The sequence below is a fragment of the Lemur catta genome, chromosome 18, assembly GCF_020740605.2.
Source record: "Lemur catta isolate mLemCat1 chromosome 18, mLemCat1.pri, whole genome shotgun sequence".
In the NCBI taxonomy this organism is placed as follows: Eukaryota; Metazoa; Chordata; class Mammalia; order Primates; family Lemuridae; genus Lemur; species Lemur catta.
The window spans coordinates 46,965,687-47,037,775 of record NC_059145.1 but is presented as its reverse complement, the minus strand read 5'-3'; the positions used below and the strand labels follow the sequence as shown (position 1 = coordinate 47,037,775).

The 72,089-nt window shown below is 36.9% G+C and overlaps 1 long non-coding RNA gene across 1 annotated transcript; it reads right to left on the bottom strand.

Moving 5' to 3' along the window:
• Nucleotides 1-23,744: 23,744 nt before the first annotated feature.
• Nucleotides 23,745-53,759, bottom strand: LOC123623049. The gene is made up of 3 exons (XR_006729767.1): nucleotides 53,713-53,759; nucleotides 43,762-43,869; nucleotides 23,745-23,764 (listed from the first exon to the last, which is right to left on the bottom strand). It is a non-coding gene; the product is annotated as an uncharacterized LOC123623049 (long non-coding RNA).
• Between the last annotated feature and the right edge of the window lie 18,330 nt (nucleotides 53,760-72,089).

The window sequence follows — 72,089 nt, the reverse complement described above, 5'->3', positions numbered from 1 at the left end:
CATCTTCTAAGCACTTCTAATTATTCCTAAAATTTTACTAATGATTGAGATATTTTTTCTTCTCCAATACATTAATCCATTGTCCATGTTTTGGATAATATGATGCAATTTCCCTATAGCCTTCTCATTGCCTTCCCTCTAATGATTATTTCATCAATATAATGATTTGCAAGAATGTCTAGAGGGATCATATGTGTCCCAACGCTTGTCTGCATTATTGATGTGCAATTACTCTGGATGCAGCCTTGTAATATATTAAATATATACAACTTGTATTGAATTCCTTGCTGAATGAAAGCAAATTGATTCTGAAATTCCTTACCAAAAAGTAAAAAAATTGCAAAAAAAAAAAAAATCTGTCCCATTTATCCTCCCAAGGTGTTAGGTATTTATTTATGAAATGGGATAATATGCCCTTGGGATTCTTCACTAATTTTTTGATAATTAATGATTAGCTATAATTACCTCTGATTTGCTACATTATCTGACCAGCCAAACTAGGGAACTGTGTGAAGACATGATATTATAATTTTCTTTCTCATCTTCCAAATATTTATGTCTTGAGAGATTTTTTCCCACCTCTTAGCCTGATTCTGCACAGAGAGTTTTAGGGTCATCTGATTACTTTTAATTTAAATAGTTCTCAGTGCTGGCATAGTTGTATTTATTAGCAAAATTCTTGTTTTCTACTTTTAACTGCTATAAAACAATCTGTACTTCATAGAAAATGTGTCACCCATGGTCCAGTATAGTTGATGCTAATTTTCTCTGCTATTTTGATTTCTTGTGTATATTTAAGGTCATGGATTAAGTTACTATCTGCTGCTTTCGTGATGTTGAAAGTGGGGGAAGCCTGTTTTCAGCTAAGACCATCGTGCAGTGAGCAGCACAGAGTGCTTCTAGCAAGAACTGGATCTGGGTCCCAGCACATCACTTACATGTGTGAGCACTTAGACAAGCTTCACATCTCTTCTTATTAGTTGCCTCTATAAAATTCCACTAACGTAAGTAAAAAAAAATCTATATCTGTATCCCTAATTAGTTTTCATTCATCTATCAGCTATATGTGTGTGTTTGTGTGTGCATGCGCGTGAGTGTGCATATCTATATACACACACATACACACACACTCTTCAGAATGGACACTTGACTGTATGTTATGATGGAAGTTATATCCCGATACACCCAGATAGAGAAGGACACTCTGAGAAGGTATTAGGTTCTCGCCAATGTATTCCTTGAAGAGTCTAGACTGAATGTGTGGGAGTGTATTTTAAAGGTATTAGTTCAAGGAAATGCAAAATAATGTTGGATTGATTCAAATTTCCTTATATTGGTGCACTCATTACAAGATTTAGAATTTACTGTACGGTTTGAGCAACAGGGAGTAGCTTTAATCATATGCCAGGTTAGTCACTGGCATTGAGGTGCGGCGGTAGGCTGGGGTCAAGCAGACACTCATAATGAAGGCACAAGGGACACATCAGAGAGAGAAGTGCACACATCCTGGAAGACACTGACAGCTGCTGTCCTCTGTAAGCTGCAGGTGAAGTTGGACTGGGATCCGGGATTTCAGAGGAAATAGCTCCCTCCTGTCATTGAGAGCCCAGGTAGGGTCACTGTTCCATCAGAGGCAAGGCAGATGCAACAACCATCATAAGCTGAGGGGTCTGTGGTGATGGCAAATTGATCACTGGTTCATTCCCAGGAATGAAATAATTGGGAGCTCCATTGAGATATATAGGCAGGACCATTTTGAGTCTAATGGGCTGAAAGCTTACTCAAGGTTATCATCGTGGGATTGTCAGGCTTGTGTCTAGTTTACAGACCTGGTGCCTTGATTGAAGGGGCTTCTAGGTCTCTTCGAGAAAGACCCCTGTGATACAGCCACATATCCCTATTTAGAATCTTAGAATCTTCCTCTAAGCCTCCCAGAGGGTTTGCCTGCTGAGTGACAATGTGCTACAAGGAAAAAATGCCATGATTTTCCATGGGCTACTTTGATAAATACAAGCTCTGAACAAAACTACAACACAGTAGTCACCAGTCAGAGTGGAGGCTCATGGAAGTCAGGTGACAATAGCAGCTTGGCCAGCAAATGTCATGGTGAGAGCGCAAATGAGAATTGGGAGACCTGTGGTCTCTTCATCTTTGTTACCACCTGACCAATGGAGCGAGATGTATGGGGTAAGAAAAGCCAGAAGGAAGCCACTGAATTGATGGAAGCTGTGTGAATCATAAGTCCAAATTGAAACTGTCTTGGTAGAACTGCAGAATTAGTCCACCACCAAATAATAGAAAGATGCAGCATTTATAGTTCATACGGCATCCACATTTAAATCATTTCTTTGGTGAGTGCTGATCTTGGAGACTGGATGTGAAATTTTGTAAACACAAACAGATGGTGAAACCCATTGCCCCTGAATCTCAGGGTGTGGTATCTTTAGTAGATAAATGCCGAGTATGTAGCTGTTGACCTAGTAAGTACTTTAATTCCCATCAACAACCATATTCGAAGGCAATCCATGCTCCCACGGCAGGGACAGGAGTGTACTTCATTGTCTTGCCTTAGAGGTTTGCCAGCTCTCTTGCTCTTTGCTATAATATTGTTTGAGAGGACACTGATTGCCTTACTAACCTGTAGAATATTTCACTGGTCCATTGAGTTGATGATAGCTGTACTAATTGACTCTACTGCACAGAAAGTAGCAAGTGCCCTACATATTTTAGTAAGACACATGTGTGTCAAAAAACAAAGGATCAACCTTGTGAGAATTCAGGGACCTGTCACATTGACGAGGTGTATGGTGTCCACAGTTCTTGGGTATGACAGAAAGTTATTTCTAAAATAAGACACCTGTTGCTTCCATTTGCACAACTCATGAAAAAAGAAAGAGGTGCAATGTTTATGAGACATCTGGATTTTGAAGACAACATAAGCTTCATTTGGCTCTGTGTACCAGTCCATTAACGAGGTTACTGGTAACGTTGACAGTTTTAAGAGAGACCTGGACAAATAAAAGTCTCAGAAACAGTTCTAAGGTCCAGTGTAAGCTACTCCTTATGTAGGCATTATAACTTACAGTGCAGGGATATCTGAGGGCCCACGGCAGACACAGAGCTGTACAGAGTCTCTGAGAAGCTCTTATAAACCTAGGATTTTGGTGTAAGGCCACATACTCGGCTGTCAGCAAGTTCTCCTCTGGCTTGCTTCTGGGGAGCCTAATAACGACTAAACCACGTGGTTATGGTACCTGTAGTGACTGTGATCCTAAAACTAACATTCTGAAGTGAGTGTCACCTTATTCAATTATAAGATTATATGTGCACAGCAGGAATCCACATTTCAATAAAAAAAAATCACATGTTTGAGACAAGTTGAGAACAGACACAGAAGAAACAAGTACACTTCACAACCTGGTGTCTGGTGCTCTCATGATACCAAAGCCTTCTCCTTTAAATTTCACATGTTCTCAAAACCCATGACACTCATAAAACCCAAAGTTTAATGAGAATAAATAAAGTTAATGGGGTAATCATCTCATTGCCATTTTTTTGGCCAATTGCAACCTTTGCATCACAGGGACTTCCCAATGATCAGTTAACAGAAGAGGAAAAAGCCCTGTTGCAAAGATGGCTCCATGTGATATGTAGACGCCAACCACAGCTCCAATGAGAAGTGGCCCCAAAATGGTGGTGATGGGGAGGTCTGTCAGTGAGTAGAGCTTCAGATCAGATATCTGGTTGTTCAGTGAGGATACATGCCTGAAGTGATGGTATACACGGACTCACAGACCATGGTTAAAGGAGTGGCCACACCACTGGGGCTTTAGAACAAGAAAATGGGCTACAAGGATGTTATTGGAAGAGGTAGCTTGTTGGTCCTTTTGAAGTGGGCCCAGGGTGAGAAGAAATCCGAATTTCATGTAAATGCTTAACTGAAGGCATTGCCTGCAGAGCTCTCAGTAACCACAAAAGGATAACACTGCCTGTGTTTGCCAGTCACAGCTACCCAGGGTTAGGCAACAGCCCACCAACCAAGTGGCCACAGCACCAGGATAAGAGGCTCTGCACAGGGCCAGCAACAAAGAATTCCACTCACCAAGGTTGATGGGCTGTTGGCCCTGCTGAGTGCCCAGTTCCAAGGAGAGGCCGATACTGACCACCCTTTTATAGCACCATTCCACGAAGGACCAACCATCTAGCTGGTAGCAAGTCTATTGCATTGGACTCCTTTCATTATGAAAAGAGAAGTCCCTTGTTTTACAGACATTGATATGGATTTTCCTCCACTTTGTGCAATATCTCTTTCAGAATCACCATTCATGGACTTTCAGAAAGTCTTGTCAGTCGCTACCAACAAATACCTTATTTTGTAGCAAAGAAAGTGAGATAGGAGACTCACACCCATGAAATTTACTGGTGTTTCCAGGTGTTTCATCAGCCTAACACAGCTGGCTTGAGGGGAAGAAGGAATGGCCTGCTCAAGGCTCAGTTATGATACCAGATAGAAGACATCTGTTGAGTTTGGACTGTCATCTTAAAGAATTCTGTTTGAACCTCTAATCCACAAGCAATGCCTTGTACTATTGACACCAGAGTAAGAGCTTGGACCTGTGAGACAGAGGTAAGACCAGCCCCTCTCCTTATTACATTAACAGACCACAAGGAAGGGTTTTTCTTCCCATTCCCACAATCTTGAGGCTTACAGGGTTTGAAGGTCATAGTAACCAAAATAACAATGCTTTCAGTGGAGAACTTACCCAGAGTTTCACCGAACTGTATGCCAGGACAGCTACATGGCCAGTCTGGGCTCCTCATACTGTTGGGAAAAAAAATAAAACAGTAAATATATATATACACAATGCTTTTTGTAAGTATATATATATTATATATATATACACACACACACACACACACACACATCTGTATGTAAATGTAAAGACAAATGAAAATTATATACAATTTATTTTATATTTATATAATTTTAAAATATATATGTATATTTAACAACAAATATTTATAAATATATATCTTATAAATATATTTATAAATATAAATTTATATAAATATTTATGAATAAAGACAAAATTTTAACACACATGTGTATATATGGTATAAATATGTCTTGAAAGAAAAAGAGAGAAACATGCCTATATTGTCATTGGATTAAATAAATTTTAAGACCAAAAGATGTGGCCTTTAACCACATATAATCTGTTTCCTCAGTGGTTTCTACCATTTGATCTGGCTCTGAACAACTTAATCACTTTTTAACTTGGTTTCCCAGACTGCAAAATGGGACGACAGTCGTAAATGTCTTATAGAAATATTAAAAAGACTAAACAACATAATTTATATAAAATCATAATTCATGTGAAATGCTTAGCACCTCTTTCCAGAGAAGTATTCAGTAAAAATGATCTATTACACTCATATATTTATAGAGATATTTATGCAAATATATGCAAATACATATCAAACACAGATAATCGGTAGAGATGGAGTGACCATTTATCAAGCATTTTTTTGAATATTTTATTTCTAGGAAAATCACTGTGGAATTGTAAACTGTCCTTAATACTTCTCAATTTAAAATTTATAGTTTAAAAATGACAGGCATGAATGTAACAAATTGTTTTGTGTATATGTTATATATGTAATTTACTGTTTGAACAATGTCAAGAAAAATGAACAAATATATTGTTTATGAGATTAAAACTTTCTACCTTTAATGTATGTTTAAGTATTTTACATTCCTTGCATGATCCCCAGAATGATATTTTATTCTACTCTCTGGATTCTTGCTAAGTATCAGTAATGATGTTAAAATTATCATTTCCAAATGGTTCCTGAAGTGATACTTTTTGTCAACCCTCAGTTTTCAACCCCATTTTTCTCATAGGTTTACAATTTATAGCACAGAATTTGCTAGGAATGTGTCAGGGATCATTTTTTTTAATGGTTATATGGCTTGTTTTAAAATTTAGGTTGAAATGGGTACAGATTCTGTTTTAGTAAATCACTCCCCTTAAATGTCATTATGAGGATGACAACTCCTTCAGCCCTGCCTCTAACCCACAGGCTGCCTTGAAGCGGGGATTATAGAACTATAATTAATCCTGAAGCAAACTGAAATACCCATGATCATTTCATGGGATGGTTTTTTAGCTGTATAATTCCTCCCACACTGGTGCTCAATCTGTGCATTTTCCAAATATGCTTGCCAGAGAAGAAACACTGCCGAAAATAAGCTTGAAATAGACAAGGGAAAAGGAAAGCAAGTGAATTTAAAAGTTTAATGAGATCCAAAATAAGTTAATGGGGTTAGGGAAATATTTTTTTTTTGCCAGTTTTTAGCCAATTGCAATTAATCAACTTGGCTGTTATTAAGACTGAAAAGGGAGAATTTCTACTTCTACATGGATCTCAGTCTAAAATTGTTTAAGAGTTATAGACTATTAAAAAGAAAACTTAGAAACTAAATAGCATAAAACTCTCATTGGATAAATATAAATGCTAAGATTTAGAGATGTGAATTGATTTTCCTAAAATTCCTTGCAAGTTATCAGTAAAAATCAGGCTAAACTTGGGTTGAGTTTTATTTCCAGTGGGCAAAAAGGCATATTATATGCTGGGCATATACACTGTCCTATTTTAGTCACAGATTAATATTCATAATGCTGATTTCAAGGCACATAATTAAATTAACTTCAAAAAGTGGTGGTGGGGGAGGAAAAGCCTTATGATTCAATGCCAACAAATAAATGAAGAAGGAATGACAGAGGTAGTAAAATCACCATTTATCAACCACATTAGTAATAATTGATTCCGGCAAGAATCATCAGTGAATACTGAAACCATTTGGTAAAAGTTTGTTGGGAACAAGATATTGGAATAGCCTCAGTGGGATTCTCCAGAAATTGCTTATTTGTGACAAAGGAAAAAGGTGACATTACTGTGAAGACATCTGGCAGATACCACCTATCTAGGTATATTTTCTGCTGCTATAACTGAATACTACAGACTGGGCAGTTTATACAGAGAAGTTTATTTGGCTCATGATTCTGGAGGACGGGAAGTCCAAGAGCATGGCACCTGTGTCTGGTGCGGGCCTTCCCTGGTGGAGGGAGGCAGGGTCAGTGAGAGCATGAGACAGAGAGGAAAAGGGAGCCAAACACATCCCTGTAAGGAGCCCACTCCACCCATAATGACATTAGTCCATTCTTGAGGGCAGAGTCCTCCTAACCTAATCACATCTTTAAGGTCTCACCTCTCATATTGTGGCATTGGGAATTAATTTTCCAATGACATGAACTTTGGGGGACACTGTCAAACCATAGCACCACTATGGTCCAGTGATTAATGTCAGCATACCAAGAAGGAGACAAATATGTGTCTCCTGATGGGACAGGCTGAGGGTGCCTAACTTGGGTAGTATTTCTGCCAACAAACAAACAAACAAACAAAAACATGCCTAGTCATAAGGAAGCAATCAGAAATCCACAAAGCAGGGGACAATTTTGCAACTACAGTTGGTGTATACTCCTAGAGAGAAGTAGATGTCATAAAAGACAAAGTAAATTTTAGAAGTTATTCCAGAAAAAGATTACAGATACATGGTAGCTAAATAAAATGATGCTAGATTGTATCTTCAGTTGGAAAAAAGCTGAAAAAGAACTTTAATAGAACAATTAGTGAAATGTGAATATTGAGTTTATAATATGTAATAGTATTACATCATGATAATTTTTAAAATTGATTATGATATGGTACATGTTTAAGATAATGGTCTTGTTCTTAGGAAATAGTTGGTGAAGTCTTCAGAGTTAAAAGCATTTAATGTCTGCAACTTCCTCTCTATTGATTTGTCAATAATAAAATGATGAGGATGATACTACAAAGTCAGGGGAAAAGGAGGAGGAAGAAGAGAAGAAGAAAATGACAAAACATGTACATCCAGAGAGAGAGAGAAATAAACAATTAATGAATCTAAATGAAGGACACACAGTGGCTCACTGTATCATTTTTGTCCGTACTTTTGACATTTCTTTAGTAAAAATCATAAAAATGTTTTCAGGATTATAACAAAAATTTAACTGGAAAGTTTCTACTTACATAGTATGCATGAGTATTATACCAATTGCTTTCTGAGCTCTATGTACCATGCCCCACTTGCTGCTCTCCCCCTGGAAGAAGCTATTGCTAGAAAAAGAAAAGGAGATGCCATCCTTGTTAAATCCTCACTGCACGAGGAGTTGGAATATGACCCTTTTGTTATAAATCCTGTGAAGCAGGAATGATCACATACTTGGCCAATGTAACCTAAATCTCTCATTAGCTATCTAAGTCACTTGAGGCAGAGCAGAAAGCCAAATCTGTGTATAATGAAGAAATTTTAAAAGGCCAGGAAAACATCAAAGACAAGAGGACAAAGGGAAAGGGTGAAGGACAAACAAAAGAGGGAGTAAAAAGGTTCCAGTGTGTTTATGATACCATCTGACTGCACTTGATCTTCCCAATACGTTGCTCAAATTTGCCATAAATTTCCTGAGAAACTTTACCTTTTTCAATTCACATAAAAAATACCTGTTCTAACTTTCATTCCTTCAGAGAGAGCAATCTTGGTTCTAAAGAGAGAAAATGATTCGTTTATTCAGCCACTTTTTCCTGCACAGCCACCCTGCACCAGGTGCTACACTACCTGCTGTTGTCAACAATGTGTGTGATCCCTGCTTTATCCAAATGCCAGCACAATGCAAGACGTGAAGTTTGAATGGACAGGAATTAGACAAGATACAAATTGGGAGAAGAGTCAATTAGGTAAAATAAAGACTATGGGATAAGTTTCTGCAAAACGAAAGCGTTTTATGTGAGCAAGAAAGCAGAAACAGGCCTCCATGCTTGGAAGTGGAAGATAATTGATTCAAGTGATTCTAGAGAAATGGATTCTATCCCTAAAGATTCCAGCTACTGTACCAGAGCATTATTAGCTACATTAAATATTGTGATTGTATCCCAAATGCAATAAGTAACCATTAAAAGTTCGGGGTTAAGCTAGTGAGATGAGTTAATCTATGACAAAGAGCTGTGTGATGCCACGTGAAGAGCAAATTAGAGGGTGTTCTGTGGAAAAAGGAGGATATTGCTGGTGTGCAGATATATATAAAGGTGGCATGGAAGGGGTGGGAGGAAGTGACGATAGAAAAAGCTCACTGGGAAGAAAAATATTTTGAAAGTAAAATAAAGAGAACTCAGTCAGGTGTGAGGCAAAAAAAAAAAGAAGATGATATAACCAACTTTGAAAGAAAGGGTCCCAAAAGGGTTAATATTTTGAGTCGTTGCATGTCTAAAGATACTTTCATTCTCTCCTCACTTGGTAATGAAATTTTAAGATGAAAATTATTTTTTCAGAACTTGAAGGGCATATTCCATTGTATTCTGGATACCAATGTTTTAGAAGTAGGAGAAGTATGAATCAATTTTAATTTCTCTTCCAATATAAGTTGAGCTGGAGAAGTATGAATTTATTTTTATTTCTATTTCTCTGTATGAAAACTACTTTTTTATTTTTATAAGCTATTGCAGTCTTCTTCATTCTTAGTATTATCAGGTTTCACAAAATTATGCTTTTATTTAGATCATTTCATTTATTTTGCTGGGTGCTAGTTACACAATTTCAATATGGCATTTTTAAGTTCTTCCATTCTAGCAATTTTCTCATACTATTTTCTTGATAAATTTGTCTCCCTAATTACATACACCCACAAGTAGGGGTTTGGACATAATAAACTGAAACACTTATTTTATTATATCCATGTATTTTTAACTGTTTTTCTTCTCTTTTTATTTTTATACTAATTTAGAGAGTTTTCCTAACTCTATCTTTCCACCTTTGTAATATACCATCAATTTTATTATCTTATTTTAAACTTCCATAGCATCTTTCATGTGTTACACTTTTCCCTTACTCTTCCTCTCTTGCTTTTATTTGGTAGATATGACATCTCCTCTTAATCTTCTGGGCTTGTTTATTATAGGTCCTTGTCTCTGTGGTTCTCATGCAACTCTGGATCTTACCTGTAAATTTTCTTACTTCATTTCCAGTCCTGAACTCTCCTGTCTGTCCCCTTGAACTAAGGAGGGTGTGGCTTTGCCCAGCACCATTTTACTGAGGTTGGAGCTGTGAAGGTTGAACAGAACACTTGAGTTGGAAAGTCACAACTTCCAGTTCCTACTTCTTCCAATACCATTCCTCGAGTTTCAACTCTTCCCCTGCTCCTCCTTGCTTTAGGATGCTCCTTCAAAATACATATAAATAGAGATATGTAGATGCTACATTTAGCAACTTCAAACATGTATTTTTAAAATACGTACATTTAGTAATTGTTCACATGATTACTTCAGTCCTCCACCATCATCAGAAGCCTGATGTGCTTTTGAGAATAGAGGATCTGCATCTTTGTTTTAATTTCCTGGTCATCTTCATTAAATATAGTACATTGCAAATAAAGTTGAAAAACACTACAACGGTTTGTGCTGCAGCATCTTGGAAAGGATGAAGGTTAAGAAGGGAAAATGGGTTCTCATTAAATTCCAGTTTGCTCTTTGCCGGGAGTCACCTGCCAGAAAACAAATTAAGGTGAAATTAAGTAGCATTTAAAGGATAAATTGTTATCGAACATCAGTGAGAGGATTGAGCAGGTTAAAAGTCAGATGGATCCTTTCCCATAAAGATGGAAGCTATTTTCCTCTTTTGTGTTTTGCATCCTGCTATCGGGGATGTGGCTGGCAGCGCAGTGTGTGTTTAATCCATTGATACTGAGGCTTGTCAGATGGAGAAGTCAATGTTTTATGTTTACTGAGAAAATTAGGTTACCAAACGTTTCCCAGAATGGATTTCGTTGACATTACTCATCATACTACTCAAGTGTTCCTGTGGAAACGCCAGATATCTGTGTTTCATTCTCTTTTGTGACCAGCCTTCCATTTTGTAGCTAAGAACTATTACAAACTGGTATTTACTTGCATTTTGAGGATTAATAGAGAATGTAAAATCCCACAGTAAAGGAAAATGAGCCACTTTTAGGGTTTATTTCAGTCTGTGTTCCTAGCATTTGAATTTCAGACAATATTTTCAAGCTCAATGACTTCGATTTTTTTTCTTTATCTTAACAAAGAAACATAAGCCTATTTTCTATAGCTAAAAATAAAGCCAGTTTAGTATATATATTTCCTTCAGGGCTAAACAGAGTCATTAATTACCCAAACCAGTATGACTGCAAACAGGATTTTTTTCTAACAAAATGTTTCAAAATAATAACCATTTTTTATTTTTATTTTATATTATATTAAGTGAATATTACAAAATTTTAAAAAGCTATTGAAGTTGTTTGTGCTGGCAACAAATGTATCATTTCTGACCTCAACATCTCACCTTACGTGACAACCACAACATTCCTGATGTTAGTCCTAGATTCATGTAATTTAAAACTTTATATTCATTTGCTAATCATCTGCAGGCTGTTCAATGGGTATTTTCCGATCCTATGTTTGGCTCATTTAAGTTGAGATATGCCTGTTTTTGTTAAATGTGTATTTTCTTAATTCCTACTTTTACTTTTGTTTTTAATATTATTTTGTTTCAAATGTTTTTAATTTCCAGGTTCAATCTAATCTATTTATTTGTATCTAATTTTTGAAAAGTTGTATTTTATCTTTCTACTATGTTTGGAATCATTGAATTTTAGAATGTGAGGTCATCTTAACGATCATAACAGATCAGGAAATGTCATACATGCAACAACACACAAGTCAAATCAGCCTCTCATCTGTCTTCTTGGGCCATGCATGTTTACGGCGTTACCAGTTACCAGTATGTATGCATTATCTGAATGACGCCCAGAGGAAATTTCTTGCAAGCTATACAGAGATAGCAATCCTTTTAATGTGATCAATGCCATACTACATACTCAAAAGAAAATGTTAAAATAAAATTTGGGCCAAGGGAAGAGGAATAGGCCCATGAGTGCATGGCCTTCCAGAGTAAATAATTTCTACAGTCAAAAACCTGGCCTGCCCACAGGTGAGTCCTGAGCTGACAGTCCAGGCAAGCAACCTTACAGGGACTGTGATGTAAGTTTTCTAAAGAAAGCTAGTGTTTTTGTTTTGTTTGTTTAATCAAGATCCTAACTCATGTGTTCATTTATTGTGTATAAGAACAGATTGTGGGGCAGGTGCTGAGGTAAGAAAATATAGAAATGTGCATTAAAACATTCTAGAAAATGTTTTACCAATGCAGTGTCTCTTCAACCTGAGAAAGACAGACAGATAAATTAATCTGTCAAGCTCTATGTTGCACGAAAAGAAAGAGAAAAAGACAGCAGCTGCCAAGACTCGCTGGCAGCTCTAGGGAGAAGTACGGCCAGATCAAAACCTACCTCTGAGGTTTAGGCTAACTCATATGTTCCCTGGCAGGACAAGGTCCAGGCCAGCCAGAGTGAATTCCCACTCCCTGCACTGCCTCTCACCCCTGCTCAAGGAGAAGACTACTCATTAGCCCCCAGGGCCAGTGGATGGCAAAGCACAGATTGGACCTGTGTTTGGCCCATGTCCTGATTTGCTATGGTCACTGAGATGACCCTAATTCTAAAATCCAATGATTCTAAAAATAATAGAAGAAAATAGAAGTGATTAATGGAGTAGAAATTTTTTAAAACATGGAATACAAGAAAATAAATTAGATATCTCCAATTGGTTAGATTGGACCTAGAAATCAAATACACATCTCAAACTTGCTCTGACCTGCCGATTGTTAGGAAAAAAAAAATAATGGGTGAGCTGGAGCCGGGAACCCCCCTTGTGAAGCATTGCAGCCACAGATATTTTTAATCAGTATTAGTCGTATCTTAGACAAAAAGTATCTGTAAAATATAGGAAAGTGATATGTCAAGCCATTGTTCCTTAGTGATTTTCAAATAGCTGTTATTTGTCAGTCAAGGATATTTGGTTTATGTTGAGCTATATTAAAATAAAATTAGGTCTCTCTGGTCAGAGTCCAAATATTATACATAGCTCTATGGATATAGTAGAACTTGGGTTTCAGAAAAATGTGGATGTTGTCTGTTTTTGCATATTTGAACCCCAAATCAAGACAAAGCATGGGTATGCTCTGGATAGTGCTATTGCTTTCTCTTTTTTCTCCCATATAATGTATGTGAAAGGAACCATGGCTCCACTTTCAGGTTTGGAGATAGTCCCTGATTAAGCTAGGCACATGAGAACAACCTCATCAAAGCTACCAGGAGTGGTTCCCAAACCCAGGCTTACACCAGGTGATGTACAGCAATCCCTTTCTGCATCTTCTTGGTCCAGGGCTGGGCACATGACCTATGTTGGCCACAACTAAACAGAAAGACCTTTCTTTGTGGTTAGAAGAAGCATTTCACTCTTCCTCCGAATGTTATAACCCTTTATACTAGAAGAATTCTTCCCACCTTTTTGGATGATTTAATTTCAGATTGTTGTCACAATTCAGAGTTCTAGCTAATTATTTTTATTAAATATTTCATATTCTGGATCTGTCTAATTGTTTCTCATGATTAGATCCAAATTTAATGTATTTTTGGCAAGAATATACCATTAGTGATTAAGAGTATTTCTGTAGAGTTAGCAAGTCTCCAAGATCACCCTTGGGTTTGATAATTTGCTAGAAGGACTCACAGAACTAACTAAACGCTGTTATACTCACAGTTACAGTTTATCACAGCAAAAGGATACAGATTAAATCAGCCAGGGGAAGAGGTGGGTAGAGCAGGGCCCGATGGAGTTCCTGGCATGAATCTTCCAGTGGTCGTCTTTCTTTGGAATCTCCTCCCACAAACCTTCATGCAGGTGGCTCAGCTTTGAAGCCAGTGTGAAATAGCAGTTCATCCAGTATAAGAGTATGTCTACAGGTATCTTGAAAAACTAGATGGACTTCTCCAAAGGTGGGAGACCTCAGCATTGAAAATAAAGAACCAGCATGGCTTTAGCTGAGGGCATCAAGAAATCTTTGCAGTTTTCATCACTGAACCAAAAGAATTTGGACTTGCCTAATAAAGACAGTCCCCACGTGTCCAGATGACACAGAGCATAGTGAAACCTCAGCTCCCATCCACTCAATAATGTCTAATGTTCACCTTGGCTTAAGCTCAAAGCTTTCCATGAAGCTCAGTGTCCTTTTATCTCATTTAATTTCAGGTCAAAATTTATTTGTTCCTATTATTTTTTACCTTTTCTAATAAAGGCCATACTAGACCCAGATGAAGGAAAGAAAGGAGTAAACTCCAACTTCAACAGCCTCATCACTCTCAGCAGCTGCCCACGATGGTGCCTATCCAACCCTATTCAATGCTGACATTTCTCTCTTGGATTCTGCTCCCTAGAAATGTCTTCGATTTTGAGTTCTACGATGAGAAATATGCACACGAGCTGTGTGTGTGCACGTGTGTGTGCGTTTGTGCTGAGCAGAGGAGAGGTTGCAAGTAGCAGCCCCTTTGACAACTTGACCCAGAAATAATTTTTGTATGTTTAAAATAAATAATTTAATAAAATCAATGTTATTCTCCATATGAAGTTTTTTTTATCATGTTTTAATTTTTGCTTAACATAAGTAATGAGATTTTTTTCCAAATAATTGAGTAGTATTATCATGGAAAACATAATTTTCAATTACTAGCTCATTACATGATATGAATTAACTTTTCCCTTGCATAATATTTTTCAATTATCGAAAGTCAAGATTGTTTCCAAGCTTACCCTATTATAAACAGCCATCTGTGGAACATCTCTTTATAATTACAGAGGTACATTTAGGAATTTTTGTTTGTTTGTTTTTGTTGTTGTTTTTACCTTATGTATATTAAATATCTATTCATTGGGGCTTTCTTAGGTTTACTCACCATCCCTTATTCTAATACACTTTTGTCGGAATGTCCGAAGTTCCTTAGCCTTGAAAATTCCCTACTACAACAGCTTTCAGTATCTGATGCTTACTTAGCATTGGGTTATTTTAGTCATTTCATTAATTGTCATCACTAAGTTATGTATGGTAAAATTTATCTATCATATCAGGTTGTAAATGTAGGGAGAGCACTGATAATGTGGATTCCTTCTAGATCCCCATAGTCCTTGAAATAGTGGTACACTTACACTGGCTGTTTAACAAGCCTGTGATGTCACCGGAGTTTCCCCAGCACGCCACTCCGAGGTGAACAGTATTTCTCTAGCTTTCAGTCACTTGCCCTGTAGGTCCCCTCACACTTCCCTACAATGTGTTATTTGTTTCTTTCAGAGATATCTCATGTTAGAGGTATGCTATGAGATTACAATTAAACTACAAGCAAAGTCCTCATAAACTTTGCAATTACAACCTATATCTTCCCCATTTTGTTCTTTTCAATTAAATGTTTAAAGCTGTGTATTAACCCATGATTTCTAAATCATGCTCTTTGGGAGAAAGAAAACAAAATCACATCTTACTTATAGTTCATTATCAAAACAAACTTTTCTCCTATGAATTGACTAAACTTTGTCCTTTGGATAATAAATTTTACATAAAATATTTCAGGAAATTTAAATAAAAAATATATATACTAAAATTTGAATAACATATAGATAATATATATAAATAATTAATAATATATATCCATAATATCCTTTTTAGAGTACTTGGCCCATTAAGAACATGGTGAAGTTCCTATATTCTTCTACCTTATTTCACATAAATTTATCTCTTCTCTTGTTTTCCTAGTCCTTCCAACTTGATCCTTATTTTTCTTAATGAAACACGGAAATAATGTCATTTACTACCAATTGGAGTAAATGTCAACTATATTTTAAAATAACATTTTTTTTCCTGTGTGTATGAAAGCAAATGCTTTTTCATGGCTTAATAGAAAAAGTTCAGTGAAAGGTTAAATTAAACAGGCATCTTATTTTTCCCTCTTTCTAGAAGAACAGATCCCCCTGAGTACTAATCCATACAAGGAAACAAATGGAAATAAATGCGAAATAAAAGGGATAATGCAAGTTAACTCACCATTCCACATTTTTACTAACTGTACAAACTCATGAGGCCAACACAGGCATTTTAGCTGTCTCTTATCATGCTAATCAAATGGACAAGCAAAATCTCTTTTGTTATATTATTAAATCATGCTCACTTGCTGTGGTGTAGCCTCTGTTAATTATCATTAACTTTTTTATATCACAAGTATAAATACTATACTTAATAAAAATCACATAATGGAACAAGCTCAATTCAGAGGCAACAGAATCATACAGAGATACAGTAATAAGTGTGTTCCCGATGACAAAGCTACTAAGAGTTTTCAATCAAATCTGGATTCTCCTACCACAGATTCCTTTATTTACACAATGTCTTAATTTATTACTTCAATTTATTTGCTGGCCTATTTTATTTGTAGGCTTAGTCTAATTTTAACACTGTCAAGAATAATTCAAAGGGTATTGGGTAAGTCTGCTTAGAAGAGGGAAGCTACGTTAATCTTTTCTGACATTAATAGAATTAGACCTTATTAATTCTGACATGATTTATTTCATATTGTGTAAATACTAAATGCAAGCGTCATGTTCTCATCGAAACAAGTGTTTTACATGCTTCATACACTGCAATTTAAAACATGAATTGAAAGTGAGCCTTGAAAACAATTTGAAATTACTTAAATCTTGTCAAACTTAGAAAGATTATTACTGCCAAATGGGAAACACTAAATGCTAACACACAGTGCTCCATGGAAGTCACTGGGAAGATATAGAGCAAAGGCTTGCACGGCCTGTTGGGCTCTCCAATGCTATTCAAGCAGATATTATTCTGCGATAAAGAAAATTCTTTTCTCTCTCTTTCTGTCTCTCTCTCTCTCTCTCTCTCTCTCTCCAAATATATATATATATATATATATACACACACACACACACACAACTGTTTAATGCATTTTTATTTTTTTCACTTTATATAAGGAGAACTGAAATTCTAATAAAGTAATGTTTGGGTTTTTTTTTTTAATGTCTTTAAGTCAGGGCAGTCATCGTTAGGAAAGATGCAACTTGGGTGTGTTTGTAGGGGTAAGAAAAATTCCAACAGAAAGGACCAGAAAATGAACCTCCCTAAAGACGTACTCTTGTTTACCGAGGTACAGTATCAGGTGTCCTGTCACTTTTTTATTAATGAAAAAGTTAAATGAAGCTTTAGACTGCTTGCCTAAGTTTCTGATAGCTTGGGGGAGCTTTGCAAAGAAATGACTGATATTAACTGTTGAACAGCCAGGACAGGGTCTCACTTCTCTTTCCATTGGTTTCGGTTGATGTCATCAGATGCTTAAACGGATGATTTAGGACAAACAGTTGGTTGATGGTCCTTGGGATAATTTTTAAAGCATGAGAATGTTAGGATTCCATTTTTAGAGGACATGGTATATCTACATCTAAGATGCAGATGTGTGGAAATCGTTTGAACTACTTTATAAGCACTATAAGATGAAAAGGAAATATTAATATTGGCTTCCTTCAAACGTGAGTGACTTGATCTATGATGCAAAGAACTGTTTTAAGAAGTAGAAAGGATACTAGGTCTTTGTTCTTTTGAAACAAGAGCAAAGACAGCATCTCTCTTAAGCCTCAATTATTTATTTACAAGAAACATATGGGAAGAATTATTAGACAAAGGTTTCAAATTTCTAGAGCAGTTTATTTTGTAGCTATCAACTGGGGTGTGAATTACACAGCTTAATATAGGACATGAATGACTGAAAGAAAATGAAAGGATTTGCCACATTTGTACATTTTATGTAATATTCATTGTTAACTTGAATTAAAACACCTTAGCCAAATTTTTGAAGCATATGCTAAATTAGAAGTTATTTTGTGTAAATCATGCAAGAATATTTTCTAAAGCATTTATGTATTTTAAAAAGTTTGTCATTAAAATGACCACTCCATACATCAGTGACAACTCCAATTTTCCTTAATTTGGTGGGAGAAGTAATGCTATAATGATAATAGAAATAACACCAAAGGCAGGAATAGTTCACCCATTAACAATATGACATCTGAAATTATAGGGAGATGAAAGAGCTATTTCAATGGAAAAACAACATTTTGGAGGGCACAGACACTTGAGCACTCACAGAGGCCTAACATCTAACCAAATGCCAGGAAGACCAAGTGACTCTCCCAAGGCCACACACCTGGATCTAAAACTCAGGTCTCATTTTGCAGCCTAATTATCATCCACCTTATCAAATCGCCCCCGTGAAACGTATCTACAAACAAACCTCGAATAGTTTAGGTCTGTTTGGTGGGATAACATTATATGTTCAGTATATTTGTCTCGAAAGTATTTTGTTTGTCCCTGTGTTCATTAGCATGTGTCTTCTTCATATTTGTATTTTGGTGCTGGATGGTGTCTTTTTTTTCTGTATTTCTGTATCACTTCTTCCCTTTACACCATAATTGTTAAAAGTCCTTGATTTCCACATTTCAGAAAATGATGAAAATGAAGACGACCATTGACTGTTCCTTTGTTACAGAATTTTAAAGGATCCTTTGGGGTGCTGGTCTGTACTCCAAAGCTTAAAGGACTCTGAGATGTTGGTTTCTATATACGGAGTTTGGTGGGGGGAAGTTGTTTGTTTTTTGTTTTTGAAACAGGGTCTTGCTCTGTTGCCCAGGAATAGAGTGTGTTGGCATGATCATAGCTCACTGCAACTTCACACTCAGGGGCTCAAGTGATCCTCCTGCTTCAGCCTCCCAAGTAGCTGGGACTACAGGTGCACCCTCATGCAGGGCTAATTTTTCTATTTTTTAGTAGAGATGGGAATCTCACTCTTGCTCTGGCTGGTCTGTAACTCCTGAGCTCAGTGATCCTCTCAACTCAGCCTCCCAGAGTGCTAGGATTACAGGCGTGAGCCACCACGCCTGGCCTGCAACCGTGTATTTAAGGAAGAAAACTGTGATTTGAGGGCTGACTGTACTGCAGATTCTTTATACTCAGTGCTTTCCTATAATTTATGTTATTTGCTCTCCACAGCCACCTCATACAATAGGGATTATTATGCCTCAAAAAAATGAGCACAGGAGAGGGTTATTGGCTCTATAATATCAAGTAGTTAAGAAATGACAGAGCCAGGAATGATGATGACAGAGGCTTTTTCCACCACTCACTTTCGATTCTAGGGCCATGGAGGCTAGGCAGGCAGGGTCCAGTTAGGCAGAGCCAACTGAGAAACCAGCTCCTTTGTCATTAAGACGGCAAACTCTGGAGTGGTTAAATCAATGTCTTGATTTCTGAGTAGCAAATATCATTATCTATAGCTGATGGAATCTGAGGCATCATTGGATTAATGTTTTAATTTAAATATTAATATATTAAATTCTATCTCAGTTCTTTGAATTACAAATCAGAGCCATGTTATATTTATTAACAAGAGAGACCTTGATTCTTGCTCACTGTATTCTACTCCCAGAGCTTCTGCAGTACAAAGTAAGAGCTAAAAACAAATTTAAAAGCAAGGTATGTAGCCCCCAAACTAGTTTAGCCATTGTCACATGGTTACAAAATTCCATTTGGGAATGAAATTTCTTAAACTGCTACTAAGTAATCAAATAGCTACATCACCAGATATAAACATATTAGCTGTTTTATCACACAAGCTGGCCTGAACTTTGAAGCGATAAAAACTATGGATTCTTAAAAATAAATGAATGCATTAGCAGTTGCTTTATAAGGAGGCAAAAGGAAGCAAAGAATGGAAAAGTAACAAATTTTAATCAGTGTCAGACTATGAAGATTTCAGTATCAATCTCCTTGACTTGTTTCTGACTAAAGTTTATCCTGTGCCATTCTTCAATAGGTGGGCATTTTTCTACACTTCACCAAGAAAAATAAATGTCCACTGGGTAATGTATCTTGGCTTTAGGCAGATATTTTCCAGAAATTATAAATGGCTTTAGTCTTGGTGAGGCATTAAATGTGGTGTCTGATGGAGATGCCCTTTATTCCACGGTTTTGACAGCGGATTTAACACTAGCTCACCATTCAAACCTACCGCTAATCAACACAGTCGGCAGAATGAGCAAAACTTGCACATAAATACATTCTGTGGATGTCATTGGAAAGGGGAATGCTGAGCTTTTCCTTTAAAAAAAAGTCTTAAAAGTCAAGTATGGGCTACATTAAATATGAATGATAATAGATCCAATAGATAAATGACAACTCTGTGTGATTTATTACTTACTGCGCCAGCATTCACTTTTGCTTCCACGTTAGAACAAAAGCTGATGGAAGGAAATGAAATCGCTGAAGATCGTTGTGCGGGTGTGAAATAATACGAGCATTCATTGAATATTTGTGTCTGAGAGTGACCTTTTGTTGCTGAAAGTTCTTTCGTTTCTCCAGCATCTTCTGGAAATTCTAACTGCAGAGAGAGAGAGAGAGCAATGCAAAATTTGTGACATTTGGAATGGACAAATTCATTTCCATCATTTTTTGTCTGGTTAATTAATGCCAGGGTGACCTCAGCTAACAGATTGGTATTTTAGAGATGAATTTTGGCTAGGTAAAAGTGAAGTTCATCCCAAATACTGGATATCCAAATAGATTTGTTCATCAAGGGGTAGAGGAAAAGGGGTACTACTATTGAAGACAGAGTCAGAGAAACACAAAGCATATATTTCATAAAACATCTTTCCTACCTGTGAAATCCATCTCCAGTGTCTTAGAAACAGAGAAGTGAGGCACACCTTGGCTTTAGAGTATTCTAAGGATGGAAAAACATGCACCACATGTATTCGCCATCAAATTGGTACTAACTGATCAACACTGAGGTGCTCACCTGGTAGTGATACTCATTGGGTGCTGGTCAAGTGGGGGCGTCAACCCACAGCTAGTGGAAATGGGGCACAGTGTATGGGGGAGGGACACGCTTGTGGCCCTTGTGTGGGTGAGGCAAACACATTTCATATAACCAAAATGTTTGTACCCCCATAATATCCTGTATTAAAAATACATATATATTAAAAAAATACTTTTCTCTCTACCTTGCTCCCACTGTCTTTTATATGCTTCTAGGAGCAGTTTGCATTTTCTATTTGGAGAGTAACTTCATTGTCATTACTACTTTCCAGCAATTCCAGGAAGCACTCTTGGAAGTTATTCTCATATTTGCAGATGCTGAAGCAATATTTGAGAGCGAGCATGTAACTTGTTGAAGGTCACACGGCCAGTGCGTGAGGACCACGGGCAGAACTCATGGACAAGTCATGGAATAATGTTCTCTCTTTCCATGAGGAAGCACAGGACCATTCACAAGAAACGGGTGACTCATAGGTCTCATAGTCACCTGAACACAGGAATTTAGGTGCTGAGAGAACATGCAGCATGTCCTTGCATAACAGTGTCCTTTTACCAGTGTTTCCTTTAACGTTGATGAGTTTATACACATATATAGAGTTCTGGGTCAGAGCTGCTATCTGTGTGGAGCTTGCATGTTTTCCCAGGTCTGCAAGAGTTTTCTTCAGGCACTCAGGTTCCCTGTCACGTCCCAGAGATGCTCCTGTTAGGCAAATTGACGTGTCCATGCGGTCCCAGAGACAGTGAGTGTGTGTGAGTGTGAGCGTGCCCAGAGATGAGATGGCTTCAGACCAGGCTGACCCTGAACTGGAATAATAGGATAAATAATCGTCTCGCTTGTTCTCATCAATCTTTCTTAAATGTATGTATGTATATCACGCTTATTTCAATGTGTAATAGTAGTAGAGTCTTAGTCTCTGTTTAAAAGTTTGGTGAAGTTTTTGTGACCAGAAATAGGCCATAGGAACTTGACTCTTGTTTATACCAATTACCCTGTGGTCAGACTGGTTACATCCTTTCACTTGATGTCGCAGTTCCCAAGAACCAGTAGGAGATGTTAAGTGAAAACTTCCTGCATTCCTCCCTGGATCCAAATAGAACACCAGTCAAGAAACTGAACACCCAAAATAACAATAATAAAGATAATACAATGCTAACTTCCATGACATAACCTCAATAAAGCTCAGAGCAGACAGTGTAGCATTCCTATGAATAAAAATGAAATCTGGTTGTGAAGGCATGAAAAAAAATACTTCTTTGAGACACAAATTTAAATGTGTAATAATTTAATCAATTGTATTTCTACTATCCTTAATGAGTTATTTTTGGAAAAAAAATGGATAATTTCATAATCAGTTGGAAGTTGAGAAAGTCAGAGGAAATTAGATTTATTGAGTGTGAAGAAATGGTAATTATTTTATGAATTAAAGGAATATCCTAAATGCACCTTTAAACAGACTGCTAATAAATTCTGCTGTGTTAAAGAAAAAACATGATTACTTTCAGCTGGAGTTAAAGGACTGGGAGGATTTTAACAGCTAAGCTTTTAAACAGTTGCAGCTGTCTCATATTGAATTATTTTCAGTTCTAGCTGATTTGTCCAGACGTAAGTCCTGAAATGTAAACTATATGAATGGCTCACTCTTTGTGCTACTTACAAATAATACAGGTGCCCATGAACTTAAAAATGTCATTCCCATTTTTTTTTTAATCAGTGAACCAAGGGCATGACAGAGCTACACACGTGAGTGAGCTGACTGTGGTATTTATTTTTACATTCAATTATCATACCGATTCTTTCCCTTACATTTTCTGAAAGCCATTTTCTGAAAGTCTGCTCCTGCTGTTGGCATGCAACAGTTTCTGGTAACAATGAAAAAACTAACTTAATTATGTATATCTTATTATCTGACTATATTAGCCATGAGCTCTATAAAGAGATTTTTAATGAACATTGGGGCTTATGTAAAAACATAAGAAATACCTTAAAATGCTAACAGTACACAGATGTTTCTCAGGTGGCTATAGCCAGTAAAAGAGACAGTATACAACTTCCAAATATATAGATACTTGTACTGAAACAAACATAATTGCCCACATATTGAAACCAATTCTCAAGTATAAAACACTGAACTAAAGAATGAAAAGAAAACCCTGGAGTCAACACTCTAATTTAGACCCAACAGCTTCATATCCCAACTGTGGTAGTTTCTTCCAGGCCATCGGCAAAGCATGTCATTCTCCTAGAATTTTATTCTGTAAATATTGATCTTATTATTCTAGATATTTCTTTGGCATTGGCCTTGAAAACCATGCTGTCTCATGTTTATTATATTTCTGTTTGTTTACAAAAATGTTACAAAGCGCATTCTTTAATTTGGAATTCCACCTACCTTTGGGGTCACAGTGGGTCCAGTTGCCATGCCCACCAACCCTGGAGCCAGTGCCTGCATTCTGGCTGGCTCATCTCTTAACCTCCTGGTGTCTCAGCCCCGAGGGGTCCTTGGGCTTCCAAACCTTGCCCATGTGCCAGTCGAGGCTCCAGCACCCATGTGCCCAAGAGGCCAGGTCGTGCCACCAGGGCACACAGGGAAGCTCCATACCATGATAACAAAAGATGGGAGAAGACAAGAAGACGGCAGGTTGAATTTTTGGCTCCCTCTGTCCTCCCCATCCAGGGACTTTTCCAAGGTAAGGTAGTCTTGGAGGATGTTGAAACTCACCTCTTTTCCAGAAACAATTGTCTGCCCTTCACTGGGTTACCATCTGTGGATTGCAGCTCCCTACTTCAAAAATGAGAGCTCACATTTAAATCATTTTGTCTTTAAATGGCTTCTCATGGACATGGTAAAGCTGAAATACAAAAGCGTACAAATACTCTCTAAACATCTCCAACTCTCATATATGAGTAAATGTCAAATGATTCTTAACTACCCCGCCCCACGGTTAGAATCACAACAACAAGGCAGCAAGATCATGTCCGCTTCGGCAGCATCCCTCTGAGCATTTGATAACGTTGCCCAGTGAGTGAGCGAAGTGATGATTCCTCTTTGGCCCTTTAGTCCATTTAGACCTGGGACCAGGCCAGCTACATGATTTGTACAGTGAAGTACAAAAGCAAAATGCAAATACCTTTGTCCAAAAGGCAAGAAAAATGTGCCATTAAAGGTATTAACATATAGTCTTTCCATTTCTTCTGTGGCCTATCAACTTGTCACAGTGGTTTTTACTGGCTGTTTAATATCATTCTAACAAACAAAATACAGACATTTAAATCACTAGCAGCTAGGATTTTACCATGCATCTCTTGTGCAATGCCAGCTTTAGATGCAAATAAAAGACATTTAACAGTTATGCCCTTTAACCTGCAATTTTGGAATCTCTGAAATTATGCAGTCCGGGTTCATAGCTTGTGCACGCGGAGGCAGCTTGTTCTCAACAGAAGAGTGGAAATGCTGCACCCCGCAGACTCCAGGGTTTGTACTTCCCTTTTGACAAGCACACGGTCTACCGGCGCTGTCTGTGATGGGCCTGCTGATGAGGAAGGAAGCACAGAGCAGAGAGGGAGTCGTGGGCTGCCATCTTTGCTTTCTTTCTACACCGTCATTTTCAGTGTAAGTGGTTGGTTCATTCAGGGAAGTAACATAATTGTTAAAAAAGGATAGGACAGGATAGTTGTTTGTGGTTCTTGGATGTCCATGGCTTTCTTTCTGCATTTGCACGTTCTGGTTTGAACGGAGAGCACAGCCTTCGAAGGTGGGCAGAGTTCTGCTCACTCAACACCTCCCTGGTGCTCAGATGGGTCTCGCTGGACCCCCACACACTTGCAGTTGGGGGCATCCTGTGCTCTTGGGGCACTGCAGATATTCTGTGCATTAGGGAGCAGGAACAAGGGGCACACATATTGCCCATACCTCCTTGGCTCACCTGCATGGCCTATTGTCCCATTGAACATCACCTAAAAAGCACAACTTCAGAGGTAAAATTATTATAAATTTCAAGATGGTGACAGTGGAGCCTTAAACCAAGCTCAGCGTCCTTTTGAGAGGAAAGCCTGGTACAAGGGCACAGGTTGCAGGTCCATGAGGTTGCCCTGCCCTGGCTATGTCCACCGAGTCACACACGCTTATGCAGTGATAATTGCTCCGTGCATCTCTGAGGGGCGGCATCCTGGCCTTCCCGTCCTCTTCCTTATTTTTCTTCCTTCCTCCCTTCCTTGCTTCTTCATTGAGCTCCGTCCTTTTCTCTTCATTTTTCTCTTTCAGTTTTGGAGTTTTCAGTATTTAATTGTGGTTTTAGTCAGATAAATGGGGCATTTGACTAGGCTTTAAATATTCTTACTATAAGTCAATTTTTATCTAACTCTCAAGTGCCAGAGTGTTGGAAGTTTTATCACTAGCCTTGAAATTAGCAACGTACAGCATTTGTATCCGCTTCCAAATTATAGCTATGACTGAAATGAGAAAAATCAAATCACTCATGCCTAAGAATAAAATTTGTAAGACGACTTAACACTTAACTGGGACTGTCTGTCAGTATGAGGTCACTGAAAGTGGGGCTGATTAGGTAGTTTTTGGAAGGAAAAGGGAACCATGCCACGAAAGAAACTTTTACCTCTTTCGCAATTAAAAATATGTCTTGGAGTGTGCTTTTCCCTTTTTCTGGATAAACCCATTTGCCAAGAGGGCCTTCCCGCTCAGTGATGACACTCATGTGCTGCACTTTGCATCCTCTCTTGGTCACAGCCCCAGGGCACAGCTGCACCCCCACTAGCCCCTCACTATCCTGCAGGGTGTGGCCTGCTGCCCATGGAAGCTCTGGCTCTGTGCTCCCTTAGGGGATAGAGGGAGCTCTTTTCCCTGCTGTCTGTGTATCTCTAAGCAACAAGCAAAACACTTGTCACAAAGTAGATGTTCAATAGTATGTATTGAAACTTAAAAATTACATATATTGTCTTCCCCTAAATTCATGCAGAAATGAAAAATGTGCTGCTATGGGTGTTGGGGGTGTATCAGATGAAAGGGCTCAGACTCTCAATTCCATCTTCCATTTTCTGGCATGAATCTACTTGCTGTGGCATAGTCCCTCCATCTGCTGCTTCTTCCCAGCTTCTGCTTTGAAATGTGAAAATTGTACATTCCAAGGACCAGGTACAAGGAAAAGTGTAAAACTGGTGGCAGCACAGGACAATTTTGTTGACTTAAACATCAGCATTTTACAACAAAACCCATAGATCAGTAAAATTTCTTGAGCACTGTCGCCACTATCTTTGAAATTTGGTAGATAGACTTTCTTTGTAGCATAACCTTCCAACTGCTGTTGCATTTTAAATCGACATATTTAGGAAATGTGAGTTTCAGTTAACATAGTTGTATATCTAACAAATCAAAAAAAGGTATCTGAAAACATGAAGTAGATAGTTTCCCCTATACATTCTGCCAAGTTCAGCTAACACCCTGTGTGTAATATATAAAAGAAACATAAAACAGATGCTAAAAGTGGAGAGAAGATGGAAGAGCAGCTAATGACCTCAGGACTGAAGGAAAGATGGCTTTGGGTTCTCTGGGTTTCCTTCTCAACTCACATATCTCACAGAGAATGCTAGAGAAGGTGGCAACCCAGAAACACCAATGGTATAGACAAGAAATGTGTGCTCTTCTTAGCAAGGGACCAGGGAAAGGGAAAAAGCACAGGCTAGAAAATGTTCAGATAATAACTGCTGGACTCTAGCCAAAAGTAGAATCTGGACTTCTACCACTTCCTAGTAGCAAAAAGGCTCTCTTCTCCCACAGTATCATTGAAGTCCCACTGGGGGCAGTAACAGAGCCCTTCTGCCAGCTGCCACCAGGGTAGTGCCCCAGCAAAGTGAGGAGCCCTAACTCCCATCACCACCCTGAAGTGACAAGTGCCTCTCCAGCCTGGCTCAATGAAGACCCTAGACTTCCACCTTCATCTGGCAGTTATAAGGTGACCTTCCCTTTCCCCAGTGGTATATGAAGAGGCCTGCTAACAGAGCATTTAAATAAGATCCAGAGTCTCATAGCACAATACCCAAAATGTCCAGAATTCAATCCAAAAATTACTCAAAGCAAAAACAAGAAAAATATCAATGTGAATGATAAAAGATATTCAACAGATGTCAAAACTGAGAGGACACAGGTGTTAAAATTATCTAATAAAAATTTTACAGCAACCAACATAAAAATGCTTCAATAAGTAATTATAAACACACTTGAAACAAATGAAGAAAATGAAAGTTTTAGCATCAAAACAGAAGACAGGAAACAAACTTTAGAACTGACAAATATAATTGAAACAAACACCTGACCGAAGGACTCATCAACAGAATAGAGTGTGCAACGAAAAGACTCGCTGAACTTGAAGACAGAACAATAGAAATTATACAATCTGATCAATAGAGAGAAAAGAGACTAAAAAACAAAATGAGCAGAGCCTCAGGGCCCTGTGGTCCTATAACAACAGAGCTAACGTTTGTGTTATTGGAGTACCAGAAGGGGAGGAGAAAGAATAGGGGACTGGAAAAGTACTCAACAAAGTAATTGCTGAAGATATCACAATTTTGGCAGATGACAAACAAACCAAGGGAACCTGAAACATGAACACAGATCTATACCATGACACATAATATTTAAAACCCTGAAACTAAAGATAAAGAAAAAAATCTTAAAAGCAGTGAAAGGAAAAGAACACCTGATTACAGAGGAAATACACAATTAGAATGAGAATAGATTTCTCATTAGGAACAACAGAGGCCAGAAGAAATATTTCTCAAGTGCTGAAAGAAATGAACTGTCAACCCAGAATTCTATACCCAGTGAAAATATCCTTCAGGAATGAAGGGGACATCATGGCATTCTCAGAGGAAGAAAACAAAGAGAAGTTGCTGGCAGCCTACCTATCCTAAAATAATTGCTAAAGGAAGTTCTTTAAACAGAAAATAAATGATAAAAGAAGGAACCTTGGAACATCAGGAAGGAAGAAAGAATACAGTAAGCAAAATTATGGGTAGATACAATTGATTTCCCTTCTCCTATTGACTTCTGTCTGATTTTTAAGGTTAGAGAACTAATAATGTAATGAAAATTATGGTGCCAGTATCTGAGATATTATAATAAGGTTAAAAGTAATCTTACACAGTCATCTCTGCTTCAATAGGCATGTAAAAATTCTGGAAGGATACAAAACATATGAAGACTAGTGGGTCACCCTTATGGGTCAGGATGTTCATATTAGATTCAAAGTGAATGGAAACCCCATAGCCCGACTTCAAGAGAAACTATTTACTTAAAACCCCATGTGAATAGGGTATGAACCAATAAATACCACTCAGGTCTCACACTGTGGCAGGCCTGTATTTGAACCATGTGAAATATTACATATTCAAAAAAATCACATTAGGAAATAAAAAATAATAAATTTAAAATATAAGGATTGATTGGAAAGAAGGGTACAAAGCAGTCATTATTTGTAGGAGCTATAATTGCCTCCATATAAAAGCCCAAAGAATCTATAAATATTAAATTAATGTTCTTTCAAGTTGCTATCACTGCAAACAGGAACACTTTTAATGCCATATTTTTCATTAAACCAATCCAAGCTAAGTCAAGCCACTTTGGAAGTTATCTGAGTATAATTCTTTCATTTGTTAACACCTTACTATGTACTTCTTTAAAGTTCCATTGAATGGTTTTATATGTTAGTTTGATCTATCTACTTGGACTACAAAATCCCAGAAAATAGGGACGATATCTTATGTTTCTTTCTTAAGGCCTATGAACCGTCTCAACATATGAACAAACAGTTTGTGTTCAACAAATGTGCCCATTTTAAATGACACTTGCATTGAATAAATTAATTCAATGGACCAGCAAAGTTTTATATTTTATGAGTGATTGAGATCATGCAATAGGACAAAGTGTGGTCTCCAGACCAGCAGCTTCTACATCACCTGGGAACTTAGAAATGCAGATTCCTGGACCCCAGCCCAGACCTACTTAATCAGAAATTCTGGTTTACCAAACCCTTCAGGTGATTTGATTCACATTAAATTTAGGGCTACTATGCTAGCAGCTAAAGTCTGTATCATCAAATAAAGAGACAGGATGACAGAGCTATCTCAGAAAGTTAACTATCTGGAATAACTTTTTTCAGGCAATAGTTGTTGGCACCAGTTCTGTTTTACAGCCTTGTGCTCATTTGATTATGTTTTGAAAAGGTTTACTTGATTCCCATGTCTAACATTTAGGGTTAAAGGCACATATACCTTAGAGTTGTGGAATTCTCCATGGAGTATGGCTTTTCAGACTTCGCTGTCCATAAACTTTCACATGGAGAGCTTGGTAAAAATTGGGCTGCAACCTTGAAATTTAGTTGCACTGGGTCCAGGGTGATTGTTAGCATTTTACATTTTTTGGTAAACAAGCAATCTAATGAATGTGTTGCAGTTGGACAATGGACCACGTTTGAGACCCTTTGCTCTACAGCCTTACTGCACAAACTGTGATCGCAAGCTAGTGGCACTGCAATCACCTGAGAGACTGTTTAAAATTCAGAATCGAGTGTTCCATCTCAGACCTGTGGAATAGAAATCTTCATTTTAGCAAATTCCCTAGGACATTTGTTATGCATATGAATGTTTGAGAAGCACTTTTATAGGCAATTCATGAGAACAACAAGTTCAGTGATTATATGACAGAACAGGAGCCTACAGGAAATTAAAATAATTTCCAAACAACTTACTGTCATTCCCAGCATTCTGTTAAATCATACCACTTTTATTCTTCTTGATTTCTGATTTCTTTTTCTCTTTCATAACTGCAGTTCTAGGAAAAAACCTGATCTGTAATATGTTTATTACAGTACATATATAAATAGCTCTCATTAAAGCTCAATGGAAAATATACAGCATTACAAATGAAACTGATGCAATTAACAATAATTTATGTGGAACCCTTGTATGTTTTAGTATAGCAAAATAAATTAGTTGATTGTAGAAAATTAATAATTAATTTGAGATGTTTATGGTAAGATATTGACCCAATAATGTATTCTGTTTTCTTTCTAGATTTTAATATTTACATAATTTATACATTGCTTAAAAAAAGAGGGAGTATTTTAAACTCTTATAATTGGATCTATTTCTATTAATTTACAGTCAAGAGGGGTACATTTATTTGAGATAGAGAAATACCATTTGCATTGCATTAACATTTTACTAAGAGAGACAAAATGTTTGCACTTATTGGTATAAAGATTATTAGACTAGGAGTCCATGGTTTTGAATTGATTTTTATATATGCAAAAACTTTCATTAAAAAAAAATACAGCAGTTTGGATGGTCAGTACTATTTTTAATTTGCTCTCATTTTAGTTGGTTTTTCTTTAGTTAGCATAGCATTAGGGACAGTCTGGTAGCTCTTAGCAGTATGAAAATACTAAGAATGTCTAGATGTCTCAGAATTAACAATGTATAACATGCTACAGAAGGCTTGCCTTAAACCTAGGCAGAAATTCTGTCTCCCTATGGGGTGTAGGATGGCCACAAACCCTTTGGAAACAAGAGAGAGGGAAATAAGCATATGAATAAATATTTTTGGGGTAATGGAGGAAGAGATAGGCGAGATTGTTGGTCTAGAATTATGAGCACACCCACCACCATCAGACATTCCATTACTATTATAGAGTAAAGACAAACACATCTTCACAACTGCAAATGCTCTTGGTGGAGACACACCTGAAGTTCCTATGGGTGATCCTCATTCTTGCTTAGACTCCAGAGGTATTGCCCGGAAAGGAGGAGGGACCAGAGCAGGGAGCCAGGAGGCTGCCAAAGACAAACTGCCCGTTTATTAAATCTAGAGATTTTAAATTAAAAGATGAAGGTCTTTTCCTAATGGAGAAATTTGCTTTCTTAAATTTGCATTTACATAGACAGAAAAGACCTGAAGCTTTGCTTGTTTGTTTGTTTTCAGATTAAAGAGCCTCAGGATAAATTCACATGGAATCTGGGAAATGCTGAGGACGAGGATGGTGGGGGGTAGGAAGGCAACACTCAAGAGAGGATCATACACTTTGCTCAGCTACCAGGTATCAGTTCTATTTTAGGGAACTTGCTTCATGTTTCTGGGACCGAGTTTTCTCATCCCTACGATAAATTGGGCTAGAAAATCCCGAATGTCACCATTGCTGTCTTTATTTTTCTAAAGAACAACACTTGAAAAAGAAAATGAGTAATTTATATTTTCCCTTCAACTACTTTTAAAATTACCACTCTGGGCCTACAGGTCTGGAGTTATTTTCTACGATTCAGAGAATTAAAAATAAAATACAAAAAAAAATTGAAGAAAAGTGAAAAATCATTTAGGCAAAGCAACAAAATCACAATTTAATGTGGAAGCTCCAGGCTTTGTGAGTTTTGAGTAGAATTTAAACCTGGAGGAGTATTATATTTCTTCCCACAGACTTAACCCCTTCTGCAAAAGGAGTAACATCTTGTCTTTCAAAAGACTGCATTAATTTCTGATATCTTCTAGGTAATATAGTAATTCTATTATAACTGCACATGAATTTTATTTTTAAAACTGGGAAATGAAATAATTAAGTTCTTGCCTAAAGACTTGAGAACATCCTGCATAGATTAGTGAAGCCCAGGGGAGTGAAGCCACTATGAATGCACACATGCATAACAACTGTTGATGGAAACAAAGCTAATCCACTTAGTTTAAAAGTGCCAAGTGGTAAGAATGAGTGAGTATAGAGATACCTGGATAAAGTTAGCTAAAAATATTATAAATTGTTCAAGAATTTAGGTTTTAGAAGAAATTTTATATTTCAAACAATGATCCCTTAACAAACCATATTTCTTTAAATATCCCCAATATTAATCAATAGCCAAGGCTAAGGATGATACTGGTTCTGGTCATACGTAGGATGAAGGAGTGTTATGCTACCTCGATACAACTACACTACTGAAATAAATGCAAGAACATTTAGAAGATATGAGGAGAAAAAGCTGCATTTGTACTTACGGTGGAGCTACCCTAGAGGTGCTCTCTGTATCACATTTGGAATGTTATCTATTAGCCAATCAGTGGGTCATTATGTTACTATTATAATACTAATAGTAAATTACTCAAGAAGCGACTAATAATATAATAAGACTTTAAATGAACTTATAGGTCTACTATTTTTGGCTTTGGCTAAATTGAGACTCTTCTTCCTCAATTAACCAGTGTTTCTTTTGAGAAGAACATTTCAGGATACCAAGAGACAGAGACTCATTTTGATGGTTTGAGAAGTGGCAATTCCGGTAACTTTGAGATGTTACTACATCTGCTCCAGGCCACCCTCCCACCACTCAAAGGGTGGGCATTTCCCTCAACACATCTCAGTTTTATGAAGAAGACCAGATGACCACATTATATCATACATATAATACTTTCATGAAAATGAAGAAAAACTATTTTTGGAGGACAGAAACGTTGTATAGAAATGAATGAGAAAGAGATTTGCATAAGTAAATATTTATTGAAAATTTCTGGCCAAATTATGACTAGTACATTTTTTTAAATTTTAATGTCATGCCTAACATAGCCTACACCCAATTGTATCACATTGTTATTTCTTTTCTTTTATATGATATTAAATGATCATTTGTGAGAATATCTAACTCACAGTTTATAACCATTAATAGAAATTTGTTTTCCTCACCCTTAACTTTCTCATTTCTATAATGAAATTTTCGGAAACAGCTTCATATGACTAAAAGAACATATCTGCAGTTCAGGGCAAATTATAGGCCATTATTTATCTACTGGAGAAAGAAAAAATGAAGAATGTTATATATTGACCTTATAATGCAGAGTAGCTAGAATATTAAGAAGTAACCTCTGAACTTAATTTATTGATAAGAGTTAAAAGAGTTTAGTAGATGTGGAATGTATACAGAAATCAGGGCTTAAAAGAGTTTTGCAATCTGATAAAATTAAATACATTTCTTTTGTTGAGTGGGCAGAATCATGAATTAGTTGGTTGAGTGTGTCCATATTATAACTTTTCTTCAATAGGAAGTTTTTGGAGGTTGGGTTGGAAGTTAATGAAATTTGGTTTGGAGATTAGTCTTAAAAATTGTAGAGGTCAGCTGGAATTCCTCAGCAGATTCTGCAGTAATGGGAAATTCTGCCATTCCTCTTGATTTCCTGCCTCACAGGGTTGATAAGCATCTCAGTTTGACAGCAGGTGCAGTTGGGGCAGGGAAGTTGGGCCTATCTGATTATTTCCTGGGGTGCCCAGTTCTTTCCACTTAGCTCCCTGCTGCCTCATGCTGAAGCAGTTTGCACAGATGCATTCGCCTGTGGGCTGCGGGTCGCTGCTGAGACATTCTCTGCTAAAGCCCATGAGTAGTCTCATTCCAGCTGAGCACCAGAGACAGGTTACAATGGAATATTTTCCCTCTCCACCATTTGTGGAATATATTTTGTTTTGTCTTGCTTTGTTTTCCCATCTGACTGATTTGCAGGGATGAAATTATCAAAATGCTTTTGCACAGAAAATAGTTTATTATCCTGGTTTCTATGGACGGGACTCCTACCTATCTCATGGATGTACTCATTCAGTTAATATTTTATAACGTGACAGTGTGCTGTGTATGACAGGCACTGAGACCACAGTATGTCATATTCTGTGCAATAATGGTCTATGTTGCATGGGTATTCTGGGAAGAGACATGAGTGAGGCATCTTAAACTAGAGAATGAAATGTAAAGAAAGAACCAGATCTTTGGATTCTTGTGCAGTAACACTTAGAATTTGATTTTGATAGCATCTCATTTTACAATTTCTTTTTTTAATTTATTCTCCCCCAGCAAATTTAAAATATTATTATAATTAAAATATATGTAATCATTATGGTCACTCTTAGATCACTGAACGAGTCACATGTATTATATCTGACACTATGTCAGCCCAGAACTCTATTATTTCATGTATCTTATATGTACATGTGTGTGTGTATATATATATATATAGTGGAATACTATAAGACATAAACATGAAATAATAGAAAAAATATATATATTTTTTACAAGTTTGGCCACATCTTTCTCTCTTAAATACTCTCTCGTTCTTCCCCTACTTCTTCAGCCTCTCCACCTCCGCTTTCTCTTTAGGATTGTATTTTTCTATTCACTGTGGATGTTTTATTTGAAGTTCCTCAGTGCTTTTATAGCCTACTTGTCACCTACTGCTACTTCTTCAGTAATCACATACGTTACCATTTCTCCATCTCATACTCCTCTTCTGAATTCTAAAGACACGTATCTGTTTGTAAAATGTAAATTTTTCCTTACATGCTTCATGAACATCTCAGACTTAATATGCCCAAAACAAATTCCTCATCTTCCACCTAACTTAGCCATCTTATCATGCCCCCTCTATCCTGGTAAATTCCCACCTACTCCCTTGCCTAAGCAAGAAATTTGGAAGCCACTGTGGATTTGTTTTCTCCCCCTTCATTGCCCATGTGAGGTCAATTATCAAATCCTGACAACTCAAGGTCTTACTTACCAATTGTTCCCACTTTTCTGCATGCCCTCTCTCTAATGTAAACAAATCACCGTTACCTCCAACAGAACCACATAACCACCTCTTGACTGATCTCAGATCCTTACTTCATACTGTGAGCAGGGAGACTTATCTTAAACACGTATATAGTGTAATTCCTCCCATTGAAAACCCTTCAATATTTCCCATTGCTCTAAATGTAAGTCCAAAATATTTAACTTGGCCTTCTGTGATCTGGTGCCCACCTATTTATCCAACCATTTTCTTCTCAAACTCATTGGTCTAGCCATTCTAAAGTTCTTGTAGCTCTTCTTCACATTTAGCCATTATCTTCCTAACTTTTAGGAGAATATTAATTAAATTACTAGATATATTGGAACCCTATACCTTAACTGCTTTATTCACTATAACTCTAATGAATTAATTAATGAAAAAATATTGATTGCCTATACTGCATTAGGCACTTGCATGTGGTATGAAGCAAGCACCCATTTGTCTTCTTGTTCCACACCCAGAAAACAGGGAACAGAGGCAGCAGGTTAACTGTTGCTTTCCTAACAAGCTCACAGTTGAGTTGCAGATCTGATTCTACTTTCCACTTTCTTTATTAACCCTGTACTCTTGACTGTTTAGTAGCTCTTCCATCTTAGTCTTCCTTAATGCCTTCCCAAGTCGGCATTTGGGTGACCTTTGTCCTCTCTCTGATCTCTTAATTTTCATGTGAACTTTTTTGACAGTGATCATAGTCTACCAGTTTTTATTTAAAATTCTACATGCCTTTTCTCACAATCTAGATTGTATACTTCTTCAATTTACTTTCATGCAACTATTTTAGCATATATTTTATTTCACACTCTTTGCTAGATGCAGAAGATAAATTCATTAGGGCGGATAAAATGAGTAAGAATAAATATGTTTGTCACAATCCTCCTTCTTTCATGAAATGTATTATCTACTTCAGGATACAAGCAGGGAAGAAAGGCAATCAGAGAACTATGTGGAATGGTCCTGGCAGTTGAAATTCAGTATGTGGAGTGACATTTAGAAGAAACAAACATAACCAGAAATGTAGGATTGTGGATGTCTTTACAGGAGAAGTGGTGCCTTAGTGGGACCTGAGAAATGAAATGTCTAGGTAAAAAAACATCCAGTTTGGAAATCAATAGTTTGATAAAATTGGGAGACAGCTTGAAATTTGCTGCTGAGAAGGGAAGAGAATGGTGGCTCATGACTTTAAAAAAAAATGCCAAGTTGGAGACCATGGATTGGTAGCTGTATCAATGTGTATGTTGACAAGGGTGCTCCCTTTAGGAAGGAACACAGAGACTTAGAGCAGGTATTCCTCAAATTTGGTTACTGATCGTTAGTTGATTGTGTTGAGTTCTTTAAAGGTTACGATCCCTTGTAGCCTCTTAGACCACATGCTTAACATCTAACTCGCTTCTGAATTATTTAGCAGTCTTAAGTCACAATTATACTAAAAACAATCTCTTTAAGTTACACAGCTATCTTCTGATTGCAAAGTGCTTTTAGTCCATTAGCTACCTAATTTCCTGAAATGTGAAAGATGTTTGTTTCTGTATGATTAGAATAACACAATTTGTTGGAGTTTAATACTGCCAGGAATTCATGATATCCATGTGAGTCTCAAAATTTGTGTGAACAGTGTATTCACTCTCAAAACTAATGAAGCCATAAAGCAAACAGTATGGATACATTATTGATTAATGATTATACAGCTTATGTAAAAATGCATGGCATCTATTTTCAATCCAAGACTAGTAATCCACAGAATCACATTCCTAAAATATATTACTTACAGTGCTCTGAAAAAACTGTCACTAAATGAACATATTAATGCAGGTATTTGGCCCTTCAACCTACTGTTGCATCTTTGAGAAACAATTTTAAATAAAGAGGAAAAGCACATTCCTAATAATTCTTGTCTCTGTCTTGTCAGCTAATTATATACTTGAAAATTAAGGAATATTTTATAATATATTCTACTAATAAAATGAGTCTGAAATTCACATAGCATTTATAGAATTTTATTCAGAAGAATATATCATGGCCTACTTTCAAACTACCAAACTGTTGGGATGGTATTTGGATTTAAACATGAACAGGCCAAAAGGCATGGGAAATACTAAAATTGAGTCATGTAAATATTCCGTTTCATTGGATGGAAAAGATAGAATTATTGTCTATTCATAATACAGAAAGTTACAGAAGCTCTACAGAAGCTGTGATATTTAAAGAAAAATAGATAAAATCTCAAAACACAATTTTGATTGGATTTCTTAAGCTCTTGGAAGTCAAGTGCCTTACCATTTTAATTAAACAAAGAAATTTTAACATATTGAACTGAACTCTATTTGCCTACTCAGGGAAGATTTTAGGATGCTAGATTCACTAAATTACGCTGGTTAACCCTCTTCTCCCTCATATATATTTAAAGTATACGTGGGTAATCTGCCAGGGGATATTCTAACAGTGAGAAGAATTTTTCCACCTTACAAGCAATGTATTTGATATTCAATTTTGTTCATAAAAATTTGAATCTCTAGTTTGATGCATCCAAAGGAATGGAAATGTAGATGCTTTAGGTGATGCTACTGCCTCTGTTAGAGCATTTGGTTATTTCTCGATAGATTTTCAACATCCTGTGCACATCCTTGATTGCCCAATACATTAGCCAAGGTCAGAAAGATCATATGATTTTATAAAGATCAAAGAGGAGAGTCTGAAACCCCACACTTTTGAAAGTAAAAAAAAAACCAAAAACTCTCCACTATATATTTTAGCATAAAATGTATATGGCACACACTAACTGAAAAATATTATGGCAAAGTTAATCTACTTAGAAGTAATTTGCCCTTTAGGGCAGAAAGGACAAGTGCATCTTCCAGCAGGAAGGCGGCGCAGTTAGAAACCTCCAAGGGGAAGAAATTAAACAAATTGGATAGAGAGAATCCATATGATAGGTAGGAGAAAGAGAAAATGGAGAAATTTCATGAGAAATTAACCTTCTGCCTTTGAGGTTATTCTTTGTATTGAAATTCAGTTGTTTTAAAGAGTCTTTATTACTAAAGACATGATGATTTTCTCATAGCCGAGGGGGGAAGTTCAACTACTGTACCAATGTAATAGTCCATTTTAAATCATTTTTGTATAAAGATTGAGTTGTATTGAATGGATTTGTCACACTCAGAATGAAACTGGTGCAAATGAAATTCCTGTTAAGGGGCATTAACTTTACTATTTTCTCATTTGCTATAAATGCCTCATAAGTACCAAGATTTGGGACAGACTGTAACTTATTATGAATCAAGTAGAGAAGGAAAGAGCTTCCTGATTGGTTTGAAAGCAAGTAGGTTTTCTTTTTTTTTTTTTTTTTAGTTTATGGTCTAGAGAAAAGAAAAAAAAATCAGGCTCCCTGTAGTTTTCTAGGGTTAATTAGATGCCACTGGTTTGTTGTTTTAACTGATTTGTTTGCTAGATCCCACCATCCAATATATTTTAATGAGTTTCTTTATGTCAACCCCATTTTCCAGCCATTAACCATCCACGTGCTAATCACACAATTATCTTGTCATTCATTTTATAAGACATTCTGTGAAAACCCATAGTCTCCTTATGGAATTCAGGGGATACAATTATATTCAGATCATAAACGTCGTTTTATTGAAAGTTTCATGAATAACTTGAGTAAAGAAATAACAGCCAAAATAGGAACTATCATTCTACATAAATAAAGGCAGTATTTAAAAATTATTGAAACTTTTAAAAAATGTATTATTTTCATGGCTTTTGGAGATTCTGAAAGGGTGAGTTGTGAGCAATTCTAAGCGATGCATTTCAACAGTTGTCCAATGTAAATTTCTTAGATTCTGATCATTAAACTCTCATTCTTATTAGTTAAGAAGATCATTCTACAATATTAATACCTAAACTTAACATACTATTTTAATGAAATATTCCCTCTGTTAAGGCCTTCGCAAAATTTTGAACAAATTGTGAAGATGAAGAGACCAGGCCTTCATACACAAACAAGGAGTCTTTGCTAATTTTTACCCACCCTGAGGAAAACTCTTGCCCTGCTTCTCCAGTTGCTCTGACAAAGAGGGAGAAAGTCCTGCCACATTAGGAGCGGCCACAGCTTGCTTCCTTGGGGTGGATTTCTCTTTGGATCAAAGACTAGTGCACTGTCTAAAATATCCTGGCCACGCCCATTTTTAAACATAGCTTTTGCCACCTGCAGTCACCGGAAGGATGGGCCAAGGTGGTCAGCCTGGAACACTGGACAGTGTTCTCCATTTCCTAAAACAGGGGTCTGCTCTGGCTTCAGGGACATCACCACCTGCTGTATTTCCTTTATTTGTCCGAAATTCATTTCATAGTCCTTTCCCAAAGTCTTTCTCCTCTGACCTTCCGTTCTTCAGAGTTCTCTGCTTGACCATCTCTTCTTGTCAGTTAACTCTCAGGTCTTCTCGGGGCTTCCAACACGACTTCCAGGCTGCCTGCCAGTCAGCCCTGAGCAGATGTTTTTTCCGATGCCAGCTGGCCATCTCAGGCATCTCAGACTCATCCTGTTCATAACGAAACTCAGAACTTCAACCTCATTACACCTGTGTTTTCTTCTGATTTCCACCTTCATGCAGAAACCCATCATTCATTGAGTTCCCTGAAACGTGTCTCTCCTATTCCTATAGCCCTGTGGTGAGTGACGAGCAATAGAATGGCAGTTTGCTCGTATAACAAGGCATTGGAGTAGCTCTTTGTTAAGTTCCTGTCCCACCTCCCATGTCTGCGGCTTCCTCCTAAAGGACGGAGACGGCCGCATAGGTCCTGGTTCCGCACGGAGCCTGGGCAGGAGGCGGTAAGGTCTGAAGGGCACAGCTGCCCTTTATTGGAAGCTATAAACAGCTTTTCTGTCATATATTATTGGTGATGATTATGTCATATGGTCCCTGCTTGCTGCAAAGGAACCTTGGGAGTTGAATATTTTAGCTCTCGAGCCTCCACAGTAGAAGTGGAGGGATTGTGAAGGCAACCTGCCAAGTCTCCGTACTTTATGCCAAGCCTCTAATTTACTGTGGATTATTCTAGACTTTCTAAAGGCTCTGATTTGAGTCATTCCTTTTCCCAGATGTCGTGTGCATTCGTACTCTCAACTGTTGTGGGAGTGCTCCCTCCATGCAAACCTGATGAACTGTTTCAAGTCCAAATTCCTTAACAAGACACGTGAGGTTCTCCAAGACCTGACTGAAGAGTCCAGCTCCAGGCCAAAAAGCCGACGTGTGACGTTTCAGGCCCCACCATGGGAACTGCGAAGGCCCTACCTGGCGGCCTTCCACGGAAGCTGCCTTCCCCACACCAGGCGTGGTGCACGGCCGGCGTCGGGGTCTGCAGCGGCTGCCCTTACAGACCCAGGTGGCTCATCCAGAGTCTCCGTATCAGGGGTCGTGGCTGAGGCTTGTTAGGTCTGGCAGAGGGTAGACAAACAGGTGATAAGGAAGTGGCTAACGGAGGAGAGCGGGAACCAAATTGCAGCTAGGAACCAAATTGCGGCTAGGAACTGTTCCCTGGTGGGAACGTACATAGTAAAAAGCTCCCAGTGACCCTTAACTGATCTAGAGCTCATTACCATCTAATTAGCATAACATGGGTGGAGCCTCATGGAGGATTCTGGGGAAGACGCATGCGCATAAAGGGAAACTGGTACGTACCCAATGTATGTAACGTGTCATGTGATCCATTTCTCCTTGCTGAAAAATTTTCAAAAATGTATACTGAAGTAATTTTAAAGTAAAATATTAAGTAGTATAACTCGTACACAGAAAGGACAAAACATAAGAATGTAAGGAATGTAATACATATTTTTCAGTGTTATGGAGACAGTACGCGTTATCATATACTTTGTTGCCATATTGTCTGAGAAAGTGCCCACGAGTGAGGCGCAGACATACCATCAGGGCGTGAATGCAACAGAAGGCCTTGCGATCTCTGGTCGGAATTAAGCGTAAGTGGCATATAATGACCATCAGATACTGAAATCGTTCATTCATTCTCTGCCAATTACACCTAGAGGCCTTTTTGGCTGATATGAGGCATAATAAAACTAAATGTTACTTACACATTGTTCTTACACATACATTCTTCTATTAAATGGCTTTTAAATGTGAGTCTCATGGAAAGTTCAATTTTATGATATATTTTATTTGACTGATAATTCTTATTTGAATTTTCCCATTTCAACTTTAACAAAGCCCTTTGAACCCACAGGCTTTCCTCCAAAGGACACTTCACCCCTTTTAAACATAAAAATTACTTCTACTCCGGGAAGATAAAATACACATGCTTTCCCTTATTTTTCCCACTAAGCACAACTAAAAACTCTGGATGTTATATATACTTGCATTTTTAAAAACATGAGAAAACTCCTAAAGGTGGAAAAAAGAAGGCAGGTGAGCACAGGAGCCCTGGATCCAAGTGGCTGCTTAACAGTGAGCTGCCTGGCTTTCTTCCTGCCTGACAGACACGGCAACTGGAGCTGAAGCTTGTGAAAACCTGGAAACACCACAGGGCACAGGCAATACATGCCCAACAAAAGGAACAGGAAAAAGCAGCCTTGCTAGACAGAACATTTTGAGACAAAAATGCTCTGTTCCAGCCAAACACCACATAAAAGCCTGTGGGCCCGCCCACACCCACACCAGCCAAGCCTGAGGGTAGAACCTAGGTGTCTAGCCATGATGAGGAGCGCAGCCCTCGGACTGTGTGGTGTCAGATGAGGACACCCAGCAGTAGCAAGGCCACCTCCCTCAAAAGCCATCATCAGAGACCACGCGGGGAGCAGTGAAGAGGCACTCTTACCTCTCCCAGCCAGGAATTCATCAGTGGACACCTACTGAGGGCCAGAAATTCTTTCCCCCAGCAGTATTGAGTCACCCGCTCCACCGTTGTTAATAGAAGACAAATGGGGAAACTAAACTTCTACCCCCAGGTGACAGTAAGAGGGTAGAGCTCACCCTGCCCCTATGAAGCAGTCAGAGGAACCCAGCTAAAATAACCAATTTAAATACGACCCAGAGATCCATAACATAATGACCAAAATATTCAGATTTCAATTGAAATAACTTGTCATAACAAGAACCACAGAAGTCCCAAAGAAAATGAAGGAAGACAATAGATGACAACACTGGGAAGACAGAGATGTCAAAATTTCAGACTTTAAAATGGACACTATAAAAATGCTTGAATAAGCAACTATGAGCACACTAAAACACATGGAAAATAAAATTGCAGATTTAAGCCGTATCGTGTTGTACATTAAATGACAATGGTCTAAATACCATTAAAAGACAGAGATTGGCAGACTCAAAAGCATGACCCAAATATATGCCAAGAAATACCCTTCAAATATAATTAAGGCAGGTTAACAATAATAAGATGGAAAAAGATATATCACGCAAACACCAGTTAAAAGAAAACAGGTATGGCTCTATTAATATCAAATAAAGTAGATAACAGAGCAAAGATAATTACTAAATTCATAGACATTATATACTAATTAAAGTTTCAATTCACTAAGAAAACTGCAATCAGATGTATATACACTAAATATATTGTAAGCAAAATATCTGAAGCAAAAACTCATAAAGCTAAAAGTTACATTTAAAAAAATTATAGTAGAAGCCTTCAATACTTCTTTCTCAACATCTGGTAGAAAGACTAGACAGAAAATTAGAAAGAATACAGTAGAACTCAACAACACCATTTGCCAGCCATATGTAATGGGCATTTTAAAACACTCCACACAACAGCAAGATTCACCTTCGTCTCAAGAGTCCATGGCACAGAAACCAAGTAGGTAATATCCCAGGCCATAAAAATAATCCCAAAAATGTAAAATAATTGAAATTATACAGAGTGTTATTTGATCACAATGTGACCAAACTAGAAATTAAAAACATAAAAATAACAAAAATGTCTCCAGTTGAAAACTAAACTCCACACTTCTAAATAAGCTACAGATCAGAGAAAAGGTCTCAAGGGAAATTAAAAGAAATACATTGGACTAATGAAAATGAAAATTCCGCATAGCAATACTTGTGAGGCACAGCTACAGGAGTGTGGGATGGAGATTTATAGTGCTAAGAGCAAACATTAGAAAAGAGAAAAAGGTTCACACCAATAATCTAAGTTACCACCTCAAGGAAAACAAACTCAAAACAAACAGAAGGAATGAAATAATAAAGATACCAGCAGCAATCAATGAAATTGAGAATAGAGAAACAATAGAGAAAAATCAATGAAGAGTTAGTCTTCTGAAAAGATCAATAAAACTTCTTGCAAGAATGATAAAGAAAAAGAGAAGATGCAAATTACTAATATCAAAAACCAGGGCTGTCACTACCAGCTCTGCAGATATCAAAAGGATAATATGAGAAAACTACAAACCACTCTGCAATATACTTTGTTGCCATATTGTCTGAGAAAGTGCCCACGAGTGAGGCGCAGACATACCATCAGGGCGTGAATGCAACAGAAGGCCTTGCGATCTCTGGTCGGAATTAAGCGTAAGTGGCATATAATGACCACTATAATGTGATAAGTGTTTCACAATGTATACATATATGCAGTAAAAATAAAAATAAACAGTAAAAAGCTACTGCTGTGTTGGAATAACTAGTAGAAATGTTGACAAGTCAAGAGCTTCTTTTTCTTGGAAAAAAAAAAGAGAACACATTGTTTTCAGTGGTTTTTAAAAATTTTTCGGCTGTTTTTTTTCCTGTGCTTCTTTCACTATAACACACTAGCAGCCTAAATTGATTAGTATTTTTGCTAATACTTCTTTCACGGTTTCCTTTGGTGAGTGTTTCTAGTCACTGCTTTTATACTCGCTATGGCTGTGCTCATTGCCCCATGATGGTTTTCATTTTATTTTTCACATACAGCTCTTTATGTGGCTGTCAGTAAGTAGTGGTAGACCTGGGTTCAAGCACATCCAAATAGCTCTCACACTGCCACAAAAAATAGTGTTCTACATCACTTAAAATAAAAGTTGTCAAAGCACAGTAACCCAAAACAGAGCTGATTTATTTTTTCACTTTCAACTTCTAGGAAGTATCCCTCAAAACTTTGGAGAATAGAGTAGACCTTTCAAAAAAAAGTTTTTTTTCTAAACTTTTCTAAATTCTCTTTTTTTCAGAAATTTTGGTCCTGATACTATGAGTCCTTATCAGCAGCACCAAGAGTTTAACTCACCATTTCTCTCAAGAGAGTGGAGACTCCAAGTGTACATGGACTCTCGCTGCCAGTCATGATTTTCCAGAATGCTTGAGTGGTCCTATCAGCTTTTACTGTAGACTTTTGCTGCACATGAAACAAAAAGATATTTTTTAACATAGAATGTGAGATACCACTGCTTTATAAATATGTAGGTTTTATTGAATTATTTGGCAGTGTCTCTTTTGGCAAGTATTTCATCCAAAAAAATAAAAAATCTGACACCAAGGTTCAGCAACCTTTCAAATCTGGGTTTCCAGCCACCATCCTCCTGCGTCGCTGGAAACTGGGGTGAGGGTATGAGTAGTGCTCCTGAGAGTGTGTGGGTAGCAGGCTCATCGGGAACTGCAGCAACAGCAATCATAGCTGTGGCGACAGAAATGATCAATGATTTGCCCTCAGGCATAATGCCACTGATAATTGATTCCAAGTTACCATTGAGAAAGAGTGTTGATTTCTGTATTGTATAATACGTCCTTTAGAAGGTCACAGTATTAAACTTTTACAATCTGTTTTTTATGATCTTAATGTTAAGCATGTCATGCTTCTCAGTAATGCCAGCTTTTTAATTTATTTTTATAGGAATCCTTTTTCTGCCACACCAAAAGATGCAGGCATGGACATAAAAAGTTCACATTTAGATGTATAAAGTCTAACTCTAGAACCATGTCTAAAATGACATAGCCTCAGAGCTTCATTGTTTTCAATTTTCACTAGTATCTGCCCTTTGCAAAGACTAATGATACTTAGAAAACATTATCCTTGCTATCAGAAAATGTCCAAGTGTTACTAAAATAAATCCTTTCCTAACCATTTATTGGTGTTAATTTTACCCTCCTTTCCTTTCTAATTATTTTTATAGGTTGTTTCCCTTGTTAATTTAGGTGATGGGAGTCCTTTGTTCACTATAGCAGAGTCGTCAATACGGTGAGAATGAGTCTGTATCTAATCAATGTCTACTAGAAGCATGCTAGATGTAATATTGCTGCATATTCTGGTGCAATAGATTTCCACAGGCTTGCACTTTTGCTAAATTTTCTTCTTTTCCTGTTTTTGAATAGCATAATTGCTCAGAAAATTTAATAGAAGTGAAACACATATGGTACCACCAATCAGGGGTGTCAAGAGAAAGAGTCCCATAGATTTTATCACTTTATTGTTTGCAGAGATTCTAATAAGGATGCTGTTCATTATGGCACAGTATGCCCATGGACATCCCCCAGGAAATATATACTCACTTTTAGAATCACTAAGTGTTATGCTTATCCTGAACAATTACCTTGTTTTTAACCTTCTGGAATTTATTAATGAAATAAATGGCTTGTTCTCTGATATAACTGGCTAAGTTTCCACTGCATTATCTGCCCAAAAGCTGCAAGACAAACACATGGTCCAACTAAAACAGGGATTCTCTAGCTTTGACTATAGATTAGAAACACTTCTGAAATTTAAAAAAATCTAATGTGGTGAAGAGCCCCCCTTGGGGGCCAATCAATGAGACTTTCAGCAGGGAGGGACCCGGATATCTGTATTTTTAAGCTACTTAAATCATTTTAATTAGCAACTACAGTTGAGATGCACTGACATCAGCCGAGCTATCCATGATCAAGAGTAGTTTTTAGTTAAATACTTGTGCCTCTCTGTGTCTCCACTTCTGTTTTGCCATTGATTTTAATGTACCTTCTTGTAGTTTATATATTCTTACAAGCTGTCTTGCATAATTTTCATAATCCAATAAATAATACATCATTATTGATCTGAGCAGAGAAAAGTATGCTCCAGAAGAAATTTGGCTTTGGATCTTGAATTAGGAATACAAAATACAATATTCTCTATGCTACCTTATCTGTTGACAAATTAATTTAGAAGATAAATGATTACACATTTATTTGAATTTGTGTGTTATTTTTTTCATGCTGGGTAATATCTATAAAATGTAAAATATAAACAATAGATGTTATAGGGTGCTTCTAATAAAGATTATATTTATAGAATGTAACAAAATTGAATTAAGACAAAAATATCTTGCACTTAATAATTGGTACAAATAAAGCAACAGAGCTCAAAAAACTGGTAATCTCAATTATTTATAATTCCCTTATACAAATATTTTTGATATTGTATAAAGCCACAAATGTACATGCTTCACCCCAAATGGTAATCACAAAATCAATAATGCTGCAACCCAAGAGAATGTAAAATTGATGAGGACAGAATATTAGCCCCCAAACTTAAAAATAGTGTTTGGCATACAGATGCTTAATAAATATTTGTTAAGTGTATGAACACATATAATCCATATATGAGAAAATATAAACACAATAAGCAATTCTTATTTTTTACTCACATATACACGTGCATGTAAATATTTATGCTTATCTAAGTATCTTTGTGTATATACATACATAGAAACACAGAATGAAAAAGGATATTCGGTCAAATTGGAAAGAAATGTAATACATTTCAAAGTGCTTGATTATACAACAGGAAAGAAAAGGAGAAAATATGTGTTCCTCTTTTCATAGGTCTCAAACTGACCATTTATTCTGTTTTCAAAGAATAAGGGGAAAAATCCTGTATGACAGAGTGTGAATTACACTGTATAACTTAGAATTTTAGCATAAAAAGTCAAGGTAAAATAGTTGAAGGATTATATCCATCCACTGATGATGTTTTTAAAAGAATATTTGCACGAGAGGGGGTAGAGAAATATGGAGATTCTATTTTAGGCTAAAAGCCCATTTTATATTCAACTGCCACTTCATAAAGGGGCCTTGCGTCAGTAAAGCAGAAAACATTTGGAATTGGTTACATTTCACTCCTAATGGACCTGGATGCCAAACATTTTTCACTCGGTACTTGGGACCATTCCAAAAGAATGATTTAGGCCAGTTTCACTTCAAATGAAATTTTGCCCTTGCTTAACTCAACTGCTTGGCGAATTTTAAAGAACGGGCTTCCAAAACAGAAAAAGAAAACAAAATGAGAAGAAACAGAGATGAGAGCATCTGAGTCCTTTTATTTTTACAGTGTTTAATTGAAGGGCCCTTTTATGGAGAACTCTGACGTTTAACCTGTTACCCTTGTTGTGTTTGACGGAGATGCCGAGAACATGAAATCTGAGATCAGACAAAGCTTACTCCGGTCCACTGTCAACTCAACCCTGTTTTGTCTGTCACCGAGTTTTATGCATGTCCTCAGAGAATCCAAAATTCATAGGAAAGCTTGTCATAAATAGTGAAGGTGCATTATTGGGATCAAGTGCTAACCGTGCTTTCTGTCCTAATTAGAGAGCTGGGTAAATCCCTTCTTCTTCCTAGTCAAAGTCAATGGCTTTTGTGCTAATCCATAAGTAGTGGTGAAAAGGAACATTTTGCTAGGGAGTGAGTTAACTGTGCTTCCAGAGACCTCACCATCTTTAGGGACATGGTCTTCCTTCACCAAGCCTATCCTCAAAGAGAACAGCCACTGTTTCTGCTGGTGAAGCCATGGCCTCCAGAAGATTACATGGCTTTGTTGGTGTGGTGGTCTAGGTCAACAAGTGTGTGGTGAGGAAGGTGGTAGCAGCTGCCATAAGGCATTGGAAGGCTCGATGCCCACGCCAGCAGGTCAGTATCAAATGCCCACCCAAGAGCCCCGCCATAGCCCAGACACAGGGCTCACCTGTCAATATTGCATAACTAGTTGCAGATTCCTGGCAAATGTCCTTTTCTTCCAGCAACATGCAGGCCTCTTATGCTGTCCCAGTTCTGGGAATATCTTCTATGGGAAATGTGCATCTCTGAGTTTATCTCCCCATTGTGGCAAACTACAGTAATTTGTTGTTTAGTCTGGTCAGTATAAAGCTAATTTAACTTGCCAGAGGGAAGAATAAAACTATAATTAGACTTTATACTTCCACAAATGATTTCTCTTCAATATAAACTTAGGGTAACACAATATATTCAATGGATGTGTGGAAGGGAAGGATTTTAGAGATGGCACATAATCTTAGACTGGGTCCCTTTCCTGATACATAATGTGTTTAATTTTTACCAGGAGGGCAGAAGCCCAGATATAGGAGATGGATGGCACAAGGTCCCAAACTAGTTTCTGACACCGCCAGGACGAAAGCTCTGACTGTTAAGTAAGTGAGTTTATTGTCTCCTCTTTGGCAGATGCTGCAGTGCTGGAAACCCCACCTCATTAAAGCAAAACTGACGCTTCTTAATTAGAACTTTACTTCATTTTTTTCTTTTGTATAATGTAATATCTCTAGAAAACCTTTTGATAGACTTGGAAGAAATTATAAACTCAATCTTTTGGGGGTGGACTGTATTTCTAATGTCTTTGGGGGTGTGGCACTGACAGCAAAAACAGAAACAAGGCTGAGAGCTGCTGAAATCCATCTCAATTGGCTCTCATAAACACATAGAACTCACCCAAAGAAAGTTACAAAAACAAATCTTTCCAGGAAATAGTGTTTGTGGAATAATCAAAATTAAAGATGTCAACTGTTGGTTATAGAATTTGAAAGATTTGCCATGCATTTAAATGGTGATTGGAAAATACACTGAAGTTTTGAAACAATCCCCAAGTCTGGTTTATTAAGCAACACTCAGAGATGACTCCTAAAGAGGTACAAGGGGATCAGTCACACACACTGAAACATTTTAAAGCAGGTAGCATCAACAGAATCCAATACTGCAGTTAAGAGGCCTAGTGTGGTTTGAAACATGCTGTGAAAATGGCATCATTTGCATATCACTTTTTAAATATCAAGAACTCAACAGTGTTTCTCATCCACATTAAGACCTTTGTGGCACAGAAGCAGTGAGGGAAATAATATCGTTTTGTTACAAATAGGAGGAAATTGCTTTCGAAATCTGTCATTTGCAAAGTATAGTAACATTTGAAAGAGGACTCTTCAGTAGCATCACGAACAAAGACTGCTCAGTAAAAAGCACCCAGTGTCATCATTGATCTGCCCAGAAATAGGGAGATGTGACAATTGAGAGTATATTGGGAAGGAAAACAATGGAAGCTCAACTGGAGGTAAAGTGGGGGGCAGTGGGGAGACTGATAAGACAGACTGGAAGGTCAAACGGCCGGTGAACTCTCTACTGGATGTTCTGTTTAACTTTTAATTTTTAGATAAAAATATGGGATTTCATGGCTAGTTAAATAAAACCTAGAAGGGTCAAATGCCTTTTGTTAGAAGTATGCAATTTTGCTTTTGTTGTGACCCTAGCAATCTATAGCTAAGTCTACAATAGACCCACATGGGGCTGAATTCAGCATCAAAGCAGCCTCATTTCTCAGTTTTCTGGAGCTATGAATTGAGTCATAGTGTCGGGAAGACCAACAGCCTAGTTATTAATATCAAGTGGAAACTGGACATCAGTGCAGGCACCGAGTTCCAGAACCTCCCAAGACCTCCCTGATGCCAGTGCTGTGCTTGCTGGTGTTTCATTCTCAATAACTGTGGCTAATTTGCCCAGTTACACAGTCTCACGGGTCAGGTCCACCTTCAGACCAGGGCTCTGTTCTAGACCCCAAGACACCATAGCACCTTACTTAGTACTCAATATTTCTCTTCCTCAAAGGGCTAAATCACTTTCCCACCATCCTGGTACCATCTAGAACCTACTTTCCTACCAATACATATCAACTTTGCCTGACCACAACTTGGAATCCCTTTACATCATATTTTATTGGGTTGACATTCTGGTAACCAAGTCTATTGGCCTGAATCATTACTTGGAACGACACTGTCACTTCCTGGATCAGCCTCCCTAGGGAAGTAACTTTCAGAATGATGTGGGTGGAGGCCAGGGCCTTTTAAAAATGCAGACTTCTGGAAATTGCTATAGTGTATTCTGATCAGTAGGTCAGATACTCTGCCCAGAACTCTAGAGTTTTAACAAACAGTGCGATGTTTCTAATGCATGTACCACCATTATTAAATACCATGCTAGAGAATTACATCTTCTCTACACTGAGTTCATTTGTCCTATCTGGGATTGTATTTTAATACCGGATGTGAATATGCCTCAAGGCTGTGAAAATTACATATTGAAGCAATGGTTTTGTGTGTGTGTGTTTTGTTTTTGCTTTTTTTTTTTTTTTTTTGCTTTTTTTTTTTGGTAACAGTTTTCTGATAACAGTAGATAATTTTTGTGTTTGTTTTCTTTGGTATTCAAAAATAAGACATAATGGTCAAACATGAATTCTGGAGCCAGATTACCTCATTTTGAATCAAAGTTTCCCAAAATACTGGTTTTAGAACCTCTGACAAGTTAGAGCTTTAATTTTATCATTTTGTTTTCAAATAGAAAAATCTTTAAATTTTTTATCCCAGCTTCTTGCAAATGGACTCTACCAACAATCTATTTCCTGACCTTTTGTAAGTATAATTTATTCCCAGGTTAATGGTCACAATAAGTCCAAAGATTAATCTAAAACATATCTAAAATGCACACAACACACAGTGATAATACTTTCTTTAAGTTCCATATAAATCAATGAGAAATATGCCAACACTACAGTAGAAAAATGGGCAACATACGAACAAATAATACATATAAAAACAGCAAAGGACCAGTAAACACATGAAAATATTCTGTTGCTTTTGAAGTAAAAGATGTAAATTAGAACAGCAGTAAAACATCAATGTGATTAAAAAGCCTAATACCCATGTTAGCACAAACGCGGGAGAATGGGCTTTCCCTGGTATCCCGACGGCAAAGCTGTGGATCAATGCAAACTTCATGGACAGCAGTTGCTAACACCATGAAGCAGTAGATGTTCAAACTTTTTGACCCCAAAATACCAATTTTACGAATACATCTTAAGGCAATGATAAGAAATAACTATAATGATTTATATCAAAGGAAGTTTATCCCTACATTTTATGAACAGAAAATCATAACCTAAATGTCTCATAGCAGAAAATTGGTCACATAAACCATGGTAAAATCAGAGAAGTGAGAATTTAGAAGACTATGTAATATGTAGTAACAAGGACAAACGTTCAAGTAACAATAATGTAATGCAGTTTAGGATTCTATTTTTAAAGTGTCTGTATAGGTGTTCATGTTATTAGTACCATTTCTAGGTGGAGAAATTATAGGATGTTTTCTTCTTCCTCATACTTTTTAGAATTTCATAATATGCATTTTAATAACTGAGGAGCTCATCCATGCATATTTATTCTGAGAAATGGGTTGTGATAGTAAGAATTTTGGAGGCTTTAGGTTTCTCTCTCAACACTTATTTTAATAAAACCATAATGTAATTGCTATAGCATTTATCTTATATTAAAGACATATTAAAGAAGATGTTTAAGGTGATCAAAATATATAGCCTTCACCTAACTGAGGAAGAATAAATTGTACTCCTACAGAGCAGTGCCACATATAAAAATGGAAAGTGTGCTGCCAGCCTGAGGGAGTGGTGCTGTACACGAGAGTTTGTGCTGGACAGCCATGGAGTTAGACTCAGAGGAAATCATAGCATTAGCATAAATGGCCTTCTATTGCAAAACTGGATATAAATTAGTAATATTTTTATAAAGTAACTGTTTAACCTTGTTTCACAAAAACTCTTTTAGTACCTACAAAATTAATCTCCTGGCATTGAGTATCTGTTAGAGATAAAAATCCTTTTACCTAGTATGCCTACAGTTTGTGCTGTTTTGCTTTGGTATTCACTGAGTTTCACGATCTATCACTAATAACATGGACCAAGAGGTTGATAATAATAAACACATACCTTTGGACTATGTCATTCTTCTGAGAAACATTTGAATGCTTCATAATATATATTAGTTGCTTAGTCGAAAATATTCAGGTTTTCAAAAATATTTTGTACCTCCATAAAATCAGATGATGCATTTTTGCAAGTAATAGGTGTTAGAACTCACAACCCCTTAATTCACTCATGTATACTAGTGTAGGCATAATAGTGCTTACATGACATAGCATTACATATAATCATATATGGAAAGCTGGACAATATCTCTCCACCAATTTTACAAGAATTATCAACTCTTTTGAAGCCATTTAATTGGCATTTTATAACATTGTTATACTTCCCAAGCTATAAAACTGCCCACTAAAATATATTAAAAATTATCCTTGTGGAGAATTTGAGTCTCAGTTCTACTATGCTGGTGGAAGAAGGGCTTTTCATGAACCAAAGAAGGATAATTCTATATGTTTATTAAGGGTAAGGCTCTCTCTTACATACATACACACACACACACACGTATAGTAGGCAGTAATACCCTAAGGTACTGAAAAGTATAACTTCTGCATCACTTCTCTTTTCAGTATGGAGTAGCGTGTCAGCTAGACATGGAGGCACATGATTTGCCCAATGCAAGCAGCCTCTCCTTTAAAAGCCCATGATGCCTGTTAGTTGGGGAGATGGATTTGAGGCAGCTTCTCCCATTCTCCTGGCAAGACATTTGTCGGTATTAAAAATTCCTTTCTTTCAACAAGACGTCTATCATATTAAAAATTTCTTTCTTCCTTGGCAATCCTATTGTCTCAATAATTGGATCATTGTGCAATGAGCAACCAGATCTAGACCAAAACCCCCTTGCAGTTTGGACAACAGCCTGGATGCATTTCTTCTAGACAGCAGTCAGACAATGAGTGGATGGGGAAGAAAGGGGATGCCATGATTTTACAATCTGTGATGACATTGTCTACCCGAGTGTGGTGGGATGTAGGGGGTGGGGAGAAAAAGGAGGTCTGGGCCAGCATACACATGGGAGATTCAGTATCACTGTCCCAGAGGACACAAGCCCCTAATGGGATCATGTGTTCCACAGATCACATCACAGTGCATTTGACTGAGAGAGCTTTTGTTCAACAAAAGGTCATGGTTCTACCTAAGTAGGAAAATTCAAAGTTCTATTTCATTATAAGGCATGAAATACGATAATTGCTTAGAGAAATTCATGGTACGTTTTTATTATTATTACTTCTGCAGCCTACTGGTGCTCTTTGATTCATGAGGCAATTGCAATAGTGAGAAAGAAAGTTGCCCTTGTTTCTGGTTATGCTGAATGATATTATACCTAACAATTAAATGGCAGAATCAACTGTCATAATAAAAAGAAATAGCCATTATTAGTTCTTAAAATTTCTTTGTGTGTATTTTCCATCATGACCAAATAGCTGAGACACGTACAATTTTAATGCAAAGCTATTCACGTAGGTAAAGACTACACCTTAAAAATTATTGTGGCTTAATGAACTGGCTTATATATTATAAATGCTAATGTTATTGTTTGACTAGAAGATTTCTGTTTCAGTTGTTTCTATTTTGATCAAAAAGCATTTATTCTGAGTATGTAGTTATATAGTAGTGATTTATAAATATTATATATTTTACGGTGAAGTGGATTTTATTCAAGTGGAATGTTATGTTTCTCAAATATTTCAGAGTGATTTTTTAAAAAAATTTGTGAACAAAACATTATATCCAACCCAGTGAACTATTTTTTTATTCTACTGTATAAATGACCTCAGATAATCTCCTTGGTCTTCCAGGCCAAGTTATTTACAGAGCATTCTTTTAATCCTCATAAGTCTTAGCCATTTCTTTCTAAGTCATCAATGATATGAAACTAGATAGTCCACACACCATTTCTTGAAAACAGCATATGATACAAATTCTGGCAATTAAATGTTTTTACCCTTCTACATGTGTCACTTTATAGAGGAAGAGAGTTTTCTTGGTCTGTGTGTGTGTGTGTGTGTGTGTGTGTGTATTTATGTATGAGAGAGAACAAGAAAAAGAAAGAGAGAGGAAAAAAAGAGAGAAAGGTGGGGGAGAAACTATTTGCTTTAGAAGTGATATTTAACATGAAAAATTAGGGAACTCAACACATATTCAATTCATACTTTCTTCCAAAGGAAATTTAAGAGTTGACTATACCGGTGACTTGATACTCAGGCTTCTCTACTACTGGGCACCTTCAGTCCCTTCATTCTTGACCTTGTTGAGAAGTGATTATATAAATCATCTGGAACACAAAACCAAAGTATCTTTGCAGGGCAGATACAGAAAAGAGAAGGTATAAAATACCAGTGCACGCTTTTCCTTTTTTTCTTTTTCTTTCATTGTAAAACACTTGTCCCCTTAAGCAAAGCAAGTCTTAGGTTGAGGGAATATTATTATTCTTGTTTCCTAAATGAGGGTGTCCAGAGCCATTGAACAATTTTCCCAAGGCCACACAGCTAGGAAGTAGTGGACACAGGATTCAAGCCAGTGTATTCTGAGGCTAGAACCATTGCTTAAATATTCATCAGACCCAACATAGCTACTCTTTTATTTTCTCAATATTCCTTTTTCTGGGAACATTTACTCTTGCTTCCCAGACCCATTCTTTGCCCTTCACTAGTTACCTGCTCCCATGCACGTAGTGTGTCTCTTTCCAATTTACCTCTGGTAGCCATTGTCAATACATAGATACATTCACAAAAGTAGAATGATATTTATCCTATGTTTTTTCTCTACGTTGTTTTTAAGATTTAGTCATGTTGATTAATCCTGATTTCATTAGGTCTTTTTGGCTAGTGTCTGATATTCTGTTGTATGATTATTATAACACATTTTATCCTTTCATTCCCAACTAAACAGTGGTGCAGTAAGGCATTCTTATAGTATCTATTTGGATATACTTGCAAAAGTTTTTTCAAGAGGAATTACCTAGATGTGGAATTGTCTATTTACAGGGCTTGTAGAATTTCAGGGGTGGTATCAATAGCAGTGATACCAATTTAGGGATATATGATCCAGAGAAAAAGAGAAAACAAGGACAGCTCCAAATGGTTGACCTGTTGACTGGAAGGATGTGGCAGGCAGTGGAGCAAGTGTGTGTGTGTGTGTGTGTGTGTGTGTGTGTGTGTGTGTGTGTGTGTGTGTGTGTGTGTGTGTGTGTGTGTGCGCGCGCGCGCGCGCGCGCATGCTTGTGTATCTGTGTGTGTGTGTGTGTGTGTTTGGGTTGGGGGCATGTCAGAAGATCATTTGTTAAAATGCTAAACTTAAGATCATCTGTAAATATCCAAACTAAGATTTTGAGAAATACATACAAGTGGGGTGTTCAGGAGAGGTCTCGACAGGAAGTATGAGTTCTGGAGTCTTTGGTACATGGAAGACTTTAAAACTCTGAGATGCAAGATGAATCCCAAGGGAGTGTGTTCAGGGAGGGACAGACCTGGGCTCCTCAATTTTGGGAAAGCAGCTCCCTCCACACCGCTCCTCCTTGTGTTCCCACAGGCAGGAGCAGGTTATGCTGCCTCCTCCCTCTGCCCTGACGTGCTCTCTGGACATTCCCACAGCAGCAGCCACCTCCCTCACGTCAATGAGGTTCACCTGCTGCCTAGCTCACACTTGGACCACCCCTGCCTCCATCACGATCCTTCTTGCTGCTCTGCTTCCTAGTTGTCACAGCACGTGCACTTTCTGGCATACTGTGTGATTTATTTTTACATCACATCTGTTGCTCACTGTCTGTCCCTGGCTGGTGGGAGGTAAGCCACCCAGAGCAGGGATTGCCTGTGGTCTTCCAGTACCACCATGACTGGGACACAGCGAGAGCTCAACAGATACTTGTAGGATAAGTTGAAAAAGGAATGAACGTGACCAGCAAGTGGCAAAAGGCCAGTTTCCACTCTGCCTTATCCTTGACAATTAGGGCAGAACAGTGGAGACTTTCAAGTGACAGAAGGAGCTACAACTTTTGTTTACCCTTTCACCCTTACCAACTTCAGCCAGAGACTTGTTTACCCTTTCACCCTTACCAACTTCAGCCAGAGATGCAGTGGGGTCTGTTGACTCACCTTAGGATAACTTAGTCTCACTTCTTTATTTTGACAGCAAAAAGGTCACCCAGACCAGGCTACAGAATCTGGTAAGGACTTTAAGACTAGTGAAAATGATGATGCAGATTACGTATCATTTTGTTGGCACCAACTCATCCAAAAACCAGAAGACACTGGCGGGGGGGGGGGGTGCTGAGGCAGGAGGATTTTCTCGAGCCCAGGAGTTCAAGGTTGCGGTGAGCAATGATCGTGCCACTGCATTCCAGCCAGAACTACAAAGCAAGACCCTATCTCAAAAAAAAAAAAAAAAAAAAAAAAAGCCCCAATAAACAAAAACCAGAAGAGGTACAAAGAACATGCACTTAATAAGAACCCAAGGAGGCAGATGGATCCAGCTCTCTTCAGGGCTCTTCTAGTTCCTCGTGGGTGCACACCTTAAATTCCAGTGGTCAACGTGGCCCTCGTTGGGTGAGGAACCTGCAAAAGCAGAGTGCAGCTTTTGGTCTTATGGCCCTTTAAACAATTAGGTCTGTGCAGGAGCCACCCCAAAACCACAAGTTCTACTGACTGGAATTGTGAGTATTCCTTTTCAAGCCATGTCATGTTCCTTCCTGAGGTGTCAGGGCTTCCTTGGGCTTGGCCCTGACTTACTGCGCAGGCTGAAACCCCTGCCAGGAAGCGGCACCACGTGGCCCAAGGCTGAGCCTAAGAGAGGCACATCGCCTCTGGGTGTGGGAAGTCTGGGTAACTCACTAAATCCCTCCATATCTGCATGCAGAAATCTTCTGTCTACCTTCTCCTGTAGACTCAAAGGACTTTTCTCTTATCTCCCCCCTGAATAGAGATTAAATTTCATCCATTATTTGCACATAGCAGTATTTTGTCCAGAGTAGGCATTAAATCTTTGCTGATTGAATAGTTGGAACAAAGACATAGAGAAATACATCCAGGTCATTTCATGACTTCACCAACAGTCACTTATTCTCAATTAATTCTGGCCTTCGTTATAATTTCCTGTGGACATAACGACTGCCACTCAAACCCTTCCTTTTCATTACATTAGCACATGCCAAAGAAAAATTTTAACACAGAAGTCTGCTAGAATAGGGCTTGAATTTAGAATATTATCTTGGCTGCATGTGACTTGGCAGGACTGATAAAAAGAATTAAAGAAAGTCATGATTGTTTTTCTGTAAGAACTATTAAAGTCCTATTCTAGCCATTTTCTAGTACCACTGTATTAGTGGATATTTGCAGCTTATAAGCACTAGATTTATGAGAAAATACTGAGCATTAAATATGAATTCCTATTGTTTATTCCTAAATCAATACCCATAAAGCATTAAAATCACTTTTCACATTTTGCTGCCCTTGAATTGGCAATGTTGTTCACAGCTCTGTGAAAACACGGCACTTTTTGACATTTGTAGACTAGCAATTACCCGTAGTAAGAAACATGAAAAGGCCCCAGTCAGCCTGTCTCACTTAAACTATGTCCAATGACATGATCAAAATTGCTTTAGAAACATAGTTACTCAACTGAATAACTATCAGAGTAATAAACCTGAGGAGGAAAATCCATTTTTGCTGAACCAAATAGGAGCTAAATGCTATGCCAACATCATTGCAACTGAGTAGAGCATAGATTTCCCTTAAATCTCAAACAAAACATACAAAAAGTAAGGTTTTCAGCATTATCGTTCCATATTCTTCATTCCTGAGATAGAATGGAATTGAAAAAGTGTGGTCATTTAGGTAGACAGAGACACATCCGACATATCTTTAATTCTACCAAACCTAGGATGGGTCTGTAACAGAGCTTGCTTTCACTTAATTAAGGTAGATCCTTAGGGCTGAGAGGTTATTAGCTGAGTTTTAAGCATGCATTCCAAATTCTACAGTTCAAGCTAGGCTGTCAATTTTCAAGGCAATTCTGGCCATGAAGTTCATTTGATGCTTCTAAACATGTGGCACACGTCAGTCCCTGTGCCCTGCTGCCCTTGCTCCTTCAGTGTGTACTCTGGGTTCACCTGAGAGCTGCTGATCTATTGTGTCCATGATTGGATGTAATCACAGTGTTGTCTCGTGTTCTTAGGTTTGCTTTTACGCAGGTGCTGCTTCTAAGGTCCATCCTCTCAACTTTGCCCTTTCTCATGCATTATTTTTGGTTCATCTGCATTTTTATAAACTTTTCTTAAAATAAATACTACCAGTCTTATAAATAAAATCCAAAATGTGCAAATTTCTAGATCATGCTAGACTCCCTGTATCCAGCCACCTGGTTTCTTTTCCTGAGAGATTTTATTGATTTTTTTATGTATCACACCTGAGAATTTTACTGTCATATGAACATATTTTCTTTAACCCACACTTATGAGCCATACTACTTTGCACTTGATTTATTGAATCAGCAAATATAAAATGCATCCTATATCCATATAGAGAAACATTAGTGAGGTCAACAAAATGGTGTACTAAGAAGTTCCAGGCCCTTATGCCCCCAGAGAACCATCAAAAACAGCCAGAGATCTGCTAAAATAACCTTATATGAGTTCTGAAAACCAATAAAAAATCCACAGCATCTAAGTGAACACCCAGTCAGGAAAAAGCCACATTCGGAAAGGGAGGGAATTTCATGGCCTATTTACTCACCCTGGGCAAATGCCCACCCCCACCACATCAGAACAGATGTTTTTTCACCTGTGTTCATATGTTCATAGCAGCATTAGCCAAAGGTTAAACCAAAACAAAGTGTCCATCAAGAAATAATTGGATAAACAAATGTGGTATTAATATATCCATATGATGGGATAGTATTCCCCTTAAAAAGGGATGACATTTGAATACATGCCATAACATGGGTGAACCTTGAAGGCATCATGCTAAGTGAAATAAGGCAGACACATAAGGACAAATACTTTATGATTCCATTTATACAAAGTACCTAGAATAGTCAAATTCATAGAGACAGAAAATAGAATGGTGGCTTCCAGGGGCTGGGGACAGAGGAGAATGAGGAGTTTTTGTTTAATGACTACAGATTTTCAGTTTGGGATGATGAACAGTTTTGGAGATTGATAGTAGTAATGGTTGTATAACAAAGTGAATGTATTTAATGCTACTGAATTATAAACTTGAAATGATGAAAATGGTAAATTTAATATTATATTTATTTTACCAAAAAAAAGCTTCGTGTTTTTTCAGTGATTATGTAGTGCAATTTAACTTATTCCCTGTTAATGAAAAGGAATGTTCATTGTTGCAATTTCATATTTATAATATGATTTCTTTATAGCAAATTTTTAGAGACAAGGACATTTTGAGAGAAACCATCTTGAAACAATTCTCTTTGGCCAAATCTGGAACTAAAGGATCAAAATAAATAATAATGTTTAAAGATTACATCCCATTGAATAAAAAAGGAAACCATGAGACCACACTTAAATAAATAAGCAGGAAGAAGAAAAAGCTCTCCTCACAATAGAACACGAATTAATAAATACGTAAGAGGAATTATGGGATTAGGAAATCACCATTTGGCATAGAACTATAATTAATCAAGACAAGAAGCATCAGTGGATGCTAAAATAGTGAATGAAGACTGAATAAATAATGGGAATCTGCACAGTCCCAAAGTAGCTCTCCACAAAGTACTTAATGTAACAGAATGAACAATATCTTTATAGTGGCGAAACATGACAAAGTTGCCATCAATGCGATGGGACAATATTGACATTATTTGTCCCCTGGTAGCATGCAATGGAAGGACACAGCACCAGTTTTTGTATTATACTTTTTTTGCCAAAAAGGCATTACCTGAATTTAATCATGAGGAACCATCAGGGGCATTCAACATAATAACTGGCCTATAATCTTCAAAAATGTTAGAGTTGTGATGTTCCTGGAAGGACTGAGGGAGTGTTTTGGTTTGGAGATGGCTCAGGTGCCCTGACTCCCACAGGTAGCCTGGGTTGCTGGACCGGAATCTTCTGCTGAAAAGGACAAGAGTGGAGCAGGCAGTGAGCACCGTGAATGGCTGAACAAGGAGTTGAGATATGGGGTATATAGTTTCCTGTAATCTTAAAATTATATCAAAATAAAACATTTTCAAAGTGAGTTTGAGGGAAAAGATTTTTGTCCTGCCTCCGTACGCTCACCTGCTCTGAACTGTGTGTGGCTATGGGATTTGCCTATTCCTTAATGTCTTTAGAAAATGTTCTCTATTTTCTAATGCAATTTATATGTATAGATTCTCTCTCCTGAAATCAGTTTTTGTATTTGGCATTTTGCTGGAAGTTTATCCATTTTATCCAGATTTTTCAGATTTATTTGCAGAGCATTTGAATCTTATGGTTACTTCTCTGAGACTTTAACCCCTTTACCACATCTCTCTTTATCTTAATTAAGTAATTTATTGTTTTATCTCAAAGACATCTTGAATATATTTATTGATCATAGCTTTTCCTATATTTAGTCATTAACTTTTGCTTTTATCTACATTTCTTTCTTCCTTCTGTTTTCATTGAGTTTATTGTCTAATTTCCAAAGTTCTTAAGAATAATATTTAATCTATTTATAACTTTTTTGTTCATTAATAAAAAAAGGCAAAAAGGCATGGATTGTCTTTTGTGAATTTAATTAACATAATTTCTGGATAGTCTATAATTTTTTCTATGAGTTCCTCTTTGACCTAAGAGTTGTTTAAAGGGACATTTTCTTTCTTTCTTTTCTCTTTTTTTAAAAATTACTAGATAACTTTTTGATTTATTTCTACTCTTTTTATTATAAGTTTTAGTGTATTGATTTGTAGTAGATGATAGTGGCTATGCTATTTCTTTATTTGACAGATTTTACAATTTTCTTTATGACATATATGACATAAAATAATTTCTTAGTGTGTGTTTGCGTGTGTAGATTTTTCAAGGGATTTGAAAGAAATTGTATTCTCTAAGAGTTACAGTCAATATATCTAATTTATTAATAGTTGAATTTAATTTAATCATAATATCTAAGACAACTACTTTCTTACCTATTTTTGACCACTGAAGCTATCTTGAAAATTGAGTATCAGTTAAATTCTCCCAACTAATATATTGATTATCTACTTATTATTGATATGATGCATAGAAATCCATGAATGCTAAATTTTCACTTTGGGTTGTATTCCAATCATTACAAGGTGTCTTCCAGTGATCCTTTTAGCAGTATTTGGTCCTGAATTGTGCAAATCAGATGACAGGTTGTGGGCCCAAACATCTTGTTGACATCACGGTGGTGGTGGCTGTGGTGGTTGTTGGCATCTCTTTACATTTCTTTATAATCTGTTTCATTAAACATTCCTAAAAGATAATTGTTGTCATTAAAATACACTGTAGTCATTAAAAATATTTTAGTCACTATAGTCATTTTTTAAAGCAGACGTTGAATTTTTATTATTTTTAGGAATAAAAATTTTAAAATGTCATGTTAATTACAAGAGAAAATAACAGACATGTATTTCACAGTAGTATATTTGCAACAAAAATATTTTATTATTTTAAGTAATTCCCTTGAGCTTAGAAATTACAGACTATATATAAACACATCTTAGTTTTGTAAATTTGACAGCAAAAAAGTCTTTTAACTGTTTGCTTTGAAAGGCAAGAAAATAAAAGTTGTCACTCATGAATGAAGAAAAGACAAGTTTTAGAATGACTTATTTGTCTCAACTTGATTAGTTAGCAGATATATTCTTGACTTAGCTGCCTTAAAATAAACATTGCAATTCCTTAGCTAATGTGAGGGAAGAAACTGTGCAGTATTATATAGAGCCTAAACAAAATCCTTGTACATTCAAATGATTTTCTTTATAGTTTTCTTTTAATTAAAGCTGATCCCCTGCTTGTAGGAAAGCATGCATTACTGATTTAATATATTCCTTGATCAAAAAGAAGTTTAAATTATTTTGTAACTATGTTCTACTTAAAAGAGGAGGGCATACTTTTTTCTTCCTCCCCAATTTCACACAGGCATCATCCCCAGAGGAAAGAGGGATTCTCTCTGTCTCCTTATAAGAGTGAACGACATTTTCAAGGTGTTTCTCTAGGGGACTTTGTGCAGCTTGTGGGTCAGAACTGGATGCCATCCCCATTGCTATACAAGGAGGATGGGATTCTGTTTGTTCCCACTTAAGAAGAATTCACCACCAGGGCCCCAAAGCACCAACACAGACCACAGTGGGTTGAGGTGTGCCCAGTCACTGCCACGCTCCATCAGGGGACCCAGAGAGCTGAGAATCCCACCACCTCAGCCTTACCTGATCACCCCAGGGTTTTGTAGCATTCTCTTCTTTTTCTTTTCTTTTGTATTGTACAGCACAGTGTATAACATGATGTTTTGATGTACTTACCTATGTATACCATAGCCAAACAAATTAACATATCCATCATCTCGTACAGTTCTTTTTTTTTTTCTTTTCTTCTTCTTCCTCCTTTTCCTTCGCCTTCCCCCCCCCCCCAACTCTCTTGGTAAAGTACCACTACACAACACAATATTATTAACTATGTCCTCATGTTGGATGTTAGATCTCTAGATTTGTTCATGGGGTTTGGAAGTAAATTGCTTTGGAAGAACTGATGACACCACCCGGCCTTTGGAGATGCGCTGCCCTTGTCCAGCTGCCCCGTCAGGAGTGAGCGCTCCGTTCCCCAGCACTGGGAGGTGTGTCCAGCCAACTATCCACAGCTGGGTCCTTGCAGACACTCGTTCCTCGGGAGAGAGCTGTGCTGCCCGAGGTCACATCCCCATCTCCGTGCAGCCCACATTCAGCCTCTGTTTGATGTGGAGCCTGTGTCCTGGCCTCTCTGCTGAATTTGGGACTCCCAAGAAGGGGCATCTCAGGGCGCCAGATTCCCTGAGGCCACGGCTGAGGTTCCTGCCCTGTGTCTGTATCACTCATTCCTTGTTTCCTCACTCCCCAGACTCTATTTCCTGGGAAGCCCAACCTCACATGAGATTTGCCCCAACAGCATAACAAGGTCATCTGCATGAAAAGTAGGTTCTTGAGCAAAACCAACACTGTGTTAGCCAAGAATGGGGAAATGAATTGGGGGTAAACAACCATGCCTGACATTTTTCTAAAAATTGTTTGGCTTTATGCTTAACGTTGTAGTTCAACCCTACAGCCTAACAACACAAATTTCAGTTACAACGTTAAGGACATTTAGCAACAGGTGACCAATGATCATCAGGTCATCATGAGAACTGTTATAGTCTTAGGTTAGGCCTGAACCATCTATAGGTGAAAACAGGAATTGTAATCCCATCTTTGACAGATGGGGTGGCAAAGGTACACTGTGTAGGTGATTTGCCAAGTGGCATGGGTGGGGTTACACAATGTCAATGTCAAGAAAACCCAGTCTCTCCTGTGTACTAGTGCCCTCTAAGGAGGTAGCCACTAGCCACAAGGGATCTCTGAGCACTAGAGGTCTGGCTGGCCCAACTCGAAACATGCTGTAAGCATAAAATACACATTGGATTTCGAAGACAGAGTGCAAACAAATTTTAAAAAGCAAAATATCTCAATCAATTTTTCACATTGACTCCTTATAAAAATACTATATTTTGGGTAGATGGGGTTAAACAAACTTTATCATTGCAATTAACTTCACCTATGCCTTTTGTCCTTACTCGCACATAGCTAATAGAAAATTATGAATTACGTACATGGCTGTCATTTACAGCTCCCTTTTCTTCCTAGTGCTGTGCTTCTGTCTTATGCACTAAATGCATTTGTCTCCTGTTAAAAACAAGAAGCAAAAGGCATAAGTCTTCAGAAGTAGTCTGACATAAAAATAAAATCAGAACATATTTTGTTTCTTGTGGCTTGGAATTTCAGGTGGCAAATTCCTGGAGTATTTTATTTGTCTTCAATTAGATTTTAAATGTTCCTTTTAGTCACAATCAAAAAGACATCTTCTTAATCAGTCACATCTATTACAACTGTGAGGATAATGTCATTTGGTGTAATGGCATGAAATTAAGATTTAGTATATTCAAGGTTTTTTTTTCCCCCTTAAATGAAACACATGTAAAGAACAAAACAACCCTGAAATTTTACTTTTAACAAAAAAACTCAAACCTACTCTTCTTCCCCATTATTGAATTAATGTCTGCAGCAACAATACTAAAAAGGATAAAACAGTAATTCAGGTTTTAGGTTATAATTTTTTTACTGGATGAAAGCAGGTACAGGATTTATATAATATGAAGTATTCTTAATAGATTATAATAGTATAAAACAAAGAAAATGAAACATAACAAGATAAACTATAAAATGCACAAAAAGCAATTTGAATTGCTTTAACTTCTAACAATCAAGCTGTTGGAATATTTGAATTGTTATCTGATTATATTTAAAAATTTAAATGTGAATTCCAAACACTCCCCAAATAATCTTCCTGCCACCTCCCAAGTCACCAGCATTCTGGAAGCTAAGTTAGAAACACACAAAACACATTGCTTAGTTTAATAATAGCTAGACTTGTCGAATACAACAACTCCTTCACTCTGGCAGTCTAACGAAGTTATTTTAATTTAGCTCTCTTAATTGCTTCATATTGTGAATTTTAATGTGCCATGTGTAACAGTTTTCTTTCTAGTGATTTTTCTTGCAGAAGTCATTGTCACCATTAGATTTTGAGATATTTTCTCATTTTTTATTCTCAAAGGTACCAAATTTATGCTCACTTAAAACTACATGATTAATGACTCTGTTAGCTACATGATAAAATTTGAAAAGAATAAGCACAAATCACTTAACTAAAATAAATAAGACTTTTTTGTTGTTAATTAACAGTAACATATTAAGGTCATAAGCTGTCCAGTTCCCAAATCACTCCTTATTTCCCTCTGGCTGACAGTTCTTTTTGTCTGTTTAATTTATTATTAAGGAAATTAAACACACACATGTATTTTAATTTTCTTGAGAACTCATAATTTGAGACTCATTAAGGTCACTAAGCAAAAACCTTATTTATACAGTCATTATGGAAATGTGATTTAAAAGTCACATGTTCCTTTCCTGATAAAAATGTAACTCCATATAATATAAAAAAAATTATTTTTCTTAGAAATTATAGTTAATTTTCCAGTATACCAGATCTCCAGAATGGTCACAGCAACCCTAGGAACACGGTCCTTGGCAGTGGTGGATGCAAGGGACACATTAAGGTTAATGGCATAAGCTCTGCCTACAGAACACATTCTTTCCTTATGAATTCAGTCGGGGGATTAAAAAATAAAGCAAAAATAATTATAAGGAAATACTTCACTGTCTCTAAAGTCAACAGAAACTTCCTGGACGCTTGCATCCCTTTGTGTGTATAATTCTGTTGCACCATTCATTGCTTCAGAGTCAGAAGCAGTTTGGGGATATTGGGGAAAGAACACGCTGGAGTTGCATGCTTACTCCGTGTTCAGCCACTGATTGAGATGAGACTGCCCTGAATGCATTAAACGTATTGTGCATTTATGGCTAAATATGTTACCAATGTTCAACAACGATATATATAATTACTAATCATTCTGAATTTTACCAGATGCTAGAATAGGGCTTGCACACAAGAATTACCCAGTTGTTAAGCAGCTCAGATTCTTGCTATATGTTTAGTGTTTGTGCAGCCCTTGCCATTTTTAACGATTTTTCTTATATAATTTCCCCTTTAGCACATTTGACAAAAAAATAAATACAACACATACTCTTGACTTACAACTTTAAAATAGAATGGAAACACTCTTATTACAACAAGATTTCCTACTGGCTGTCTATGTAATTCATCCAACAGATACAGATATCATACAAGGTATCTGGTAGTTCAGAAGGCATAAGGTCTGATTTGGATCTCTCCAGAATCAAAAGAGTGCATTAACACATTAAATGGATGAGAACATTTTTCCCTTCCTCCTTCAGACTTATGAAAAAGATCAAATTGAGTAGGATATAATTGAATGATAAACACGATTTATTCTAACATTATTCTTTTGGTGCAGCCAAGTATCATAAGGTTCGTTGTACTGTTTATAAAATTCTGCATTTCATCTTGACCATTCCAAGTGTATTCAGATAAAAAAAGCTATATTTTCCTGCCTTAATTATTAGAAAAATTTAGGACAAGTAAAATGATCAATTATGTCTATACCTCTTGCGTAACACTTCAACCATTACATGGATTCATGTTCATTATCTCTGTTCCAAATCAGAGCATCTATTCAAAGTTGAAACCAATTGCTGCTCTCAAATTACAAAATACCTTTCAATTGGTTATCTTTTAAATAAGTTGTAACCATATTAATCAAATGGTTACAATTAATCAAAAGAACAATTAATCAAACAATTAATCAAAAGAAAAAAATCTTTCAGGGAAAATTGTCTTTCTACATTGTTACATCATAGGTTCCAAAAAGATTCTAAGTACCTCTTTATATTGTTATAGTTGTCTACTCTATTTGCTTCTCTTGAGTTTCTAAATTCCCAGATTGTCAGAAGAAAATTAAAATATTATTTTTTATTTATGTACAATTAAATTATCCAAATGTGTTTTTAGGAGAGCTATTTGATGTTTGGAAAAACTTGTAACCTTCAAAGATGCTTTTCTTTGAAGAAACAAGTTGTCTTTTGCCAAATGCAAACAAATTTCAAACCCCGATGGCTTTTATGTTCAGTTTGAAAATCACGGCATCATTGCAATAAATTCTTCTTTGGAAAATGGACGTTTACCCTTCATATGAAAATGATGTTGCAGAATGATATTTGGTCATTTCTTTCAAATGGAGAAAGTGTCATATTCATACTTTCTAATTATTTATCATAATGATGTGAAATCTGGGAAGAGAAAATAGAGAAAAATAGGCTGCTATGATATTTTTAAAATATTAAAGGACAGAAGTCTTATTTCATTATGTAAAATATCCAGTTCTGCTTTATTTTGACTTCTCTCTCTCTCCATGTTCTATGCCTGCCAGTTTCAAATCCAGAGGTACTAAGTGAGGCAAAAGTAAGGAAGTGAAAGAAATCCACTTTATATTCTAGTCTCAGTTTTATTTTAGCATGATCTGGTGAAAAAGAATGCACAAAACTAAGATATTAATGGAATTCCAACACTAGTTATTTTTTATCATCCAATTTTTGAGTTCTTTTTACTTATTCATTTATTTTTGAAACAAAATTCAAGACTGAGCCTTCTAAGCATATAATTCAGTGGATTTTAGTGTATTCACAAAGTTGTGCTATCACCATCACTATCTAATTCCAGAACATTTTCATCACCCAAGAAAGAAACTACATGTCCATTAGCAGTCAGTCACTCCCCGTTTTCTCTCCTCTCAAGCCCTGGCAATAAATAATTGACTTTCTGTCTTTATGGATTTTCCTATTATGGATATGTCATATAACTGAAATTATACAATATGTAGCTGTCTGTTTCTGGCTTCTTTCACTTATGATAATGATTCCAAGGCTCATCCATGTTGTAGAATGTATCATTACTTCATTAATTTATGGTTAAATAATGTTCCATTTTATAGATATACCACATTCTGTTTTTTCATTCATTCATTGATGAATATTAGTGTTATCTTCACTTTTTGTCTATTGTGAATAATGCTGCCATGAACATTCATGTACAAGTTTTTGAGTGGACTTATGTTTTTCTCTGTGTATGTACCTAAGAATGGAATTGTTGAGTCATTTTACAATTGTTCAACTTTTAAAATGTTTTCCAAAGTAGTTGCACCATTTTACATTTCCACCAGCAAAGTATGAGAGTTCCAATTTCTCTACATTCTCACCAACATTTGTTATTTATTGTTCTTTTTATTATTAATATAAACATGTTAGTGGGCATGAAGTGGTATCTCATTGTGGTTTTAATCTTCATTTTCCTGTCTAAACAGATTGAGCATTTTTTCATGTACTTTTTGGCCATTTTTGTGTATGTTATTTGAAGAAAGTTCTATTAAAATTTTTGTCTGGTTTTAATTGGGTTATTTATCCTTTTATTGTTGAGTTGTAAAAGTTCTTTATTCTGGATACTAGTCTCTTACGAGATATGTGATATGCAAATAATTTCTCACATTCTGTGGGTTATCTTCATGTTCTTTATAATGTCCTTTGAAACCAAGTTTTTTAATAAGATTTTTATGAAGTCAAATTTATCTATCTTTTGTTTTGCTTTGAGTGCCATATGTAAGAAACCAATGTCTAATCCAGACTCAAAAAAATTGTACCTATGTTTGCTTCGAAGAGTTTTATAGTTTAGCTCCTACATTGATTTATTTGATACATTTTTAATTAATTTGTGTGTTTGATGTTGGAGATGTGTCCAAGTTCTTTCTTTTCCCATGCAGCTATTCAGGCGTTCCAACATTTATTGAAAAGACTTTTCTTTCCCCATTGAATTGTCTAACCACCCTCATCAAAAATTAATTGGCCATAAACATACAGGTTTATTTCTGGTCTGTCAAATCTATTCCATTGCTCCACACACCAGACCTTTTTCAGATATCATACTTTTTTGATTACTGTTGATTTTGGCAATTTTTTCTATTGTTCTTTTTGATTTTATAGAGGAGCAATTTTCAAAGCTTCTTACTGTGCCATTTTGCTAACATTACTAAAATTATTATTGACCATCTGGATAATGGTAATTTGCAACATATTGTGAACTTATGTGACAGTCACTGTGCTTGAAGCTAATTATTTATACACTATTTCTTCTTATTTAATTCTCAAAATAATGTCAGTTTTCATCACTATGGTACAAATGAGAAAATTTTCTTAAGAAGCTTCCCAGCCTCACGTCAGTCACACTGCTTGCTAATGAGGGAAAGAATCGCCCCTCTCGGATTCCAAATGTTAAACTCTGAGCATCAGTAGTATTAAAAAATTTGTGTTTGAGTCACTTTTATATATAAGTATTTTTGGCAAATGCTGGAAGACATTAAAAGATAAAAATAGCATTGTTTTTTAAAAGTCTAATTAATGGTAATATCAACCTTTTCATTCTTCCCTAAAGTTTTACTATCTATATATTTCCCTAATAACACTTCCTACAAATTCAAAAGGCTTAAGTTATACTCAATTCTAGTGCACATACCATCATTTTGTATAGCTTCATGTTAAGATATAATTTTAATGAGTCTTTCCTGTGCCAAACAACCCACCCAGTTCAAAATTCAGGCAAATTTATGTCATTATATACTATGAATCCTCCAGTGTAGAAAAAAATTGTTTTTGCTGAGCAAACTTTGGTAGTATATCTGTAAAGAAAGAGAGTTCATACAAATTAGAGTTATAGGGCTCATTTGTTGAGGAAAAAAATATGTGACTCTCTCAGAGGGGCAGTTTCAAAAAGGCCATTTGACATTATGACTTAGAGCCTTTATCTTTGTTTTTGTTTTATAAAATAAAGGTAAGAGAATTTATATACACTTCACATAGCTATAAACATTAAAAATATCTAAAAGGGATCCAGAAAAATTTAAGCACCATTAGTAGTGTTATTATTACCATAATTTGGATGTTAGTTGTGCTCATCAACACTAGAACTTTTTAATTTTGGCTCATAGAAAATGAATTCAGAACTTAACACTTCTTTTAATTCTCCAGATGTCTATTTCCAAGCCAACATACTCAAAAATCACAGAGCCTCCACATAATAAAAATGACCTTCTAAGTTAATAGGATTTATCTTCCAATAGTAAGTGAGAGAAAATAAGTAATTTGAAAACCTACTTTAGATAGAGTATCCACTTTTCAGCAACATTTAGAAAATACCCTTTATTTTGCCTTTGCCATACACATATGTATTCATATACACACAATAAATCAAACTACAGAACAGCTGCAAACTATGAACACAAGATTTTTCCAAATGTGATTTTTAAAATTTTAGTTTTATGCTGAGATGTAGTTCTAACAACAGATAAAACTATGTGAAAATCATCAACATACTCACAGACTTCCTTTAGAAATGGAAAAGCATTCTCTTAAAATAGCATCTTCTCTGAGAGAATGACATTAGTTAGATGGGAGAATAGGAGTTCTCTGGCTCCACATCTCCCCTCAACAAAAATTCAACTAGCAACTATCCACAGGCCAGAGAATACTTTTGTAAATATCCTAGAACTCAAGAGTCAGGCTGAGAAACCCCCTTGGATCACAGAACTGAAAAAACCCACATTTAGAAGGCAAGATAAATGTTCTTCTTTGACTGTGCTGCCCCTTCCCCAAGCCAGCACAGTGCTGCACACAGAGGATCCCCTGGACTCACAATTAATACAGTGGGAAGAGATAGTTGGAGGTGGACATTCAATTTCCCTACCCTTCTCAGAGCCTTTGATGGAGGCTCACTCCTGCTCCTGTTTTGTCCCACTGGAGACACTGGGAATACCAGCAGGGCTGGACCACCTGGGGTCAGTTAGAAACAAAGGATGGGGGCAAGGCTCACAATGAGCAGCCCAGGGATCTTGGCTGTTGCTCTGCGTTTCAGTCAACAGAGACACCACAGCAGACAGACTAGGAGACAACATCAGGTTGCAGGAAGCACAGTCCAGAGGTATACCAGGCTCAAGCCCCTAACCAGCTTCCCCACAGAAACCTGGTGCTCTCCTTAAGCTTTCTCCAAGCCAAAAGGCAACTCTGGGTCAGCAATTACCTACAGAGGTCACATATGGCCTCAGCCAACAATAGCTGTTGAGCAGTGACTCCAAGCATTGGTGCTCTGCTGAAGCCTACCATAGGCCAGGAGGCAAGCCCAAATCCACACATATCTGTGGAACATAGCCCTGCCCAGCCCATGTGGCAGAGCAGAAGTGCCAGAGACCTCACTAAGCTTAGGAGCTCAGAATGTGACCATGCTCAAATGTAGACTCTAAACAACAGTACCACCCAGCCATGCAAAAACCTGCAAACCAACCTAAATCAGAGATGATCACAGAGCACAGCAAACAGCTCTGGTTAATGGCAGAATCCAGTTAGTGGACTCACCAGGCCACAGAGCACAGCCACCAGTACCATTTGACACCCAGCCCAACTAGATAACCTGACACCAAGATTCTCTGCCTGTCCAGGTTACTAACAGTTGGCCTATTTAGAATCCCAGGCTAAGCTAAATAATAAAGGTCTATCACTACCAAAGAACACTTGCAAAGGCCAGAAAAGGAGGCCATCTCCTCAAATGTGCAATCATCAATGTGAGGATACAAGGGTTATGAAAAATCATGGAAATATGATACCACCAAAAGAAACTAATAAAGCTTCAATAACAGACCCAGAAGACATAGATATCTATGAAAAGACTGACAAAGAATTCAGAATAATCCTCTTAAAGAAGGTCAGGGAACTCCAAAAAATTGTGAATAGAAAATTAAATAAAATTTGGAAACAAATTTATAAACAAAATGAGAAATACAGCTGTTATAGAAAATGGTATAGAGCTTCCTCCAAAAACTATAACTAGAATTACATGATCCAGTAATCCCCCTTCAGGGTATATACCTAAAGGAATTGAAATCAGTATGTAGAAGGGATATCTGCACTTCCATGTTTATTGTAGCACTATTCACAATAGCTAAAATACAGAGTCAACCTAATTGTCCATTGATGGATTAATGGATAAAGAAAATGTGGTATATACACAAGAGAATACTATTCAGCCTTTGAAAAGGGGAAATCCTGTCATTTACAACAATATGAATGAACCTGGAAGACATTATGTTTCATGAAATAAGCCAGGCACACAAAGATAAATACCACATGATCTCACTTATTTGTGGAATCTAAAAGAGTTGAACTCATAGGAGTAGGGTGTAGAATGATGGTTACCAGAGGCTGGAGGGTGGGAAGGGAGAAATTGGAAAGTTGCTGACTAAACGATACAAAGCTTCAGATAAATAGGAGGAGGAGGTTTTAAGATCTACCATGCAGCATGGTGACTATAGTCAATAATAATGAAGTATATAATTCAAAACTAAGAGAATTAATTTCATAAAAAATGATAGGTAAGAGTGATGATAGACATGCTAATTTAGCTTGTTTAATCATTCCACATTGTATGCATATATCAAAACATCACATCGTACCCCAGAAATGTATAATCATGATTTGTCAATCAAAAATAATGTTACTACTAATAAAATAGCATCTTTTCTATATGGTGTTATTTGCATATCATGTGATTGATGAATTCTTTATTTGTTTAAACACATTAAAAATTTTAAAGGGTATGCCTATTTCTTACAGTACAGTTACTATTTCAAGGTTTTAATTCACTATAGCAATTTTATATCCTTCTGCACATATTTATGCCATAGTTTGTTCTTATGTTTTATAAGCAAATTTCTCATTTTAATTATTTTGGGGTCTTCCACCTTTTTAAATGTTGTGGAGATCAGTGGTTTTAAAAAATAAGAAGTTTGTTGAATTAGATCAGACTTTAAAAGTTACCTCTA